This window comes from Durio zibethinus, chromosome 23 (assembly GCF_047325235.1).
Source record: "Durio zibethinus cultivar Kanyao isolate XHJ-2024 chromosome 23, ASM4732523v1, whole genome shotgun sequence".
Taxonomy (NCBI): Eukaryota; Viridiplantae; Streptophyta; class Magnoliopsida; order Malvales; family Malvaceae; genus Durio; species Durio zibethinus.
In genome coordinates, this window is record NC_143184.1 from 17,557,597 (window position 1) to 17,629,685 (window position 72,089).

Genomic DNA, 72,089 nt, shown 5'->3' on the forward strand with positions numbered 1-72,089 from the left:
TAGTTAAATTTTATTTTATTTTAGTAAATCAAAGAAATAAATGTTTTGTGCTTTTTATTAATGTAATGGGATGAGTTTTGGCTTTTATTTATAAGAGAATTTTGCATTTTTTGCTTATTAAAACGTGGCGTGCATGATTAACTTGAATGGAACAATTGAGGTATCAAGCTAAGGTCGTTTTCTTTAGCCAGACTGCCAGAGAGTATGGGTCTCAACAAACTTTGGATTTTATATTGACGAGCATTGTTTTGGTTGGAATTCTAAAGTTGAAATGAGTAGCACACTTTAATATGAGTTGTCAATTTTAATAATAATATCACATTAAAAGAAACTCGTGGAGTTCATTACTGCAAATTGTTTTAGTACTAAATTCAATCCGCACAGGCAAAGTAGTCTCTTTGCCTTTGCTTTCATTCCACGTAAAAATAGTTGGTATGGAACCCGGCAACGTCGTTGCCTTTCGCCCATGTAAAATATTGAATTCAATTAATATATATAATTATTTTTTATAAATATTTTAATAATTTTAAAATTTAATTTTAAAACATATAATTTTTTTTTTATTTTTAAGTTCAATTGCTTTAGTATAAAAAAACAAGTTAGACATTAATTGTTGTATAGTTTACATCGTACTTCTTAATTTTTTAAATTTAGTATTAAAAAAATTATAAAAATATATATATAAATATAATATATAAAATAAATGGAATGAATCAACTTACACTAATATAAAATAAAAAAGTTTTACATTTTTTTTTATCATTGATTTCAATATATCCATGGTAAAAGAGAATCAAGTGAAAAAATAAATTAATTAATCACATTCTTTGAATCTATTAAAATCAATAATTAAAAAAATATAAAATTTTTACATAAGTTGTTCCCTTACTTGTATAAATATATATTAAGATTTATACATTCTATTAAAATATTATGTTTGTTAGATTATCAATTTGTTAAAAATTGTATCTCACTTCTTTAAAATTTTATTAATTTAATTTCAGTCATTATTTTTAGAATTTAGAAATGTTGAGTATAATTAATTAAATTTTTTATTATATTCTAACACACTTTGTAATTAAAATAATAAGTAAAGTATATTGTTAGCTAGATATAATTTAATTTTGACAGTAGATCACTTCAAATTTTAAGATTGGTTCACTTGCTCATAATACTCTTGGTAACAAGAGTTACTTGCCAAGATTTGGATATTTATATATATATATATATATATATATATATATTCGTTTATTAAGTTTAATAAACGGATATTTCAAAATTATTAGGGTAGGTTTGGGAAGTAATGTTCAAAAAAGTTTTAAATATTTTTAGGATTCAAGTAATATAAAATATAATTAAATTCGGAAATAAATACCTCAAAAATAACAGATGCTCTACTTTGTTACCATCTTTATAGCCGAATGATACTTTTATAAAAGATTTACACAAATCAAACAATAAAAAATTTTAAGTGGGTTCTTAAGATCACCTAAAGAAGAAATTAGACTAAAATAAAGTCGGGAGATACTTTTATCATATAATATAAAAATTTCGTATGGCTGTTATTTTTATTATTAACTTATGCTTTTGAAAAAAAAAAAAAAAAAGGAAAAAAGGCATTTAAGTATAAAAAAAAAATTAAAACACCATGTGAGTGTTTTTCTAAACTTATAGAAGATTTTATTTACAATAAAAGCAGAAGTCATGTGTTTAGCATTTAAAATCTAAGAATTTTAGCATACTGAAGAAGTAAATTTGACTTTTTAAGCAAAGTTATAAATTAAAATTTCTTCAAGAAGTGCTAATTTTAATAACAAAACTAAAATGCATCCCTTACTTCGTCGTGGGATTTTTTTATATTTATTTTTTATTTTAATATATAAAAATTAAATAGTCAAAATATATTTTATAAATAAAGATATTTGTAATAATTTATTCATTTTTATTTCTTAAAATATTTTTTATTCATTTTTTAATTACAACTAAATATTTAACAATTACAAACTTAATTTATCATATCATTTTGTTTTTTTAATAAAAATTAAAATCTGTATAAATTGGAATATTTACAATGTTGTATTGACCAATTGACTAAAATTTTTTTTTTTAAATTATAGAAAAAGTTATAAATATTGCAACATTTGATATTTATATTACGTATATATTGGGTATATAAATGTTTAGATTTGCCAAAACTCTTATGTCACTGTGTATTCAAATGTTTTTATATATTTAATTAATTTTCATGTATATTGAGGAATTTTAAGACTCTTTGAGATAACTATCTTTATCTCAAGAATTTACTTTAAAAAATTATTTTTAGTCTCATTTTTTAATTTTCAAATAATTAATTTATTATATATTTTTAATCTATTTTTATTAAAAAAATTTATATAACAAATTATCAATCCCCGTCTCTCATTGGATTGGGCCTTTTTCTTATCACACCAATTTTCTTTTTTATTTTAATTTCTCTATCTCCCACTCCCCCTTAAAAAAGAAAGGAAAAGAAATTTAAATATGAAAAATCTCATTTGATAGAGTTTGATATATAAGTTTTTCTAAAATGAATCAAACAAAATCTCAATTCATTTACCTCTCTTTAAACCCAACAAAAATAATAAAGTCCAGTATTGGAACAGCCCATAAATAATCCAACAAAAATAATACAATCAATTATTAATTTCACCTGTATAACTAAAAAGTGTCAATCATTACTGCTTAATATGATGCTTTTAATATATAAAATATAAATATATAGAGTTATAATTGACTAAGAGTTGAAATGGTTTTATTTTATATAATAAGATAGGTGTCCAATGGAGAATCTTTGGGGATTCTTTTAATTGTATGTTATAGATTTTATTTTATTTTTTACATTTTTATTTCATCTTCAATAATTCATAAAATTATAAAGAGAATTTTATATTGTTTCACATTTTTTATTTTGATCAATTTTATTCTAAATTCATTTGTTTTTATTATAATTAACAAAAATATTTTTTGTTTTATTTATTTTCACTTAAAAATTTTTGATTTAATTTAATAAAATTTTTTATTTATTTTTTATTTATTAAAAATATACAAAAATACAATTAAATAGTTTTTCAATATTCTACAGTACTTCTATATTAAATTTAGCAATCACTATTTTAATTCTCTGTACAACACTTTTAAAACACCTCTGCTCCAACAATTTTTTTTTAATAAAAATTTCAACTGAGTAAAATTAACAGGCCTTATATATATATATATATATATATATATATATATAAAACACAAAATATGTATGTTTAAAAATAATAAAATAAATTAATATCATGAATAACTCCTAAACTATAGTGAAATATTTAATGTGGTGCCTAAAATATGTAATGTAATGCTTGAATTTTAAAATTTTATAATATAGTAACTAAACTATGAATTTATTAACTAATGTGATATTTGAAAGGTTATTTGTTAGTCATATATCATTATTTGAAGCTACCCACATTACTGGTAAGTACTATACTAGTTAATAGATTTATAATTTAAATATCACATTAGAGATATTTAAAGTTTGGTATCACATTGAATATTTTACTATAATTTAAGGGTCATTCATGAAATTAACCCTAACATTATGTTTTATTTATTTATTTGAAATATAAGTTTACTTTTGTATAAGCTAATCATCTTATAATTGGTGTTACATTTTAATTATTTATCTATTTGAAATCAATTATGACATTATGTTTTATATTTCATTTTTAATTTTCTTTACAGCAAATTTTCAAAAAAATAAAAAGCGAATAACAAAAATAGAAGTGGCAAAAATATCAATCATTAAAAAGTTTACTACTCTCGTGGAATTGCTAAAATCGAAAACAAAGTTTGTGCTTATGTTATGTTATATTATAATTTATTTTGGAACAAAGTTTTTTAAGGGAAAAGGGTAACAAAAGAAATAAAATTTAAAAAGTTGAATAATGCATTAGGCAAGGCACTACTAACACGAGTGCAAAATCATATGAATATCGTATCCATACCACTTGCAATCATTTTGAGGATATTATCGGGTGCAGGTTGGAAGCTCCAATGTCCTTTTGTGAGACCTTGAATTATGTTATTTCATTTTTTTTTGTTATTTATGTAAACTTCAACTTTAGCCTGCAATTCAATAAGTCTACTGATTATTTGTATAATAAGAAGGATCTTCGCATGACACTTGACGATGCTTCCAAATTTCTGCTAAGAACAACTTTTAGCCTATTCCAATCCTTGAGCATTGCACTAGTTCCATACCAGTTATTCTCACTGTTAGAAATATTTTCAAAATATGAAAATAATTTGATTAAGTTTAATCAAAGAGAAAAAGAAATTATATTAAGTTACTAAATAACTTAAGATATGATTCCAAGATCAAAGATATGATTCTAGATCTAAAGAGAATTAAATAGAGAAGATTGATCATATAGGTAGTCATCTACCTTGCACATAAAAGTCGACTATCTTGACAAAAAGAAGCTAAACATAGATGCGGTATAAATTAGCTGTTGACTACCAATTTAGAATAATTCACTGCTATTGATTAATAGTCTTCTAGAAAATGATCTAAGAATATAGTAGTTGACCGCAAATAAGAGAGAAGTTGATTGTCTTATAGGAGATTGGAGTTGGAACCATGAAATAGTCGACTAGTCACATATCAAATGTAATCTATAAGTTGAAAGAAGCCAACCGCTCTAAGGAGGAGTCAACTACCTTGCTCTAGATAACATTTTGAAAATTGAAAATACAAAAGGGTAATTGATTGCTTTCTTAGCGGAGTCAATTGCTCTGTGTGAAAATTTACAATTTCCTGAAATATGAAAAATGATATTTTTTTAGAATGAAAAGTTTAATCAATTTAATGAATCAATTTGTCCTTAATTATTTAGAGGGACATCTTTCTAATAAAAGGAAATGATTTTTTTATTGAAATAATATAATCAAAGAGTCACAACTTTAAAATTAAATCTCTAAAAATAGAGATTGTTGTGAGTTCATTTGAGACATAATTTAGAAGTTCTTTTCTTTTTATCTTTTCTCTCATTTCTCTCAAGATAAAGGTTTATTTCTTTGGTATTGTTTGCTACAAAAAACTTTGTTAAAGACTAGGTATTTTCATCTTTCATTAAAGGATGTTTAATGGTTTGGTTTTTCTAGTGCATAGTAAACCAAACATAGGCTTTATTATATATAGAAGATTATTCAATACAACGGCTTTTGCATACCTTTATTAATAGAGGCAAAATAAGCTTTAAAGATAGTGGCATTAGCAGCACATTTTGTAGCCATTTCCATTTGTGATTGAAGGTTCCATTCATTCTACTTAATTTGCAAAAAAAAAAAAAAAAGGCTATAAAAAGATTACAAGTTCTAAAAAAAAGTGCACATTATTTTTGTATTCTTAAGCCTTGTACTCATAGATAAAATCCTTATGTATGCCAAAGTAAATAAACCAAATGTTTTTATCTTTGATAATTAAGAAGATGGCTAGTATCAATTCTTATGGGAGTTCCTAAAAGTTGGAGTGTTTCTAAATGTTGGACACTCGTTATTACAGGCTTCAATAATTTTTCAAGTTAGGTGTTATTGCTTCAAATAAACACTTGTTTTTGTGTATCCACCAAATATAAATGACTATAGAAAAAATGGCAAGTATTGTTTAACTTTTTGAATATATGTCTGGAATTCAATAAGGATAAGGAATAAGCTATTGTGATCCAACAATATCCCAGATTTTTGGTAGAATAGCTCAAGATTTCCATATAATTTAAAGGACTAAGTTGTTCTAGGTGATATGTTTCCTTTAGCACATGAGAATGTCACCTACAAGTACTACAATGTAATTAATAAATTATGATATAGTATTGTGTAGGGTCCATAAAAAAATTATAGATGGACCTTTACATCATTGTTATGATTGGCTAATTGTAGGATTATGGTAAAAATAATTGTAAGTAAAATGCTTTCGTAGCAAGCAACCAGTCCCACCATGTATAATACTTGACCTTTCCTTTTCTCATTGAAATTACTGTTTGACCATATTTACACTTGTCTTGCTTCAATGTGTTTGGAAATATTTGAATTTGTAACCATGTTTTATTTTAAGAAAAAAAAAATCAAGTCAATGAGGTCTTAACTCAGTCGCAAAGATGATGTTTTAGAATTATAAGGTTTTAAGTTTAAGTCTTATTTTATACGGATTTGGTTTAATTTTATGTTGAATTTGTCATATTATATTCTATTTTATTGGCTTTTTTTGTTTATGTAATTGTTCAATGATGTGATACTTGATTATGATTGTAATTTGTACTTGTAATTTCAAGTTCAAACTTAATTACATAAAAAAACAGAACAAGACTTTAATGTAGTTAATTAGATGTATGAGAAAAAAATGTAAGTTTGAATTACCCTCGAACAACCTTAAGAAAAATATTTAAAAAATACTTCCAAAATTATATCTTCATGAAAAACAATTTTAGTTCTCTTAAACGAATGCTAAAAAAATGATAAATAAAATGACATTTAAATAAAAAATTTAAGTTAGAAGTGCAATTCCTTATGTTATATAAAAAAAATAATACTAATAACAATAACAATAAAAAAAACAAGGCCATTTTGGATATACATACTTATCATAGTCTAAGTAATAATAAAGGAAATTACAAAATTAAACTTAAGATTAATAGCACATTTAACCTTTTTCCACTTATCAGTCCCCAAACTCAAAAGATTTTATTATTGTCATTCTAATATAACCTTTGAATCTTATTATGATTATTATTATTATTATTATGATAATAATAATCCCAAATTTATGGAGTAGTATTATTGAATATCTATGATGAACAAAGCAAAAACCTTGCATTGTGAAATAATAAAATCTTAATATCCCCATGTCTTTGCTTTAACCGACTGTTGTAGAATCTTTATTCAAAGATCTTACAATGAAGAAAGATTGCCAACAACTGAACCACAGGCAGTGGATATTTTAAAACAAGTATAAAAAATGGGAGACATAGATCATCCACAATATTTATTATTTTAGTACCAAAAAAGATGAAACATCTGGAACATAACCATGACCAGTTCTCCATAATCATTCAATCTAGATAGTGAAAAAATAATAAATCTTGATAATATCTAAGAGGGATAGGATAGCCTGAAAAATCAGCATCAATAAGATGGATAAAGAAAACAACAAGTTAACAATTACTACTAAAAAGGTAGAAATATTCATTACAGTATATTCATTACAGTATAAATTGTTGTTATCTTTTGTAAAAGTCAAAGTTACTTTCATAGGTATTGATAATTAGTTACCTATCTTTTAAATATTAATAAGTTACCTAACCTAATTAATGGGAGGAACTTTTCTATTATAAAGGATGATGGGATAAAAAGGAAAGTAAGAGACTCATTTCCTTACTTTGCTTATTCTTCTACTCTTTCCACATCTTCCTCTTACCTTTCTCACCCTTTTCAATTATAAATTATCTTTCACCTGTAATTGATGTCATAGCTTTGTAACGAACCTTGTATATCATACATTGCACAAATCAATTTGAGATCTCCAGATCTCAGCTATTATTGTAAGTATTTTTTTTACTTTCATAACTTTTTATTTTAAGCTTTATGTTCTAAAACTCACATACCTGTTTACTATCTCTGTACTAGCATTGCGACTTTGTTGTAGCCTTCAAATCTAGTGTTAGAGATTTTTGAAAGGTATACAAACGGTTTTAGGTACCAAGAATATAGAGCAAGATATTGAAAACTATGTTTGTTTAGAAAAAACTTATAGTCATAGTTTCAATGTGGATTCTTAATTAAAAAATCATATACTGGCAATCAACCATAATATTAATGTTTTAGTTGATTTATCTTCTACTTTTTTAAGAAAAATTGTTTAATAAAGTTGACATACTAGAATAAAAAATAGATACTTTAAGATAAGTGACTAGTTTAGATCTAAACCAAGATTCTAAATAGTTATTAGTAAATATTAATAAAAAATTAAAATTATTAGAAGTTGATAAAAGTCAAACAAATGACTTTGGACCTTTATATTATGATAATACTATTCTTACTCTTAATGATGATAAACCATTATCTTCTCAACCACCTGATTTTCTAAAGCAAAAAAAAAATAGATTTTAAATCTTATAAGAGTTTTATAGAACACTTTAAGTATAAAAAGAAAAAAACCATTGATCCTAAAAAAAAGATTGATTATTTGTATATGATAGAAGACTATATGAAACACATATAGAATATTTTAAAAAGTTTAATTATCATTATATGCTTAATTATAATACTACTGATGAAAGTAGTTCAGATGAAGAAGATAAAAGAAAAGATAAAAGTTTAACTATTAATCCAATTGTAAAAGATAAACTAGTAGTACAAAATCCTCATCCTTTGAAAAAGTAGATAAAAAAATAGATGCTAAGCCTACACCTATGGATCTTGATCAATAAAGAGTTGATAAAGGAAAAAGAAAAGTAAGAGAAATTTCTAATAAAGAAATTGATGACAAAAATAGGTTTGATGATATAATCAAAGATAATATTTATGAAAATGAAATCAAACAAACACGAATATCTTTTAGAACTGTTACGGAACCTATATTACAATATAATTTTATAAAATCTTTAAAAAAAAAAAATTGTAGCTCAAAGAGGAGCATATTTAGGTCTTTCAAAATATCTATAAATGACTATAGAAAAATCATAGAAGATTGGGCACAATATATAACTATTGTAGTAAACAACTACAAAGATACTTAGTCTGAAGGAAAATTCTTAAATTATTTTTACGAAACATTTCAAAGAGATGTTTTATAATTCTTGCGTAAATAGGAAAAGTTTGAAATAGGAAAAGCTCAAAAAGAGACTTTATTAAATTAAATAACTACTATACCATATTTGTTAAAAAAACCTTACAAATCTACTAAAGAATGAATTTTGTGGAAGAATGGAACCAGTTGATCAAAATAGTGAAGCTAGTTATATATTGACTAAAATAAAATTATGTGACATAAGACATTTAGATGAATTTTCTAAAAAATATATTCATGAATACCAAAAATTGGATGAAACTCATTACAAATTATGGAAAGAATAATATTTGTGTCTTTTCAAAATTCAAATCATGGATAAAAAGGCATAAAAAAATTTAGTGGCAATATTATAGCTATCGATTCTAATCAAGGATCTATAGATACTCCTTTATTTATCAAAGAAAAAAATTAGGAGAATTAAATAAAATATCATAAAGTTAGATATATACATTTAGGAATAATTATGATAACTATAAAAATTTTATTCAAAGTTGGTAATGATATACCAATAATAGCATTATTAGTAGATAAAAGACTTAAAAGTCCTATTAAAGCTCTAATAGGAGGAATACAATGAAATCTTGTTTCAGGAGCTATTTAGTTTAAAATAAAACTAAATTATTTTATTTTTATTAATGACCCATGGATAAAAGACTACCTTAAATTAAGAATATTAACAAAACAGTCAGAAATTAGAAATATAGCTTATGATCTATCTATAAACTGGATAACTATCAATGAATTTATTAATCGTACTTTTACATCTATTAAAAAAATAGATTCTAATATTATAGAAATATTGAAACCCAGACCTTTTGATTCAAAAATCAAACCAAGATTAATGAATCTTAGAGATCTATCAATACCAACATGATGGTTATTAGAAGGCATTATAGAACATGTTCCTTCTAAAAGAAAAATAAAACCTATGGAATTTGTTGCATTAAGAAATAACTTGTATTTTAAAAATTATGGAAAAAGTAGTTTTAGTAACAATCTAGTTCTATCACTACCCTCTTATATACCTTCATTCTCAAATAGAGATAAAGAAGACAAAAAAAGTATTGCCAGTAAACAATCATTTGTTTTACATAGGCAATCCTCTCATTCTCAACCTCAATCAATGGGTATAAAAAAATATAAATATTTTTATTTTTCTAGGGGATACTAGTAATCAAAACCAAAAAAAAAAATTCAGTTTATAACTCAATAAACTCGATTTTAAACTCAATTTTTTCCAAAAATACTAAAAGAAATGATATTCGAAGTTTGGTTATAATCAACCAATATAAAATTGGTAACGATGAAGTAATTACATTTTCAAAAAATCAAACAAAAAGGTATTATAATTATGTTGAAGCATAATTTAGATTTAAAAGGTATAAACCATACTCTTTGAATGTTTTGATAGACATTGGAGCTACTATATGTAATTGTAGAAGTAATGCTTTACCATTAGAAAAATGGGAGCCAATGAAACACCCTATTGCAATAATAAGAATCAATGAAAAAGAAACTATAATATGATATAAAGCAAAAAATGTTTCTATTTATTTTATGAATAAAAAATTCATAATTTCGAACATTTTATGCTTTTTTTTTTATGTATGGTGATATGTTATTAGAAAATAATTCATGTACGATTATCTATCTTTATGTTAGAATAACAATAATATTGTTTTTACTATAGATGAAGAATATATATAAATACCTTTAGTAAAAAATCATAAACATATATGTGATTCTGATTTCCAACCTAAAACCAAGAAAATGAAAATTAAATCAATCAGTGAAACACATTAGTTATATAAAATTTTAAAAGAAAATTTTAGTGAAGAACCATTAAAATTATGGTATATAAGTCCTTGTTTTTGTAGTTTAAAAATTATTGATTTAAAGAAAATAATTACAGTAAAACCAATTATCTATATTAAATAAGATATAAATGAATTTGATATACAAATCAATGAACTTTTACAAAAATGACTTATAGAACCCACTACTAGTCCACATTTAAGTCTAGCATTTATAGTAAGAAATCATACTGAACGAAAAAGAGGAAAAGCTAGAATGGTAATAAATTATAAACAGCTTAACCAGAATCTAATATTCGATGGTTACTTTATTCTTAGAAAAGATGTGTTAATAAACTTAGCAAAAAATGCTAAATATTTTAGTAAATTTGGTTGTAAATCAGGATTTTAGCAAATAATGTTAACCAAGAGTCAAAACCATTGATAGCTTTAATGCACAAAAAGGCCATTATCAGTGGAAAGTCATGCCCTTTGGACTTTATAATGCTCCACAATTTTTTCAAAGATGGATGGATACCATTTTTGGGAAATATAAAGAATTTTGTATGGTATATATTGATGATATACTTATATCTTCTAAAACATTAAATGAGCATGGGAAATATCTAAATCTTATAACTCAAGAATTTATAAAACTTGGTATAATATTAAGCCCTAAAAAATTAGAACTTGAAAAAACTAATATAGAATTCTTAGGATTAAATTTATCTTTAGATGGTCTTACTTTACAAAATCATATTATAATAAAAATTAAAGAATTTTCAAAACAATAGGAATATAAAAAACAACTTCAAGTTTTTTAGGTCTTCTTACTTATAGAAGACAATTTATTAAAAATCTCTCTAAAAAAGAGAAAGTTTTACAAGAAAAACTAAAAAGTGATATACCTTTTTCTTGGAAAAAGACAATTATGATATTATTAAACAAATAAAATTAGATTTTAAATTTATACATAAAGTATATCTTTCTCAATTAGGAGAATTACTCATTTTGGAAGCAGATGCTTTAGACCAACATTAGGGATATGTACTTAGATCAAATGTGCATAATCAAGAATTAATTTGTGGTTGTAATTCAAAAAAATTTAAACCTAATGAGAAAATATATTATTTTTACAAAAGAGTTACTAGCAATAAAAAAAGCAGTAACAATATTTTATATTTATTTAGCACCTGAAAATTTTATTATTAGAACCAATAACCAAGCAATTAAAGACTTTTTTTTAAAAAAAGAAATTAGAAACTAATCTTAAAAGGATTAGATGGTATAATTTTTTATGCCAATATAATTTTTCTATTGAATTTATTAAAGGATCTATTAATGTTCTTGTCATTTTTTTTAGCAGATCGATGGATAGAGGCAAAAAACTTTTTGAGCAACAAGGACAATGGATCACCATTCAAAAGAAATAATCTAAACAAAAGATTTCTTCTCAAAATCCTAATCCAAGATTATCGTATCCTACTCCTTTTGGACCACTAATCCCTTATCCTAATTCAAGATATCTTTATTCTCCTTAAACATATTTTTTCTTTCTCACAACCTTCATTACAATCAGTAATGAAACCTGTTCAAGTTCCCAACATTTCTCAATTTTCGTAGGATCTAAGCCAATGGATACCTATTTCATATTCTAAAGTTCTCGAGAGAACTGAGGAATTGCGTAAGTCAAGGTAGCCCTTTCTAGAAATAAAAGATTTTTATAATCCAGGTTTATCCCTTGAATTATATAATCTACTTAATAATGTATAGACAACCCATATATATGAAAGCAAAGCTAATTTTAGAATAAACATGACAAAATTAGCATAAGTTTTAGCTAATCAAGCTGAACAACAAGCTCGATTTCAAGAGCTTGTATTTAAAACAATGCATACAAGTAACTTGTTAAAAGAGTAAGATCCAAACTTTTTTACTATTGATGAAAATCAATACTCCTTTGAAGAGATAAACAATCTCATAGATATTTGTGAATTCTTTGAAAAACAAAATTTTTCTTCTAAAATATTAAAATTAAAAGAAATTTTAATGTTTGAAAAAGCTGTAATTCTTTTACCTAATGAGATATTTCAAAAAATAAATAGTATTATTCTTCTTGAAATAAAAAAATTATTACAAGAAAAATTTATAGATTATAATTTTCAAGAAGATAGTTTTATGATATATCTTGGAAATACTAGATAGGAAAACCCTTTCCAAAAATAAAATTTAGACTTGATCATGAACTATTCGATATAACAAATACCGAAATTGGATTAGTAAGCCAAATAGTTGTACAAAATTTTCTTTCCACTTAATAAAACAATTCCCTGTTTTTATTAAATCAAAATTTATTGATTTCATAAAAAATTATCAATATTTTTGTTATATTCATTTTAGTATTGCTAGCTTACTAGGGATTTACAAAGAGAAAAGTTTATCCAACCCTATCAAATATGGGAAATTCAAAAATTAATGAGTGGACCTATTCTTGAAAAAATCAACGAGAATTCTGAATAGCTTAATCAAGCTTTAAGGAAGTTTTCATCCCCTAATCAATACCAATTCCAAATAGAAATATCTATGATGAACAAAGCAAAAATCTTATATTGTGAAATAATAAAATCTCAATATTTTCAAGTCTCTGCTTCAACCAATAACTGTAAAATCTTTATTTAAAGATCTTACAATGAAAAAAGACCATCACCAACTGAACCACATGCAGTGGATCTTTTGAAACAATTATAAAAAATGGAAGACATAGACCATTCACAATATTTATTATTTCAATACTAAGAAAGATGGAACATTTGGAATAAAATTAGGACTAGTTCTCCATAATCATTCAACCTAGATGATAAAGAATTAATAAATCTTAATAATCTCCTAGAGGGATATGAGCATAAAAAAGATAGCTAAAGAAAATAATAAGTCAACAATTGCTGCTAAAACTATATATATATTCATTACAGTATGAATTATTGTCATCTTTTATAAAAGTCAAAAGTTACTTTCATAGGTATTAACAATTAGTTACTTATCCTATAGGTATTAATGAGTTACCTACCCTAATTAATGGGGAAGAACTTTTGTATTATAAAGGATGATGGGATAAGTAGGAAAGGTAGAGACTCCATTCCTTACTTTACTTTTTCTTATACTTTTTCTACATCTTTCTTTCATTTTTCTTACCCTTCTCACTTGTAAATTATCTTTCACTCTAATTGATTCCCTTCCCCACTTTGCTTCTTCTTCTACTCTTTCTACATCTTCTTTTTTTCTTTCTTACCTTTCTCACTTGTAAATTGTCTTTCACTTGTAATTGGTATTAGAACCTTATAACGAACCTTATATATCATACACTGTACAAAATCATTATTTAGATATATTTATTTTTTATTTGCGATCTCTAGATCCCAACCATCACTGTAAGTATTTCTTTACTTTCGCAGCTTTTAACTTTAAGCTTTATGTTTTAAAACTCATATATCTATTTATTATTTCTATGCTAGTGTTATGACTTTATTGTGACCTTTAAATCTAGCATTAAAAATCTTTGAAAGGTATATAGACGGTTTTAGGTACTAGAAACATAGAGCAAAATATTAAAAACTGTGTTTGTTCAAGAAAAACTTATAATCATAGTTTGCATATGGATCCTTAATTAGAAAATCATATATTGGCAATCAATTATAATATTAATGGTTTAGTTGATTTATCTACTACTTTCTTTAAAAAATTGTTTAATAAAATTGACATACTAGAATAAAAAATAGATAATTTAAGACAAGTGACTAGTTTAGATATAAACTAAGATTCTAAGTAGTTATTAGTAAATATTAATCAAAAAATAAAATTATTAAAAGTTGATAAAAATCAAACAACTGACTTTGGATATTGATATTATGGTAATGCTATTATTACTCTTAATGATGATAAATCATCATTTTTTCAACCGTATGATTTTTTTAAAGCAAAAAAATTAGATTTTAAATCTTATAAGAGTCTTTTAAAACACTTTAAGTGTAAAACAGAAAAAAATAATCTTAAAAAAATGATTGATTATTTGAATATAATAAAAGAATTATATGAAACACATGTAAAACTTTTTAAAAAGTTTAATTAGCATTATATACTTAATTATGATATTATTGATGAAAATAATTCAAATAAAGAAGATAAAAGAAAAAATAAAATTTTAAATTCTAATATAATAATAAAAGATAAAATTAATAATACAAAATTTTCGTTATTTGAAAAAATAGATAAAGAAATAAATACTAAGTTTACATCTATAGATCTTGTAAAAAAAAATTAATAAAAAAAAAAATAAGAGAAATTTTTAATAAAAAAATTGAAGATAAAAGTAAGTTTGGTAATAGAACAGAAGAAGCACAAAAAGACCGTGCGTGCCCCTTTCTCTCTCTCTAACGCACTGAAAAAACAATCTCAAATTTTAGTTTTAGAAAAACTCTAATGGTTGTTTTCCAAGCTTCCAAGATCAATCTCCCAACACCCTCTTCCTCTCTTTCTTCTTCTTCTTCTAAAACACCAACGTCTCTTCTCTTCGAACCCAATTCTTTTTCCCTTGCCCTTTTCCACTCTGACTCTTCTCTTTCCCTTTTTCCTTCCATTTCCTTCCCTTTTTCTTCCCATCAAAAGTCCCTTACTATTCCTCCTCCTTCATCTTCCTTCACTTTCCTTCTTCTCCAAAAAACCCAACAAAATCCTAATCCCAGAGTCCTTTTCATTGTTTCAAGCCCTTATAAAGGTGGTTCCAAGGTTCTCCTTAGATTTTTTCTTTATAGGAATGATGGCAGTAAGGTTTTTGAGAAGGCTAAAGTTGTTTCCAAGCAAAAGGGTATTGAGTTTGATGATAAAGTTGGGGTTTTGATTGATGTTAGTCATGGTTTGAAAGTTATGATTGTTGGGTCTGTTAATTTTTTCGCTTTGTATTCGGTTTCAAGCTCGACAGTTTTCATCTTTGGGGTTAAATTGGTGGGTAATGATGAGGGTGATGATGGGGTGGCCGTTAAGCTCATGAAATGTGCTATGATTGATTGTTTGAAGCCTGTTTTTTCAATGTGTATGTCATTTGAGTGGTTGGTTTTAGGGGAGGAAAACGGGGTTAAAGTTTGGCATTTAAGAGAATTGGTGAAAGGGAGAAAGGTCAGGAGAGTGAAGAATTCTGGTCTGTCAAATGGGGTAATTGGAGATAATGAAGGTATTTTCAGTGGTGGATCAAGTAGCTCGGAGATTGTTTGTAACGGTGATTTTGATGGGAAGATTGAAAAGCATTCTGTTTCTGGTAAGTGTTATGGGGTTTTATGTATTGCTTTGAACTTTATAATGGTAGTGGCCGTGTTATTTTTGTTCATTTCATAAACTTATAGTAGGTTCTGTAATTTATTCTATAATTGTTGTCAATTTTATCAGCAAAAGTGCTCAAGTGAATTAGAATAGATGGCTTCCTTTGCAGCCTATCCAGTTGGTGTTTAAGCATAGCTTTTTTTCTTGGTACTTCATGTTTAAGCTAACTGATGACAGAGCTGATTCGCTTAATATTGAATTTAGGCTGTGGTATTGTTCCAGTTCGTCATGACTTGAACCGGTTACTGAATTAGTTTAATATACTGCAAAAGTCTATCAACCTCTTTAAGTAACTCCTAGAAAATTTTTGTTCCATCAATCATGACTAAATGCGCAGAGCTAACTTATTATTTCTTGTAGTGGTTTTCTTTTTGAATGAACTTGTAAGAGACTTGACAAATTATAACATACCTGTGTTTTAGTGAATTGTATTAGACTTTAGCTTAAGGATCATTGAGATTCAAGGCCTTTAGAAGAAGGAATTTTGCTTACCTTTTAGGTCAATGCTTCTTGTATTATAGCATTGGAGATAATTTACAGGAGATGGAGCAGGGACTGGGAATACTTGATTTAAAGGCATTTCCAAGTGAAGATCTTTATCTATGAAGAGGTTTAAGTACCTAATAATGTAGGAGGAAGTGAGTTGTCTTTTGGTTGAAATTTATTTTTCAAATATTGAATGAAGTAATTAAATACCAATACCTGTCATCTATTGTCGTTTTCCTGTTTCAGTGAGTTAGATTAGGTCAAGGAGCATAGCCATCTTTAGCATTCTAGCTTGAGCTTTATTAGACTAGAAATGGTATTGATAATTAATTGGCGGTCTAACTTTTTTTTTCTTTAAATATGAGTGATAAATTAAATTAATTTAATTTGAAATATGAACATGTATAATTGCCTTGACTTTGTCCATGTAATGGCTTTGTGGATCAGTATCTCCATAATTTGTCATAAATTTTTGGGTGATTTGGCTCATTAATGGCAGTATAACTTCAGTTAATTGGCTTTACTCAGACATTCTATTACATAGTCTCACACTGCATCTACTGAAATATATTTAATTTATTATTTTTTCTAACAAATTGTTTTTATTATCTATTTAACCAAGCAATTGGGTCACTCATATTTAGCAAGATGCTGATATTTGGTTTAAATTATAAGTATGTCTCTATATGGTAAATTAGTTATATAAGAAAGTATAAAGGTTGTTTGATTAAGAACTCTCTTATATGTTTCCCTTTTGTTTGAGTGAAGTCTCTAGTTGGTGGATTGGGATCATAAAGTCTCACTGTATTTTTAGTAGTTTACAAGGTTGCTACTTTTTTTTTCTCTGATTGGGCATTGTATTTTGCAGTGAAGCAGATGCCTGGAAAATTCAGACAAAAATCTGCGGGTGCATGCTTTGTGGCATTTGAGAAAGGGGAGGTTAAGGGCTTGACATCTGCAAATGGGCCATTTATGTCCATAAAGGCAATTTCCATCCAACCACTGTCCTCAAAGAAGTTTTTAATTTTGAATTCTGCAGGAAATTTGTCTGTCTTGCATGTATTGAACAATGCTGTTGGATTAAATATCACCTTTCACATGAGGTCATTGCCACATGTTCTGAAAGTGCAGAAGCTGGCTGTTCTTCCTGATATTTCCTCAAGTAAGCTTCTCTAACTTCTTTCTTTAGTTCTTCCAAAGTTCTCATTTGATTTTAGAGATGGTTACATGGCCAAATAGGGTTCAAAATCATGATTAATGGATGGCAAAGTGACATGACTTGAAGTTTATTTCCAATGGGAAGATTCTTGATACCCAGGAAACAAGTCGTGGAGTTCATGTGTTCTTTGCTAAGGGTTATCTTGTGAGCGAAGAATAGGGAAAAAAATCTTGGTGTTGGGATGGGGTGGGGAGGGTTTGAAACTTTGAATTCAATTGCACACAGACAAACACCTGCTGTTTGAATAAAAAAGAGTGAAAATTTTGGGTTACTGAAAACATTCTTTGGAATTTTATTAACATTAAATTTTGACCTTTGACCTCTGCTTTTTAAGGGAAAGCATTTGATGGTTGATCTTTATAATACTTGTATGCAATTAAAGGATACTTTCCATCATTTTGTAGGAAGACAAACTGTTTGGATATCAGATGGGTATCATTCTGTGCACATGGTGGACATTAGCTCTGCATTTAACGAAAATGTTAAAAGGGAGAGTGAGGAAAAGCTAATGCAAATCTCAGGTTTTTTTAATCCTCTGATTTTATTTGTTTAATATGTTGAATTATGTCATATATTGACTTTACTTTTATCAATCTTTGGAGAATACTTGCATATTCTCTTCCATAATTTTGATTCCTTTAAGGTGGGGTCCTTGCATTTTTTATTCTTGCTCGTGAAGGTTCTATGATCTAGAGCACTTGTTTCATCAATCACTTTATTACTGATTTTTTTTTGTGATTGATATGTTCACATGCCCTTTTTAGAGTGTTATAAAATTTAACTTTTTGGCAAGGTGATTTACATTTTTCCTGTTTTATTTGCTAGTTTGTCATGCAATTTTTTCTAGTGAAAAGATCCAAGATATGATACCTACGGCTGAAAACAGTATTTTGATCCTTGGACAAGGTAATCTTTTGGTTTCTTCTTTCATAGGTATTCTATCCGTGAGAAATGGTCCTTGAAATTAAAAATTAACAGGAAGTGATAGGCTATATGTTTTCTATGTGCATATTTTCCCTGTGGCAAACTAGAAAGTTAATTGTCTGAGTAATATCTCTGTCACGATATGATAAACTTTTATTGGTGTTAAACATATGTGTGCTCACATGTGCATAAAACAGATACAGTTATGCTTAAGTGTATATATCCCACCCTCCTCACCCCTTGCTTTTCATCTTTTTCTTTTACTCAAGTTGCGCATGATCATATATTTTCCTGTCTGCAACTTTCTGTTTTATTGTTTCCAAATTTCTTGACTTCACCTATCTATACTGAGCAGGAAGCCTGTATGCATATACAATTTCCTGAAGTGGTATGGCAACCATATCTTTGTTTGTGGTGAGCATTTTGTCATGTCACTCTTCCTTAAGAGATAATTCTGGATCCCCTGCTCCTGCTGATTTAAGTGAATCTTTTTTGCAGGTCATTTATGTTCCTGGTTGTATTAAATGATTATATATTTCAATTTATTCCTGGACCAGTGTTTTTAGTAAGTATGTGTGAACTCTTCTGCAAACCTGTAATACATCAATCCTCAGAATGGTATACTAATTACTGCATAAACTTGTCATTCCCTAAATTTCAGTTGGCCATCTTGCATCCGGAGTACAATGGTGTCTGAAGTCAGGATATGCAGTTGTCTCATGTGTCTAATGATGCATAAGACCTCGAGGACATTGGCCTCTTGAAGGTGTGTATAACATGAAGTTTAGTTTATCAAAATAAATGTTGGGTAATCTAGCAGATTAAATAATTTAGGCAGATTTTGTTTATTGTGCTCCTACTTGCAACTTATGGTGAGTTTGGGTTGGGAAATAAGAAATTTTAGGGTTTATGGCTATTGTTGGAACTATGGTTGGGGTTTAGGAATCAATTATGATTTGAATTGGTTAGGATTTATCCCAAAAGGGGGCTGAAACTGAAGGAAAAGATTTCTAGAAACTGTGTACCGAGATGCTTGTGGTACACTTGGTGAATTGAGAGATTTGGCTGATTAGTATTGATGTGAAACTATGGCTTATGGTTGAAATTACAAAAAAGCAATTTGATTTTGGATGCAAAGAGAAGTGACTGCTTTGAAGATTTAGGTCCTGTGTTGTGAGCAGCCACCCAAGAATATTGTAGCAAGAGAGGAAAATGAGTGGAAATAATAACTCAAACTAAAAAATTTCCAGGTTAAGTTTTAGTAAAATTCAACTCTACCAAGGCTATTGATACAAAGGGACATAAGTGGGCAAAAAGTATCTTACTATGTTGCTTCGACTCAGGTACGGATTTCAAGTGCTGGTATGTGTCTATATGTTTGATTCATCAATTATCTTAAACTTAATACACGAAGATACAAACATAAAAGGGTCAAGAGAAGGATGCAGGTGTGGGGACTCATTTCACATGTACTTAAAGTATAATATATATGTGTGTGTAAGGATCCATTTACACCAATGAAAAAAAAGTTTTACACTTTTTTAACTGTTAGATCTCATAAAGCAATTTTTTTACTCGTGAACTTGTCTTCCCCTCTCTCTCTTTTTGGTTTCTTCATCAAATCAACTTGCTCTTTCCTTTCAATAGCTGACCTTCTTCTCCATTGCTTATCAAATCTTAAGCTTATCTCCCCATCGTTATGGAATTAAAATGCCCCATCCTCTCATAACACCATATATTTTTTCTTTCATTTTTCACCTTTTATTTTCTAAAAATCTGTGATCTTTTAGTTATTTTACTGATAAATTCTGTTTTTAATAGAATTTCAATACCAAGGAATCAAGCAAATCTAATATTACAAAACTTTTTCTCTTAAAATTGAACAGTAGACATGTAAAGAAGGGTTGTAATTTGTTTAGTGGAAAATTGGTCTTATAGTGGGAAAACCAGATTTTGTTAATTTGAAGTTGTGATAATTTAAATTTGATTTTGTTCGTCATTTGGGTCATGGGATTTGAGACATGAAGGACTGACTTTTACATCCTAATAAAGCTTGATAATCAGTTCTGGAAGAATGGGAATGAGATGATACAGCTCAAAATGATCAATCTCCAAAAACCCTTCAAAGAAGAAAGATGAAGAGAGAAGACAGAAAATATAGAGAATAATAGAAAAGATAATTGGCAGAAGAATGTTTGTGATATTTCTTGAATGGTTACACACTACTTTCTTACTCCCTTTTAATGCTAGTATAACCACCTCCAGTTAATTCCAAGAATCTCGGACTTAGTCGTAGTTTCTCTTTCCTTCCTACTAATAGTAATATTAGCTGGAAAATAAAAAACGAAAATATAAAAAATAGAAATCAAGCAAATAAGGGCCTCGTTCACACAAGCTTTAGAATAGCTAGCCTAAATACTAAAAACAAGTTCACCTAAGTTAAGCCCATAACAACACCCCTCCCATGGAAAAGATCCTTGTCCTCAATGATCAAATGCAGGATATTGTTGCTTTAATTCATATAGAACCTCCCAATTGGCATCTTTTGGAAATTAATTTGTCCACTTAAGTAAGACTTTTGTAACAGTCACGTTCCCTATTTTTACCATCCTCATGTTTAGAACTTTTATTGGTTTTTTCACCATTTGTCCATTATCACCAACAATAGGTAATGGGGACTGAGTAGCAGAGTTGCCAACATGTTGCTTCAGTTTTGATACATGGAACATGGGATGGATTTTAGAACCACTAGGTAATTGTATCTTATAAGCAACCTTCCCAATCTTTTCCAGAACTTTGTAAGGCCCAAGGAATTTAGTAACTAGTTTAGCACAGCTCTTGTTCTTCATTGACTGTTGCCTATAAGGTTGCAACTTAACATAAACTAAGTCTCCCACCATAAACTCTCTCATTTCACCTCTTGTCTTCCATAGTATTCATTCTAGCTTGAGCCATAGTAAGATAGAATTTCAGCACTTGAATTGCATCTTTTCTAGCTTGTAATCTTCTGTCTATTGCCTCTATAGTTGAATCTCTTGCTAAGGTAAATGGATAGGAGGTGGCTATTCATACATCACTTCAAAAGATGCTGTGTTGATAGTTGAATGGTGATTGGTGTTGTACCACCATTTGGCCAAAGATAGCTATCTGCTTCATACTTTTGGTGTCTCACTCACCATGTACCTTAAATGGGTTTCTAAACATCTGTTAACAACTTCTGGCTTGACCATCAATCTATGGATGGTATGCAGTGGACATATTGAGTGACGTTCCATGCCGTTTGAAGAGCTCTTGCCAAAACTTACTCATAAAGACCTTGTCCTTGTTAAACACAATGGAATTAGGCATCCGTGGAGTTTGAATATGTTGTCCACTAACAATTGTGCCACTATTAAAGCTGTGAAAGGATAAGTAATTGCCACAAAATGAGTGTACTTGCTTAACCTGTCCACTACCACATATATATTATCTTTTCCATAAGATTTAGGCAACCTTTGTATAAAATCCATGGAAATGTCTTACCATATTCTATTGGGTATAGGAAAAGGCTCAATTTCCCATCTCTTCAATTGTCCTTCATACCATGTGTACTTAGAATTGGTAGTGATTTTAGACTGCAATTCAACAATCAACTTCTGTAGTTTAGGATCAGTATTTCAGGAATCTTGGATTTTTCTCATTAGATTCGTACTCATTATAGATAGTGCCATAAGTTTAGGTGGCTCCAGCTTTGGTTTTCGAGACAAGGCATTAGCAATTGCATTATAGTCACCCTTCCTTTATGAACCTCATAGTCCTAACCCATCATCTTGGTAATCTGTAATTGTTGAACAGGAATGGTAGATTGATTAGTGAGAAGAAATTTCAAACTTTGGTGGTTAGTCTTGATGGTGAAGTGCCTACCAAACAAGTAGGCATTCCATTTCTTAAATCTCATAAGAATAGCTAGCATTTTCTTTTCATTTACTGACAGTGCTTGCCGATACAGCTTTGTTGAAATAAGCTGTAAGCCTCCCATTTTGAGTCAACACTACTTTTATGCCAGTTTCTATCGCATCTCTTTCCATCATAAAGGTCTTGTTGTAGTCGGGAAGAGCTAATATTGGTATAATGGTCATAGCTATTTTCAACCTTTTAAAGATTCTATAGCCTTATCATTCCATAAGAAAGCATCTCATCAAGAGTATCTTGTAACAATATAGTTGGTCACGAATGTCATTTTCTTCTCGTTTTCTTTTAAAATTTTCATTTGATTATAGTCGAAGTAAATGTTCATGAAGCGGAAGAGATCATGTTCGGCACTGTTGTCCACTAGCTGATCTATGCTCAGTAAGGGAAAGCTGTCTTTAGAGCAAGCCTCATTTAGGTCTGTAAAGTAGATAAACATCCTCTATTTGTTGTCATGTTTTTTTAACATAACAGCAGTAGCTATCCATTCAGGGTGGTAAACCTTTTGATAAATCCAGTTTTTAGTAGCTTATTGACCTTTTCTTCTATTATTTTTTGTTTTTTAGGGGCAAAACACCTCTTTTTTTGTTGAACTAGTTTCATATTTAAATCAATGTTCAACTTATCCACCATTATTGAAGGGTCTATGCTTGACATGTCTTAAGACATTGTTTCCAACCAATTGAATCAATCCATTTTTTTGACCGAGCTTAGAGTATGTATGTATACATTTTTCTTGATTATCCTAAAAAAAAGGAACAAGTATAGATCTTCGGCTAGTTTAAGTCGGGTGACATCGATTTTTTTGTTTTTGGTCGTTCAGGGCAAGATTGAATCCGTTAGATTGATTTTCTTCTTGTAGTACTTTGATCTCGAGATTTTCCTGCGTTATATCTCTTTGGTGACAGTTGAGATTAGGATTAGGGTTATAGGTTCCAAGACTTTTTCCTTTTTGTGGTGGTCACATACCATTGCCTGTTCATGGATTGGTCTCCCCTGAGCTTTCCTATCCTATTGGGAGTAGGAAACTTGATTTTGAGGTGAGGAGTTGATCTTACAACTCTTATGTTAGATGGCTCAGCCAATTTAATATCATGTTATAGGCTAAGGGTACATTTATCGCCATAAATTCAATAATCAAGGGGACTGGTCTAGGCTTGGTTCCTAAAGTGATTGGAAACTTAATGGTTTTTTTTACAAAACTTGCTCATTTTCAAAATCAATTAGTGTGGTGGTGAGCGGCCTCAGTATGTAATAAGTAATCTCCATCTTTACCATGATTGACTAGTAAATGACATCGATCGGGCTTTCATTATCAAAAAGAATTTGTTTTCTCCATATGATTGTTTACTATAATTTTTATGACTATGGCGTCATTATGGGGAAACTGAATCATTTTTAGATATTTTGAGTTGAATGAAATTGGCTTGTCATAACATTTTTGTTTCTTAGCCATGGAACAAAAGGTCATTATTGTTTTCAAATCAAATTTTTTTTTGTTGATACTGAGGTCCTACCAGTAATTGCATTAATGGTTCCTGTTATGGGTTGGTTGTCTACCTTATCTCTTTTTTTGTCTTTCTTGTTGGGTTTATGATTATATTACCTTGGTCATCGTTTCTCTCCTATTCTCTTAGTTCATTCTCGATTGCTCTTTTTTTTTTTCTTTTGAAATTCGTCACGTGTTGCCCTGGTCTTTTATTTTCCATAAACCTGTTAAGTCGACCTTTTTTGATCAGATTCACAATTTCGTTCATTAGGTTAACACAAACCTTAGTATTGTGATCGTGATCCTTGTGGAAAGCACATTTATTGGTTGGCTCTTTTTTGCTATTATGTCTTAGTGGCTTTGGTTATATGAGCTAAAGGTTCTTTTCTATTTGCGTTAGAATCCTGTCTTGAGAGGTATTTAGTGCATTGTAGTTGTATAATTTGCTTGGGTTCTTCATCTTAGGGTACTTTCCATTGATTTTCTTTCCTCTTGGAGAATTCTCATTTTCTACCCTTTTTCTTGCTAAGATGGGAGGAAGTCCTTCTTCACCTTGCCGTTCACCATTATAGCTTTGGCAATGATTTTTTTTTCTACTTTTGGAGCAGGTCAACTAGGGCCTTTGGGGGGTTTTAGAAAGAGAAAAAAAGTTTGAAATGGTATTCTTTTTTATTGAATTCTGTGAAAATTGAATATATATTGAAAAACTGCTTATCTCCAATTATACAAGAATCTTAGGTTTATATACAACTAACTAGGGGTTAAACTAGAAAATTAAATCTTTCTTAATTCTAGGGATACAAATACTTAATTCTAGAGATACAAATATAAATATACAGATTACAAGATTATTACAAGATTACAACCAGCTGTAAATAAGTGTTTTCCCACACTCCCCTCAAGCTGGTGAATAGGTGTTTTCCATTCTCAGCTTGGAAATAATTTTTTGAAATGTTGCACTGCTGAGCTCTTTAGTTAACACATCTGCAAGTTGATCCTTGGTTGATACATAAGGTGTACAAATCAACCCACTGTCTAGTTTCTCCTTTATGAAATATCGGTCTACTTCAATGTGTTTTGTTCTGTCATGTTGCACAGGATTGTGTGCAATGCTTATTGCAGACTTGTTATCACAGTAGAGTCTCATTGGTCCATCCCACTTGATCTTCAAGTCTTCTAGGATAATCTTTAACCATAGTAGTTCACAAATTTCTTGAGCCATTGCTCTGAACTCTGCTTCAGCACTTGATCTGGTCACCACATTCTATTTTTTATTCCTCCAAGTCACAAGATTATCACCTAAGAAAGTGCAGTAACCTGAGGTAGATCTTCTATCAGTTATTGAACTTGCATAATCAGCATCTGTATATGCTTCTAGAACTAACCCCGAATCTCTTTTGAATAAGATACCTCTCCCAGGATTGGCCTTCAAATAGTGCAATATACGGTAGACAGCCTGTAGGTGCACTTTTTTAGGACTATGCATAAATTAACTTACCACACTCACAGCATATGCTATATCAGGGCTAGTATGTGAGAGATAAATGAGTCTTCCAACTAATTTTTGGTACATCTCTCTATTTACAGCAACATCTTCATTAGCTTTTCCAATTTTATGATTAGGATCTATAGGGATATTTACAGATTTACATGCAAGCTTCCCAGTTTCCTTCAGAAGATCCATCACATATTTCTGTTGTGAGATAAAAATATCATGCCATGAGTGAGCTACTTCAATTCCTAGGAAGTACTTCAATCTTCCAAGCTCTTTTATCTCAAATTCTCTAGCCAAACATTGTTTTAGAGATTCTCTCTCTTTTTCATCATCTCCAGTTACAATTATATCATCAACATACACTAATAGAACTGTGACTCTCCCTGAATCAGAGTGCTTGATAAACAATGTGTGATCTCTTTGACTCTGTTTATATCCCATTGCTAGCATCACTTTGGCAAATCTCCCGAACCAAGCTCTAGGAGACTGTTTAAGGTCATATAAAGCCTTTTTTAGCCTGCATACTTTGTTTGCTTCTAGATGACCTCCAAATCCCGGTGGAACCTTCATATATATTTCTTCTTCCAAATCACCATGTAAGAAAGCATTCTTTACATCAAATTGTTAAAGCTGTCAATTGTAATTTGCAGCCAATGATAACAAAATCCTAACTGTATTCATCTTGGCCACTGGAGCAAAGGTTTCCTGGTAATCCACTTCATAAGTCTGAGTGTAGCCCTTAGCCACTAACCTAGTTTTATACCTTTCAACAGTACCATCTGCCTTGTATTTTACAGTGAAAATCCATTTACACCCCACTGGATTTTTTCCTTTAGGCAACTCTACCAATTCCCATGTCTGATTTTTCTCTAAGGCCTCCATTTCTATTTTCATGGCTTGCCTCCATTTCTCACTGGATAATGCCTCGGATAATGTAGTTGGAACAGAAATAGTGTTTAGGCTCACAAGAAAATTTTTGTGGGATGGTGAGAATTTTTCAAATGACACAAAATTAGATATTGGGTATAGTGGATGCTTGGTACATTCTCTGGTTCCTTTTCTAATGGCAATAGGTAAATCATAATCACTAGTTATAGTTTTAGGAGATTCATGCTCATTTTGAGAAATAGAGTCAAAAACTGTAGTTACCTCATTTTCAGAGTTAGGATCAGGTTCTTGGACTGGAACTGGTTCAGGATCTGGAATTTTCCTTCTTGAGTACACCTGTAATTCCTTCATAGAATCAAGAACAATATTATCTTTTGTCACATCTTCCGTATTTGGAATGGGTTCAGACTCAAATTCAATGTTTGACTTGGGCTTAGCAGAAACAGGTTTCGACTCATAAGAATTAATGGGTGTAAATGTTGAAGAAGGGGGCAAATCAAGCAAAAAGAAGTCTTTATCCTTATATTCCATGAATGAAGTCTCCCCCTGAAGATAAGGTTGAGTAAAAAATGATTTATTTTCTTCAAAAGTGACATCTGCAGACATAAAATTTTTTGGTAGGAGGATGATAGCACTTATATCCTTTTTGAGTTGAAAAATACCCCACAAAAATACATTTAATCGCTTTTGGATCCAACTTTCTCCTGTTATGACTGTGAACATGAACAAATGATGTACAACCAAATATCTTAAGTGTGAGATTGTTTGTGGTATTGAGGTTGGGATAAAATTGTGAGAGTAGTTCCATAGGAGTTTTAAATCTCAAAACTCTTGAAGGTAACTTATTTATAATGTGTGTGACAATGAGAACAGCTTCCCCCCAATAAGATTTAGGTATATTTGTTTGAAAAAGAAAGGCTCGGGTTATTTTTTCTCTCTGTCATTCCATTCTGCTGTGGAGTATTAACACAAGATGACTCATGAATAATCTTCTATTTTTGGAAATAGGTGGATAAACTCTGGTTGAAGTAGTCTTTTGCGTTATCAGACCTAAATCTCTTGATTTTTGCTCCAAATTGATTTTGGATCATGTTTTGGAAGCTTAAAAACATACTATTCACATCTGATTTGGATTTAAGTAAAAAAACCCAAGAGACCCTAGTACAATCATCTATGAATGAAACAAAACATCTCGTACCAGAAATATTAGAAATTGTAGAGGGACCCCAAATGTCATTATGAATCAAGTAAAAAGGAGTAGAACTTCTTTTGTTACTGATTGGAAAAGACACACGTCTATGTTTTGCAAATTCGCAAATATCACAATGAAAATTTTCAACATTTAATTCTTTGAACAAAGAAGGAAACATGTTTCTCAAGGTTCCAAAAGAAGGATGTCCAAGACGAAAATGAAAAAGTCAGATTTTGTCTTTATTGGAAGATTTTTCAGAAAGAAATGACAAAAGTAAACTATTTTTGATACTACTTGTGTTATTTGATGTCTCAATATAGTATAGTCCATCCTTCTCCTTAGCAAGTCCAATCATCTTCCCCGAACTCTGGTCCTGAAATTCACAATAAGAGGGATAAAAAGTTACTTTGCAATTCATATCTCTGGTAAGTTTTTGTATAGATATCAGATTAGTAGACAATCCAGGAACATGAAGAACATTTTTGAGAACAAACGAAGGATTAACTTGAACATCTCCTAATCCTGCCACTGTGGTAAGTGAACCATCAGCAACAACAATTTTCTTATTACTAGGATACAGGTTATATGTACTAAACTTTTGTGGGGAATGTGTCATGTGGTCTGTGGCTCCTGAGTCAATGACCCAAGAACTCGTAATAGGCTTAGCCGAGACATTTAATCCATGAGAACCGGAAGCTTTACCTGAACTAGAAACTTTACCCAAAGAACATACCATAGTAGGCTTTTCAAGGATTTTCAATAAGTTTCTCAGCTTTTCAATCTCTTCCCTGTTGAACTCTCCTTGTTTCTGAGACATCTGTAGTACTCCAGTGATTTTTTCAGTTAACATTTCCTCAAATTGGGTGATAGTGATATCTTTCTTTGAAAAGGTTCGGCAATGAAGGCCTAAACAGGATTCGGCAATGAAGGCCTAAAAAAGTCAGTAATGAAGGCTGAAAATTTTTCTTCCCAAGAAGAGCCTAAAGCTCTGATACCATGTGGAAACTGAATATATATTGAAAAACTGCTTATCTCCAATTATACAAGAATCTTAGGTTTATATACAACTAACTAGGGGTTAAACTAGGAAACTAAATCTTTCTTAATTCTAGGGATACAAATACTTAATTCTAGAGATACAAATATAAATATACAGATTACAAGATTATTACAAGATTACAACCAGCTGTAAATAAGTGTTTTCCCACAAATTCATTGGTGAGGACGACCACGGCTACAGCTTGCTCTAACTCATTAACTTGAAGAGTTTTGACCTTAATACACTTCACATATGCGTTTAAAGATTCTTTATCTTCTTGTTTTATTGGCATCGAGCTTTAGGTCATCTTTCTTGTTCAATTACTTATAAAATGTGTCAAGAATGAGTGGTTAAACTATTTAAAGAAAGATATTAACTTGTGCTTGAGGTTGGAATACCATGACTGAGCTGTCTTTTTTAGTGTTGTCGCAAAGCATTTGCACATCAACAGTTTGTTGGCAACCTGTGTCAGTATGCTTGTTCTGAAAATTTCAAGGTGATCAAAAGGATCAGTAGTGCTATCATAAGTGTCAATAGTAGGCATTTTGAATTTTTTTATGGGAGGGAGAGCTCGATATATGTCCTCAATAAATGGTGAGGTTTCTAGGAATCTGAGCTTATCATTAAGTATAAAAGTCTTGTTCCTAAGCTCTTTTTCCATTGCTTCTATTCAAGTTTCTAATTTCATTAGCTAGATGCTCCGAGGTGGCTTCTTTGGCCCTTTGGGTGGCTTGAGTTTTAAAGTTGGTTGCATAGTAACTTCTTGGAGTTTCATCTTTATCATGGATCAAGAAATGACTTCATTATCCTTATAGGTCATTAGTTTTTAAGTTTATGGGTTTCTTTGGGTTATGGGTAATGCTTTCTTTGAAGTTTGTAGTGGTGTTATGTTCTGGATGAGTTTTGTGAGGGATTGTAGCTATTGGGTCAACGTTTCAAATTGTTTTAATTTAGGTGTAGCTTGCATAAGTCATTTGGGTTCGGTTGGCTGATCTAAGTATCAACTACAATCGCAACGAGATGATCTCCCTCTTTAGCTGTTTTTCCTTGAAGACATTATGAACTAAGTTAGGTGATGTTGCCTTTAACTAGCTCGTTAAAATGTTGGTGTCAAACTCGACCTGGAGGATAAAGCCTGGAATCGCAAGAGATCAAAGATTGGTCAAGGACAAAGGTTGGAGGTGTATCCAACGTTTATGCTTTGATGTTTAAGTTAGTGCTTGGAATATAGAGGAAAAGGGAAATCTAGAAAGAGTTTTTGTAATTCCTCTCTTATACTTGGGATGAGATTAGGAATTTATACATGAGGGGGGAGATGTTCGGACTTTAATGATTTGAACTCTTGGAGTTAGGTTTAGGGTTGATGGGGCCAACCTAATAATGACAACTTAATATATTGATATATTGTCAAGTGGGATATAGGTTTGATCGAGCTAATGTAGCCTTCGAAAATTATGGTTGATCTGACATGTCAACTCAGGCTTAATGATCAAAATGCTTTTGAGTGGATGGTGAGTTATTAAAAAATATTATTATGCACTTTTGATTATAAAATACCTTTGGCAACGAATGACATGACATGGACATGACCGCACGACAATTTGAGTGCAATGTGATAGGACAATAAAAAATCTTTTTATATAGTTTTCATGTAAAATTTTTTAATATAAATATTGATATCTTTCATTAATATATAATCAATTTTTTTCACAATATTTAAAATCTAAAACTATAATTATTATAATTATAATAAAAAATCCTTTTTTATGAATTTTTTTAGAAGTGGTTAATGTCATCTTATGTTATTTTAATGATTTTTTTTTTATTTTGCATATAAAATCTTTTTCTTTTAAATTTTTGTAAGAAATTAAAATAATTTTTGCTAGTGTTATTTCAACTGCTGATAAGTATAAAAGAAAACTTTGTTTTTAATTTTTTTATAACAATTACATCATTAAATTTTGAAGTGAATATCGTTTTAGTCTCTAAATTTAAAAAATGACATTGATTTCTATATTTGATAATGGTAACCAAATAGTTTTTTCGTAATGATAATAGTTGGTTGAGCTTTATAAAAATGAAAATTATAAAGTGGATAATGGATTGATAATATTATAAGTTTAAGATTAAAAAAAAAATAATGATTATGAAGGAAATAAAAATTTGATAAATTTTATTTTTTAATTTATTTTCTAGGGATGTTAATTTTTATGTATTTTAATTATGTTTGCAATGCAAATTTTAAATCAATTAATATTTATTATTTTTTAAGAAAAAATTTGTTAATTTGCAATTAAACTTTCTCAAATTGTGTTGCTAATCAAATCCATAGATCCACTAGTAAGGATCGACTTGAATCAAGTTTTAGACATGATTTTTAAGGTCTAAGCGTAACCAATCAAATTATTATTTTATTAATAAAATATTTTTATTTAAGTTGTATTTTAAAATATATTTAAAAATTAAAATATTAATATAAAAATATTTTTTAATATTTTAATTTTTAATAGTAAAATAGATTTGTTCAAGTTTATAATGAATGAGTGAAGTTGGCTCTTGAGTGAGACTTTGAAAGCATTATTTAATTTTAGTTCGGTTCATGAAAATCTCTAATTGCAATCTAAATAAATAAATTTGTTATTTCTATTAATATGTGATAGTGTGAAATTTATAATGTTTCTTTGAAAATTTTATACTAATATTTTATAACTAAAAAATCTTGGCTTTTGAAGAAATATTTTATGATATTGAAATATTGTAAAATAAATGACAAATACACTATGGAATATTTTAGGATGATTTATAGTCTAATTATATGTTTTAAACAAATAAATTTGAAGAAAAGTAGGTAATTTTCATTTTCAAGATAGACTTTTTTTTATCCTAAAATTGAATAAAAAAACTTACTAACAAAATTTAAGGTAAAAAAGTAATTTTATTTTTCATATAATTATCAAAATTATTATTATTTTAAAGTAATATTTATTATTATAATTTTAACAAGTAAAAAAGTTTTATCATTATCTTTTTATGTAATTTTTTTTTTGGAATTACTTTTAATAGTTGCATAAATTGTTTTTTTTTTGCCTAAGGATCATTTTATTATGAGCATAAAAATATAGGGATGGATATATATATATTTTTTTAAAGATTGGAGACCTAAATGATACACTTCAAATTTTGGAAATTATGAAAGTAATTTAGCTCTGATCAAGACTCAACCTTTTTTATATAATTTGGATTCCCAAATTAGAATTAAAAAAGAAAAATTCCCTATAGTTTTCTCGTCTCTCCGAGATCTCCTAAATCTCTTCCCTTAGTCTATCAAATATGATGCAACTAGCTGCAAGAGGCAGTCAATTAGTCCCAAACCCAGCAGCAGCAGCAACAACGCAGTCGCAGCCGTGGCCGATGATGTCTCTACAACAACATTCCCCAAATAAAATAGGTGTAATTCAGATAAAATTTTTTTTCAATTTTTTAAATTATTAAACAGACGTATCTTCTCTATTTTCTTCCAAACTTCCTTACGTTTTATCCAAATAAAAAAGATTATTCAAACAAAATAAATATGTTATATATGAAGTGCATGCAAATTTCTTTACATTTACGAATTGGTTTTTAGTTATATTGAGTTGTAATTACATTTCTATGACATACAGAATCATGGGAAAAGTGAGATGGCCGTCAACAGAGCTATGGATCCTGAAATATTAAATCTTTTGAACAATTCACCTGCAACTGCTGCTTATATTACATTAGTGTTGGTTGTTGCCTTACTGAGTTTCATACTTGAATCATGCAATTAATTATATCTACATTGGAGGACAAGCCCAGCAGTGAAATTCCTTCTTTCTTGTAAAATTAGACTTGTGTTTCAATTACCATTACTGTCGATAGTGAATTAATGCTTTTAGCCTGTGTTTGTTCTCAATAACAATTCAGACTGTTGAGTTATTGCCTGTTTTTTCTTAATTATATTTAATGGATAGAGATTGTAAAGTTCTCTTTTTTTAGGTGAAGAGCTATAGTATAAAATACCAAATTTATCACCATATTATGGTAGCATGGCTTACCTGTGAATTTTGCCACTGCCTTTCAATTGGGATGAGTTTTGTTTTGGTTGATTTTTGGACAAAAAAAAAAGGTTATCTTATCTTGGATATCTTTTATGAGTTGGAAGTAGAAGAATTGGAAAAAGAAAAAGATTGACTTGGTAATCACAATAACAACCAAAAAAAAAATGATGTGTCAAATATTTGTGGCATGTATATTTTTGTTCAATGTGAAATTTGACATTATAATTTTTAGTTCTTTAAAATTAATTGAAAATGCATGAATATAATATTTCTTGAAATTGTACTACTATTTATTTTTGGTAAGACATCAATGAAAATAAAAATATAATAACAAAATTCAATATTAAATTACAATATAGTGGTATATTTTGTGTGTAACCCAAGAAGAATCAAGTGTTGATGTGCAAAATAAAAATTGATACAGGTTAGGGCTAAGAATGTGAATGTTGTCTTATATTTTTTTGGATAAATCATGAAAAGTTACTTAAAAGCTCATTAGTCATCGGCAAATTGCAACTGAAAGCGAGTTTATTCAATGGGACTTCATCCTAATTTGCATTGCCTTCTTCCTTAATATTTGGAGTGGGAAAAGAAAAAACACAGCAGGTTCTGCCCAGAAATGAAGAATGAGAGAGAAAAAGGTTAGAGGGATTCCCTCGGTGGCTATTAATATAAAAGGGACTATGGTTTGGTTTGGATGCATGGTAGGAACATGTCGATTTATGATTGAACCTTAAATTACCGATAATGCATCCACAACCATAGAATTGAAGAATCTGAACATGAAATCAGTTGCAGCTGAATAAATCAACCTTTGCTTTTGTTTTTGATGTTGCATCAGTCAAATTTAGGATGCTTTTAAGCAAAATCGGAAAGTTATACAATGACTCAAACTTTTGTAATGAGTAATGCTGACAGAAGATACAAGCTGACAGGTTGATGAAAATTGATGTCGAAGATGAACAAACAGAAGGGAGATGTAATAACATTATGCCTATAGCGTAGGCTGGAATGCAAGAATTTTTTTTTTTACAATTCCACTCAATCCTTACTAATTGAATTAAATCCAAATGATTTAATTTTAAATTCAAATTATTTCAATTATGCTGATTTGTATTTTTTATATAAGTTGTCAGAGTCTAAAAATAATACAAAATTTTATAAATATTAAGATTTAAAATTTAAATTTATTATATATTAATTTTTAAAAATATTTATATAAATTAATTGGATTAAATTTTAAACTAACTTGTATTTTTGGATAAATTTTGTTTTGAAAAGTTTTCTCAAGCTTAAAACAATGTGAGATAAAAGATAGGACTAAGTCACATGAAAGTAGGGGAAATTAAAAAGATATATCTGTTTGAGAAACTTTAAAGATTAAATGAAGCAAATGGACCAAAAACTGCTGGCAACACTCAAAACAGGGAGAGAACCTCTCCCTTTCAGTGAAACCTACATCGCATACAAATCAGACAAAACTGACGGTCATGAATCATGATGAGGCAAAAAGGGGACCCACCAGCTTCCATAGCATAATAAGGGCCTCTAGCCATTCATTTTGTTGATGATGATGACGATGACAACTACATGTCATTGCACATGCATAACCCAACACACATATTTTCTCACTTCCCTCCATTTCCTGCTATCCGCTCTTTTTCCCTCTTTCCAAACAGCGCTACAGAGGGTATCTAGCAGATCAAGTTGTAATCGTCATATCCCCAAAGGGTGGCGGCGATCAAGTGAGGCTGTCTATACTGATTTTTTCCTGGTGTCAAAATCCAATTGGTGGTAGCGAATCAATGGAGGGAAAAGTATGTTTTGGCAATTTTAAACATTTGAAGTTTCAATGATTCTTCTGTGAGCTACTCTCCATCCAACCAATACTAAAGCATAAATTTTACAATTGTTGAATTTGAGGGACCCCATTGGCCCATTTCCTGTCCATAGTTCTGATTGTTTTTTTTTGAAACACTTGTTGGGTTGATTCAGCATCTTGGTTCTGTTAAAATATGGACCACAACTATGATTACATGCCATTTGCTTTTCAACTACAAGAGGAGTGTTATGGTTGACAAACTTGTTTTATTGGTAACAGATGTCATTAAATGTCCATAGTTTTACTTAATTACTTACGCTCCTTGTTCACCGTCAGAGATGCTTTTTGTTCGCTAAATTTTTTGCCTTTTGAACATAACTCAAGCTATGTTCGACTTTTTTTTCAAACGGCAAGCCGATTTTAGGTTTTATCCAAGTAAATTTTTTTTTTTGGGTTAGTCTAAACAAGTTTATTTATGTGAGCTTTAACGAATTCATAAAAAATTAATTTGTCGTAACCTTTCAATAAATTTAAACCACATAACAAAAATGAAGTACACCCTTCTTGTCACTTAAAGCAACTATCCATTAGGGAAGCTATGTTCAACTTTAATATCCTATGTGGGAAGATCTTTAGCTGCACTTATTGAAGGTGAAATACACATTGCACCTTGAATCTGCCAATGCAAGTGCTCTAAATATGTTGGCAAATAGTTTCTTGCAATGAAAGAAGGGAAAAAGAAAAATCTGAACATCGAATTAATTGTTAATTTGCTACGAGTCCAAGTCTTAGCTTCCAAGAGAAAATGAAAATGTTCAGGCATTCAATTGAGAGATTGCCATGTTGAAGAAGATATAGTGAAACATCATTTAATTTGGTTCCAAAAAGTCATTTGGGTTAAACCCACTGTGTTTCAGAAAAGTGCTGCTGAACTGAAGTTGGAGCTAAATCAACAGAAAAATTCATATTATAGCATGCATGGTGCACCACGGTAAGTCATTTGCCTACCTATTTTGAGCAATACAATAAAAGAAACAATGACCGGCTCCACTTTGTAACTTGTTGTTCCAGTTGTAAATTAGTGGGGGAAAAATGCTTGAGGTCCAGTGCTTTTTGTACTTGGTACAAAGAATAATTCAATCAAAATCTGAAATATGTACAACAGAGAAATGTGAATTCTGACAAAAATTCCCTATGTGGATGATCCTTATCGAACCATAGATTATAAGCCATAAATTTATAGTTATCAGGATTAAGATTTGTTTAGGTCCTATATTGAGCATGGTTTGAATTCCCTCAATCTGCTTGAAAGTTTAGCTCATCTTATTAAATGCCACCTGCAGATTCCAGTCTGCAATATAGCTTTAAACTCCATTACTAGAAAAGTTATTTCCATCAGCTAGCTTTGCCTAGGTTGAATTTTGGGTTTGCCTCCTACAACAGAAGAGGTGGGGTTATACCACTCACGGTCCACATCAATCTGCAAGGTATAGTTTCAGTCCATTAGGTCTCATGGTTTTATTTCATTAAAAACTTCTTACAAGTTGAAGGTAGTGTGAATATTTATATCTTAAGTTGAACTCTAATACAAAGCTTAAATGAGATTCATAATTTCTGTCTAGAACCATGACACTTGGCATGATGAGATTATCAAATTTTTTTCCCTCTTTTGGGGTGTGGTATGTATTTTCTATAATGGTACCTTTCTTAATTCTTTCTGTTCTATCACTTGTTCAAGGATAAAAAAACCATTGTCAAGTTAAATTGTTTTTCTTACGAATATGAAAACAACCAAATTAAATATTCATGGACCATGGTTAAAAGAAGTAGACACTTTAGAGAGTCTTTAAGTTCCAATTAGAGCACAACAAAAAGGTTGCTTTTACATTTGAAAGTCTGGTAAATATACCAAGCAGCATCTGCCGGTGTGGCAGCCACTGCCACAAATTTTGAAATTTACACACTTATAAAACCTGCACCCAAAATTTAGAAGCAAAAAAGCAAAAGACTTTTAAAAGGCATTATTCAAATTATAGCTCATTCATGGCCTCTGCCATGGAACGATCTTCTTTTAGCTCACGACGATATGATGAACCAGAGTTTAATTTGAGAGAGTGGGGTCTCAAGGCTCGAATTAGCCGCGAAAACACTACTTCGAGAAGATATTCAGCATCATATATCAGAAGTTTTAGAGAAGATGCAAGGTCTTTTAGATCAAACATAACCATTTCTAGCACTGCATCCTCTCCAGGCTATTCCTTTAAAGGTACCTTTCTAGTTCCTGTTTCATGAAAAGATTTGGTTTTGCATTCAGTGTTCCTCTAAATCTTTCCCATCATTTTTACAGATGAGATTGACCCTTCAACATACTCATTCACTACAGCTCTTAAAGGTATCTGCTGAACCATAGTTCTGTTCTTTTTGAACAGTTCAAAAATTTTGTAGACTAAATGGTATTTTCCTTTTCCGCAGCATTGCAGGCAAAGACAGTGTATGGTAGCTTGTCACCGGACGGGTTTGCTTTAAACTCCAAGTGGAATGAAGCAGAGAAGTACATTTGCAACCCTCTTTCAGGAGAGTATCCGATGGAATGTTTGTCTGCAAAAACACTAAGTGGAAGGTCATTTCGCGACTTAACAAACAGAATCACCATGTCTGCTCCACTTGTTTACTCCCATTCATGCCATATCCAAACAAAGCCTCCCAGGACAATTCCAGAATACATAACTCAGTTTCCAATTCCAGGTTTGAAATCTCATATTTCCTTGTTGCTTTGTTTTCATGCACCTGAAGAACTTATTTCAAGTTGGCTTTTATTGCATCTGTTTGCAGAAAAGAAAGCAGAGAGCATGACTAGAGATGTGGGAACTCAAAGTACACCACCTGATCTTAGTTCTGGTAGTCTTAGCCCTTCTTCAACCCCTTCAATCATAGAGAGAGCATTGAAGCGATGCGGAACAGAAAACGAAGATTCTCCTAACTTTAAAACAAACTCAAAGGCTGAGGAACAGGTATGCTTTTTCCTATAGAGGAATTTCATTCACGTCTGCTGCTGTTAAACTTGGTTCTGACAAAGGGACTCAAGTAAAAAATAGTACTTAAGAAAAATGACTTAACCTATCACTTTCGGATGTTCTGCTCATATCACGGACATTGTTTGAGAAATTTGAACCATAATTAAGGTTTGCTACAACATCTTGCAGCATCATCTATCCATGCTGTTTTTCTGAATGATCACTTTCATTGTCAAATTTGCCCTTTTGTGGTAAGTTTTAAAATTGGAGGACAAGTTCATTCTAGTCCTGGCACCCCTAGTCTTGAAAAAATTTATCCAACATTAAATCAGGACAAGGATTCACTCCTCAACCTACTGATCGCTGCTTGCTTGCTTGCCTACCGTGGAATACAGGCTTGAATATTTTCTGAGTACTTACGTAAGACTAGAAAGCAGATAATATCCATGGAATGCATGCCATTCTGCTTCTAGAAGCCAAATTGTGTTCATAAAGCTGCTTGTTTAGTCCTTACATGTTGCTTACCTTATTGTGGCGTATTTTGAAGATTGATTCTACACAGCTAGGATTACCTCGATAGTGATATAGTTACACTGTGTCCTTCCATGGTGGGGGGCTGCAAGATTTTTCGGTCCCTCAGGATTTCGTGGGCGTATAAGCCTAAGATGTTTTGCCCAAGTCCCCAACTATCCTGTTTTCCTGCAGAAATAATTGAACCGTGTCCTTCCGTGGTGGAGGACTAATATCTTAATCGGTCCCTTTATGATTGATAAGTACATGCGCTCCAGCTGCGTATACAATACAAAAAAAAGTCTTAGATGTCTTCTCTCAACCAGCCTACTTTCCAGCACACACTGTTGGATTTGTCCCTGATTTTGCGCAGCAGTCTTTTCATCGGCAGAAACAAGGAACTGCAAAACGTTTTTGGGATTTCAAAATGGAAAGGCAAAACCAATTTCAAAACCAAGTTATGAAAACAATTCTCCTTCTTTTTTCCTTGAATCATGCTGGTGTTTCTTTTTTATTTTTCTCTTTGTTTTTATGTGGATCAACCAAAGATGCATCAGTGCCAAACCTTCAAAAGGATTCTCCACTCTTATATTCTTGCATTCTTTTGAATCTTTGGGGCTCTCAATGACAATGGCATGTCATTGCCTTTTCTTGGTCTTTTCTGTCTTTCAGGAAAATCAGCCATGTGTTTCAGGGCTAGTCATCAGAATACCAGATAAACAATTTATCATTGAACCTGCAACCATTGATCCATTCTACTACTTGATACATCTAGAATCTAAAACACTAACTACAATTAACCTGTCTCTGTCCCACATCATATATTATTAGAGCTAATCTCTGCAATCAAGTTTTTATCATTTAATCATGCCATAGTTAGATATTTTGGATACAGTTTAGCCCTTAACCCTCTACCAGATTGAAGAAAACGATTGTTAGGCCATGTCTCAGTTGCTGGTGCACAAATGGGGTAGTGCAAATAGCTCAACTTGGGGTTCTAGTGTCCAAATTGGTTGCATGTGCAACAATGAGCATAAATTTTTCTTTCTATTTACCCCCGTACCAGCTTAAAGTAGCCATGGATGTTAAATGAACTGATTTTATAGCTTAATTATTAGAATCTTTATAACAGACTGATGATTAAGTAAGGTTGTAAGGAACCATCAAACCACGATTTCATAGGTGACATCGTACTCATCATGTTAATGGAAATAAAAAAGAATCTGGTTCTTTTTTTGTTTTTAATTTTCTGAACCGGAAACTTGAAAATAAATTATGGATGAACACATAAATCCAAGTGTGATATTAATGTGAGAATTCAATGTTGGGTGCAGGTCGAAGTAAAAGAAACAACAGAGAAAGAAGAAACAAAAATAGATAAAGCAGAGAGGAGAAAAAAAGATGAAATGTGCAGGTGCAGCAGGCAACCTGGATGCTTATCATGGATGAGAAAAAGGCAGAGAAAGAAACACAAATCAAAAAGGAAAAGTATATTTTTTCCTCATTTCAAAGAGTGCTAATGATGGTTAGAAAAAAAACATATTGGTGGTATTGTTGAGATTCTCCATCTCTCAATCAAAAGGGTACTTTTTTTTTTTTGGAAGGACAGATTGAATGTGAAGGTGAAAATGAAAGCAAAAATCTATTGATAAGACAGAGGTGAAAGACTATCTTTATAGTAGTTTGTTTTCCTTTGGGATTTTGTTGTAGTTAGTGATGTTATTTTTGTTTCTTGTTTTTATAATGGTGATAATAGCTGACATGACAGCTCTGTGTTCACGTGCATGCCTCTGTTTGTGGCCTTGGAATGAAAATGTTCTTCCCCAAGACCTCAGATGCAGACAATCATGCACAAACTTACCTTTGCCATTTTGATATTCCACCTTTTCTCAATGAAACCACAATAACAATGTGTGGAATACATCAGTGAACAGTATTTACTCATCAATTCATCTATGAAATAGAAAATATATTCAATTCTTCAACAAAAAACCTTTAACTGCAAAAACATTAATTTGCTGGTTTTGGCCTTGCATAACTGGTGCCATGAATAAAAACATTGAAATTTGAAAAAAAAGAGAAAAGCAAAAGGAGATTCTTGAGTTCATGATTGAAGCACAATAAAGATTGGGAAGCCATCTTCGTCTTGCTAGTTACAATAATTTCATCAAAGTTTTTATATATAACTTTTAATATAATATCCTTAATGATAATTTTTTTTTTACTATAATTCACCTCACTGCTACTTTTATTAGTGCAGTTAATATATATCTTATTATTAATTTTAATTTTACCAATAAAATAATCAATCTCACTGTTACAATAATTAATCTTATTTTTACCAATATTTTTAATCTCATTGGAACCAGTTTCACTACTTGTTCAAATGACTCTTGAAAGAAAATTTGACATGTCTATTCAAGATTGCATTTGTTTGATCAGATCTTTTACAAGCAAGATGACAGACAGTAAACAACAAAAAGGAAGGTCACCTTCAGTATTCCTGGAAGAATACATTCAGATAAAAACACTATCATATATAATTTGCCAATATTTATAAACTTATTATTACACTCACCTCCAAAATATTACCATAAGTAGGCTTTGTGGTAGCTCAGATCTTTATATTGCCAGAGGAATCTGGCTTGCTATTTACAATGTCAAGTGCCTTATCCTACATCAAGAGTTTCATTAAAATTGCATGATTACTTTAGAGTAAAAACAATTGTAGTTTCAAAGAAACTAAAAAATAAACCATATCAGACAAAAAAAAAAAAAAACCAATAAGAAATTTGCCCAAGTCAAGATAGTTTGTGATCCAAGCTCAAGATAAAGTTCACATGGCTAATGTTGGCAACTTCTGCAGATAAAACAGCTCACATGTTCTCCCTGTTCAAATTACTTGTTAGCCACCATATCAAAGATCAGACTTAGTAATCAGTTCTAGCTGATCAAAGATTTTTCCAAATATTTTGCATTTTTTTTATCTATCTTATGGAAATTCTAATCTTAATATAAAACGTATTGGCACTGAATATATACATTTACCACAAAATATCAAGAGTAACCAAAAAAAAAGACAAACCAGCAAGCAGAATTAGATGAAATCATCATATACTTCACGACGCTGATGCATTGGAGGTGGAATTTGAAATTAGTTGAACTTCATATAGGTTATTCTCTCCCTTCCCTGAGCCATATAGTTTATAAGCTTGGATCGAAATGCTTTAATATGTAATCAATTTATAGAGTAGAAAAGTTAATACTCACCTACTTCAGCAGTGATCCTTGGTCCAAAGAAAGAAGCAAATTTTGCCTGGAAGCCATCATTTTATCTGGAAGATCAGCATGTTGTTTCCACTTTCTCAAAATTGGGGAATTACAGAATAATAATGTGCTAAATATTAAAAACATAGAGAAATTCATAGATGCCTCCATGACAACTTAAGGACATATAGACTAGAACTGTCAATAAATAGATTGAATAAATACTTGCCAAAGCCGTGTTACGTTACCAGCCTCTATTCAAAATCTGACAACTGCAAAGCTTTAGCCTCAAACACCAGGACGAGACAGTATTTGCCATCTTCTGTGACCTAAGACATGGTGGCAAAACGAGGTGGCTAACCCTAATCAAATTAAGACAAGCAATTAAGCATTCTGTTCCAATGATCTCAAATGTTATGTCGCATCAAAATAAAATCAAAGGATCAAACATCACATTGAAAATGGAAGGTGCCAAAATATCCTTGATAAGTCACAAATATTATTGTGCATGCCATAGGGGAAAAAAAGAAATGCCGTATTTAACACATGCTCTAGTTCTGAAACTAGAATTTAATGTACTTTACTAGTGTTCATGGAAGTTGTTAATGACAGACATCAATACAATTTTTGTACGGTAGGTGGCAAAAAAATTTCATGTTTGAGATTAGACCTGAGGTAGAGAAGCATACGTCTTCCCGGATCATTTGTTGAATAGGTCCACTTCTCCGAGGAATTCCTCCACCCTGAAATTTGATACAGAAAAAACACTAACATAAAAAACTTTAAATTTAAATATAATAAAATGTACAAGTACAAGACCTAGCAAATTTTCCCATGAATTACATCCTTTTTCCCCTTATTCATACGGGTTGATTATTGTTGGATTTTTTTTCCTTTTTCTCCTTGTCCTTGTGGGTGGAGGGTAGAGAATCAGGCGAGGACGGTCTACAAGCAAGAATATCTGGACCAGAGCAATTAAACCGGTCCCATCCTCAAATGGCTCATACCATGGCTAGGCTTAGACGTGCTAATTCAAATGCATATACAATTTAAAGTTTCACAAATGAGGACCTCTTTGATCTTATGATTTTGTCTCACAAAAAGTCTAATTTCTGGCTTCACTTTAGGATTGTAACACAAGGACTACAAGTGTTGACAGATTATAGAAATTTGGATCAAAGGCTCACCGGAAACTAGAAATGTTCTTTGCAAATAAAAATATTAAACCTACAATAATTATTTTAACTTAGGAGCTGTCTTCTTCTACAAGTGCTCAAACTGGCTGCATTCACATTTTGATTTGAATCAGTGTGGTACCAATCAAAATTGTTGATAAATCTTTCTTCCCTTCTTTTATGAGTATCAATTCACATCGAATAAGTTTGCATATAATGCAGAGGGAGAAGACAAAGTATAAAAATTGAAGAGGACAGGGACCTGAAATATTGAGGGTTAGTTCTCCAGAGCAGCCAAATCACACAAAAATGCTAAAGGTTATAAATGTTTATTTAGATGCCCCTTAGTTTCATATTCCAATGACACCAACGATAAATACCGGTTGAGCCTTTTTTTTTTTTTTTTTTTTTTTTCTTTCTTCAGGGAGTTAATAATTGCAATATTCAACTTACAATTATTTCAGACTCATTCATTCGTACACCTTAAGGTTGCCGCTACTATCACAACCCATAATTTGCAGATATTACATATGAAAGCCATTGACTAATTCTTAACGAAGAAACTTTGTATGTAATATGAGTCTTTTATTCTCAATGAAAATTTTCATAAACTTTGAATAATTTGCTTATTTGGAATAACCATCATAGTATTTGCAAAGCAACAGCCCATCCACTTTTCAACCATCATGTTAGATTGCCTAGTTAATATCTGAAACGAAACATTTTTAAATTTTATTCTTGTTTAAAACGATTGTTTTCTGTAATATATATAGGCTCATCTTCTTAAGATGTCACCAATGAATTATCTTTCTCTTGGTGTAAATAGCAGGATTTATTGCGCCGGAAAAGTAATGCTCTATTATTTAGTCGAAAGTAAATAAAAAGCTGAAGCACCAAGAAAGATGGCATCCTATAGAGTTCATCAATTCAGTCAATACTCAATACTTTAAGTGTCAATAAACAAAATTTTTGGATTTTTTAAAAAAAAATTTTTGCCTTCTGAATCTGGTGCCCAAAAAAGAAATACAAAAATCACATCATTTAGGTGATAGGGTAACACATTAGAAGACATACCAGACCATACTGGAAATCCGCTTCAATGCCTCACCCAAATGCTGTTCATCCCCATAACGATATCTTGTAACATCATTCCTTACCGAATTAAAGCTATAAAAGTCATTCCAATATATGATCCATAAAATGAAAAAGAATACAACAAGCACCTCATACTGGATGGAGTAATTAAACATTTTAGTCTACCTGGTGATGGTGCTCAGGACAAGGAAATTATATCTAACAGATTGACATATCCAAGTCTGGATTTTTTAACAATGTATATTTTAACCTAATTTATCCACTGAACAGCTAAGTACTTTTTCAAATCAATTAAATCCACAATAACCTTCAGAGTCAAGGAGCTATTGTAATTGAAATCTGATCAATAACATGAATGCTTCTTTAGAATACATGTGTGGGTTTTAAAAGGGAAGGGGACTGAAATATGGAAGAATCTCATGTCAATTATCTTCATAAGCTTGTAAATGAGTGTGCAATGCCAGAGCGTTGAAAGTACCTACTTAAGGATAGGAGTGGCAGCAGTTTCCCTTAACATTTGAGCATCTGAATAGGTCGAGCACGGCACTGGTTTGAGTTCTGCATACTGCAATGCAAGCAAAAGTCTATTCTTTGTTAAAAGAAAAGGTAAAAAGGGTGGGGGGCTGAAGACAAAGAAATAACTACGTTGCTCCACTGCAGCTATTACTAAACTGAACTGCTTAATAAATATCAGAGCTTTCCAATCTACTAGTTATAATCTTTGCAACATCTTAGAAAGTACATCTTCTCTAACCAGTATAACATGCAGAAGAAATAAAATAGAGTAGGATTATGACAAGAAAAGAATTTCTCATTAGTTATAATAAAACTATTTGGATTACTACAGCTGTTCATCTGAATTTTATGCTGCTACGAAGATCTAAATGAGATTATGATTGAAAATGTGAAAAACCTTTATTTTCAGCTTTAACCAACTTAAGCCAAGATGAAATTTAAAATTGCGCTTGCACGTTAGATCTTCATGTATCAAGCAACAATGTTGTGGAAGTCCTAACTCCAGATAGTCAAGACCACTGTCTAATTAGGAAATATGAGATGAATTGTTTACAAATATCCATCTCAATTCTAAGGAAGAAAACTATTACCTTGAGGACCATTCCAATTATTGCAAGAGGGAAACCATATGTCAGCATTATTGCTGACCATTCAGAGCCATGGAGAATGTTAAAATATGCCCCAAATGTTAGGAAAATGGGGTCCAGTCCCATGTAAGTGGTTTTAGACCAAGTAAAGGCCATGAGCCTTGATCTTTTTTTTTTACACAGAGCCCTAGCTACTTAATAAAAAAGAGGTGGGGTTGTTTTAGGTGTGTGTTAACAACCAAGCAGAGAAAGAAGAAAAGTCAGGAAAAGCAGAGAGAGAAAAAAGAGAAGGGAGAGTTGGTTAAACGAAAGTCGATCCGTGGTCCGATTGAGTTGGAACCTTGTCAGGAGGTTTATGATTCAGAGTTATACATTCTGAACGGTGAAGATCGGGTTTGAAGCTCTCTAGGAACAAATTCAGGGTGTATTTGTTGAGCACTTATTTGGTGAGATTTCTCCAATTGTTTCTCTAGTTGTTGATTAGCTCTAGTTTTAGCTAGAGAAGAACTTTGTATAACTATTATTTGATAGTGAAGATTTTTCTGGTGGCCCGTGGTTTTTTCCTCTACACTGGAGGGTTTTCCACGTAAATCTTGGTGTGCTTTATTTTTCCTGCGCATTTGATTATTGATTGTTGTCTATTGCTTCTGTATTGTTGTGATTATTGCTTCAGGCGCAACAAGTGGTATCAGAGCGAGGGTTATTTTGAGACATCGATACAGAAGCAACCTAGGATAGAAGTAAATTCTGTTTGAGATCATGGAGGGTGATACAGGTTCTATGATAAAATTGACAGCATCGAATTATTCAATTTGGAAGCCTATGATGGAGGATCATCTATACTGCAAAGATTTGTATGAGCCAGTATTGGGTGATTCGGCTAAACCAACAGATATGAAAGATAAAAGCTGGAAGAAGCTAGGTAGAAAAACGCTGGCTACAATCAGAAAATGGATTGATATCAGCGTGTTCCATCATGTAGCGCAGGAATCAGATGCTCACATTGTTTGGGAAAAATTGGCAGCATTGTATGAGAGAAAAACAGGTATGAATAAAGTTATGCTTGTTAAAAAGATTGCAACTTTACAGTACATGGATGGATGATCTGTTACAGAGCACTTGAGTGATTTTCAAGATATATTTAATTGGATGACTACTATGGAACTTAAGATGGATGATGAAATGAAGGCATTATTTCTTTTGGGTTCATTGTCAGACAGTTGGAATACTCTAGTTGTGACTGTTCTTAATTCAGCTCCTGATTATAAGGTGACATTGGAGATGGTAAAGGACAGTATGCTTAATGAAGAAGCGAGGCGAAAAGATGTAGACCTTGGGAATCAAGCTCTGGTCACAGAGAACAGAGGTAAAAACATCGACAGAGGTCAGGACTCAAAAGGTCGTGGTAAGTCTAAACATAGATCCAAGTCTAGAGGTAAAGTGAAGTGTTTCCATTGTGGTAAGGCGGGTCATATAAAACGAAACTGTAGAATCTTGAAGCAAGAGTGAAAAGATGAGAAAGGTAAGAGTTCAGATGATGGCAATGTTGCAGCAGTGAATTCAGATAGTGATTCAGTTACTTTGATTTGTACACATGGTGATTGTAATCATGTTAGTGATCCCGGCATTGAGTGGATAGTTGACACAGGAGCAGCATATCATTGTGTTCCTAAGAGAGAGTTGTTTACAACTTACAAAGCAGGAGACTTTGGTCGTACCAAGATGGGAAACAAGAGTGTGTCACAGATTGTTGGGATTGGTGATATTGTTGTACAAACTAGTACAGGCTGCATGTTGACTTTGAGGGATGTCAGACACATTCCAGATATGAGAATGAACTTGCTTGCTATTAATGTCCTTGATAAGGAGAGATATGAAAGCCGACAAAAGAATGGACAGTGGAAGCTTCTCAAAAGATCTATGATAGTTGCAAGGGAAAAACTATGCTGCACAATGTATAAGACATGGATGCAATTGAATGGTAATCAGGTAAATACCGTTGAAAATGATGCTTCAGCAAACTTGTGGCACAGGAGGCTGGCACACATGAGTGAAAAAGGGTTACAGGTTTTGGCAAGGCAGTCTCTCATTCCCTTGACCAAAGGTATGTCTCTCGATTCATGTGATTATTGTTTGTTTGGTAAGCATCATAGAGTTTCTTTTCGTAAAAGTTCTCAGAGAAAAGAAAATAGATTGGAATTAATTTATTCTGACGTATGTGGTCCCATTGAGGTTGAGTCATTAGGTGGTAGCAGATATTTTGTTACTTTTATTGATGATGCTTCACGTAAGACTTGGGTGTATATGTTGAAATATAAAAGTCAGGTACTACAGTATTTTCAAAAATTTCATGCCATGGTTGAAAGGATGACAGGGTTACCCTTGAAGTGTATTCGAACTGATAATGGTGGGAAATACACATCTAAAGGCTTTGAAGAGTATTGCTTAAAGCATGGGATCAGGCATAAGAGGACAGAACCTGGAACACCGTAGCATAATGGTATAGTTAAAAGAATGAATCGCACCATTGTGAAAAAAGTCAGATGTATGTTGAGGATGGTAAAATTACCAAAGCCATTCTGGGGTGAAGCAGTCAACACAGCTTGTTATTTACTTAACAGGTCACCATCAGTTCCTTTGGGCTTTGACATTCCAGAAAGAGTGTGGACAGGGAAAGATGCTTCATACTCTCACTTAAAAGTTTTTGGGTGTAAAGCATTCATACATGTACCAAAAGAGTAGAGGTCAAAGCTTGATAGTAAAGCTACACAGTGTGTATTTGTAAGATATGGTGATGAGGAATTTGACTACAGGGTATGGGATCCAGTAAAGAGAAAGACAGTCAGAAGCAGAGATGTGGTCTTTCATGAAAAAGAAACCATAGCAGACCTTGAGAAAAATGAGAAGACTACACGAGTTACTGTTAAGTGTGATGTTTCAACACCGACAGAGATTTCACAAGAAAGAGCCACAGATGGTGAAAATGAGTCAGAAACAGAACTTGGGGATATGAATGAGCCAGTCACAGTTGGTGATGAGCCAGATGCTATTAGTTTTGAGCAGGGGGAACAATCCTCTCTACCTGAGAGTGTTGAGCAGGGGGAGCTACCTTCAGCATCAAGTGATGTAGAGTCTCAGCCCAGAAGATCTACTAGAGAGCGCAGGCCATCTACCAGGTATCCAAGTTCAGATTTTATTTTAGTTACCAGTGAAGGGGAGCCAAAAAGCTTTCAAGATGTGCAGGCTACTCCGGATAGAGAGCACTGGTTAAAAGTAATGAAAGAAGAGATTGAGTCATTACGAAAGAATGGTACTTATGATCTTGTTAAGCTTCATAGGAAAAAGCTTGAGCTTTGCAGTAACTTGGCCGGAATGAGTTCCCTGGCCAAGGTAAGTTCCAAATGAAACTGCTATGGTGATGAATCTCCTCCTAATGGGGCTGGAGGGGGAGATTGTTAGGAAAATGAGGTCCAGTCCCATGTAAGTGGTTTTGGACCAAGTAAAGGCCATGGGCCTTGATCTTTTATTTTACACAGAGCCCTAGCTACTTAATAAAAAAGAGGTAGGGTTGTTTTAGGTGTGTGTCGACAACCAAGCAGAGAAAGAAGAAAAGCCAGGAAAAACAGAGAGAGAAAAAAGAGAAGGGAGAGTTGGTTAAACGAAAGTCGATCCGTGGTCTGATTGAGTTGGAACCTTGTCAGGAGGTTTATGATTCAGAGTTATACATTCTGAACGGTGAAGATCGGGTTTGAAGCTCTTTAGGAATAAATCCAGGGTGTATTTGTTGAGCACTTATTTGGTGAGATTTCTTCAATTATTTCTCTAGTTGTTGATTAGCTCTAATTTTAGCTAGAGAAGAACTTTGTATAACTATTATTTGATAGTGAAGATTTTTCTGTTGGCCCGTAGTTTTTTCCTCTACACTGAAGAGTTTTTCACGTAAATCTTGATGTGCTTTATTTTTCCTGCGCATTTGATTATTGATTGTTGTCTATTGCTTCTGTATTGTTGTGATTATTGCTTCAGGCACAACACCAAAACCATGCCTGTATGTTGCACATTTTAACCAGGGCTATACCAAAATACACTAAGAGAAAGAGGAAACGCCAAAAGCTAAGCACTTACGAGAGGAGTGAAATTCCAATACCCAGGCCAATAACACCGAATGAAAGCTGCAAATAAATAATTATTGATATTAATATTCATCAGTATGTAAGACAACATATGATATATATTCAGTAAGCAAAGCATTGTCAAACGAGAGCCTGATCTGATCACATCATCTGCAGGACAGTCATGCCCCAATAAGTGATTCAACTGAAGAGAAACTACAAAGCAAGTCACAGTATTGATGGTAAATTACAAGCTTTTCACAAGATAATTCTGCCACTTACATACGAAGGCTTCCATTGTATGAATACCATCTATTGCTCTAACTAGTTTAAATCATAACCAAGGTTATGGCTTTCTCAAAGAAAGTAACTAGGCCTTTAACATATAGATTCTAATAAAATTGCTTATTTTGTAACATCAAGATACCTTCAAGATAAAATGCATGAAGCTAAAGTTTAAGAGTGTGGAATGGTGACTCGTATGAGCTTATCAAGTTCTACATTTACATGAATGTTGAACTCAATTAAATTATCACATTTTACTCAGTCACAATCCAAAAAAAAAAAAAAAAAGAAACTCTTTTAACTGATTTAACCCCAAGAAGATATAACTTTACTCAGTCACAATCTATTGAAATTTTCACCCTGAAAAGAAAATATCTTTACCAACTTTAACTGAACAATTAGGCAGTTCAAAATGCTTGTAAGGTCATGTTTGTCTATTTCGTGTATAACGACCGTACCAAAACAATATATATATATATATATTACTTTTATCGTAATTATATATGATTTTTATTAAAATTTTAAATTATTATTATTATTTTTTTTCATATTATTTTTATATTTTATCACTTTATCATATTTAAAATTTTTAAGTCTAACGAAAATAAAAATTGTGAATTCTCACTTGCCCCAAGTAATGTAAATACTTGAATTTCTCAAACAAATAATTGCGTTTAGGTAATGATTCAAATATTCAGTATCTCCAATCCAACGCTTAAAACCAACCCAACCTACTTCAACTAAATAATCCAACTTGTTCAGAGACATAAAAACCAAACACCAATTTTTATTTTATTTTTTTATAAAATCCGATTAATTAATTACCTTAGAAAATGAGAAGCAATCATAAGTGAAAATGGCTTTGGCAGCAGCAGAAGAAGAAGAAAGCTGAAGGTTGAATCTGCCGTTTTTGTTATGAACGTTAACTTCTCACCATGGGGCTTGGGAATTGATCCTATGAGGTGCAGGTGCTGGGGGAGTCGAGGTTGTAAAGATAAAAATCAATGATTATAATAAATAATTGATTTAATCGATTATATTTATATTTTTTTTAAAAAAATTTTAAATTTAAATTTTATTATGATTATTTATTAAAATTATTTAAAATATATAATTTATAATTATTTATTTTAAATTATTAAGTACACATTTTATTTTAATCTAAAATTAAATAATTTATCTATCTTTAAATTTTTCTTAAAAAATAAAAAACTAACGATGAGGATTAAAGCTGTGATGATGGGAATGAATGATTAAAGCCGTTGATGTTGGTGATATTGCTTTCATAGATTTCTAATTTTTTCTGTTTTTCTTTGAATTACTTCAATTCGGTTTCTTCTTTTTGTTGCTTTGGCTTATGAGTGTGTATCTTTCGGCTTTGGTTGGATTGGAACAATGAGAGGATGTCAGTGCTTCATGTTTCAACCGCCAAACAACCTTTGACTATTGGACTACGTGTGGCTTTGTTTTCTCTTCTTTTTTTTAATTTGATTTTTATGATTTATTCTTTACATATTTTATATGTTTTTTACTTTTAAAATAATTTATTTTTATTGATAAATAATTTCTTTTAAGAGCTTAATTTAAAAAACTTCAAAGTTTTATATTTTTTTCACTAAAAAGGAGAAGGTTTTAAATTTTATTTTTACTATATTTTATTGAAGTTCAGTTCAAACTTGACCTCATTCATCCATTTAATTACACTATTAAAAAATATTAAAAAATCTCTTGAAGCCGCCTGTGAAAGTGACTAGTCTTATGAGTTTACAAGCGAGTACTGCCTAGGATTCTTTGGCGTTTCCTTTGAGGTAGAGATAGTTTAAGCATAGGCTATAGGGAGTAAAGAGTGAAGAGGGGGTTGTAATGGAAGACGATATTGAGGGACTATGGAAAAATTTCAAATTAACAAAAGAGGAATGGGACGGAATCATAGGTGAAAGTGAAGGAGTAAAGAAAGTAAGGAAAGCTTGGCTCATTAGAGCACTGCTTACAAAAAGGTCCTATAATAAAGAAGCAATGAAAGGGGTACTGAAAGTACTATGGAAGGTCACAAAGGATTTCCATGTAGCAGATCTAGAGGAAAACATCTATCTATTCATGCTCACATCAGTGGCCGACAAGAGGAAGATTTTTGAAGGGGCACAGTGGTCGTTTTATATACAACTAATCCTATTCCATGAATACGATGGAGATGTACCGTCGGAAGATTATATTTTTGAAAAAGTCACCTTTTGGGTACGAGGAATGAAGAGAATGCTCAGAGAATAGGAAGAAAGATGGGTGTTCTTAAAGAGATTGATGAAAAACTAGATAAGGGAGGTTGGTCGCGTTTCCTGAAAATTAGAATGGATGTGGATATAAGCAAACCATTAAGAAAAACCATTTTACTTACAAATGGAGAGAATGGGAACCAGATATGGGGAAGGCTGAGTTATGAGAAGTGCCTAGTTTCTGTTATAATTGTGGTAGATTAGGACACATAGAAGATGACTGTGAAGAGAAGCAGCAACATGCTAGTGATTCGGAGAAGAAACAATATGGAGGATGGTTGCGGGCTTCACTGATTAAACATTAACATGCGGAATGGGAACAAGGTAGCGAAAGATTGAGAACAAGAGGTTCTGCTAAAAATCAGTCTATGGGATATGGGAAATCGTCGAAGGCGGCATACGACGGTGGCTTAGCCAGAAGTGTGGAGTTGGGAAACAGACGTGGAGGAGAGAATTACGGATCGCGGATGCAACAAGATAACCTTCACTACAATCCCGTAGGAGGGATGAGGATGGAATTAGAAAAAACTCTTAAAGAGGGAATTGAGGAAAATAATAAACTAGGATATTATGAAAGAGTCTACAATCGGAATTAGTGGGGTGGAAATAATCGGTGGGGACCAGGAGATTTTGGAGATAGCTGGTATGAAGGACGATGGAAATGAGGTTAATGGGGGTAAAAAGGAGAGTCACAATTATTCGCATGGTAAGGACATACTTGTAAGCTACATGCATGGGAAAACTAAGAAAAATCTGAAGGCTATGGGAAATAAGGAATAAGGTATGGGAAGGAGGGAAGTCATGGAACAAAGACGGTGGATGCAGTGTACAAGGAGAAAACTACAATAGAAAAAGGACAAAAAACGATGGGAAAGACAAAATATGTAGATAAAGCTATGGGACCGAACAGTGAGGGGACAATAAACCAACATAAGTCGAGATGGAAAAAATGGCTAAACAACTAAGGGCCGAACAAATAAGGGAACTTGTTGGTTTGGGAAAAAGGAAATTTGGGTTTGAGGAGGAAACTGCAATGGACATTAATATTATGGTAAAAAGAAACAAAATAATGGAGGAGAGATACCACGACAACGACATTACAAACGGCGGAGACTGGACACCAGTCCCTTCGAGAGCAATGAAGTACTCAATTAAAATTGCCGTGGGCTTGGGAACCATGAGTAGTTCAGGCCTTTCAGGACATTCTGAAGAGAGAAAAGCCTGGGGTGGTTTTCCTCTGTAAGACCATTTCAAATAATGTAAGATTGGAAAAACTAAGGAAAGATTGGAAAAACTAAGGACTAGATGCAAAATTTATGGGGCTTTCTGTGCGGAAGCAAATGGAAGAAGTAGGGGATTGGGAATGTTATAGAGGGAAGAGATAAACATGGAGTTACTGAGTTTCTCAAAGTACGACATCGATATGAAATGCAAGGATAAGGAAGATACTGAAGGGATATTTACGGATTTCTATGGAGACCCGAATGCCAGAAAGAATTCAATCATGGAATATGCTAAGGATGCTTGCACAACAAAACTCTCTTCCCTAGCTATGCTCTGGTGACTTCAATGATTCTAGCCGAGAATGGACTGTTTGATCTAGGATTTGAAAGATTGAAATATAAGTGGCAAAAGGGGATCATGATCGAGTTGTTTAATAAGCGAGAGTTTTGACTAGGGAGTGGCAAATAGCGATTGGGGGGGTTTGTTTCCACATTCTACAGTTAGGCACCTAGTAGCTCGGTGTCGGATCATTATCCTATATTAATTGATACCGCAGGGAGCAATAAAGAAGGATGAATCATCGTAGACATAAATAATGGCTCTGCCGTGAGGCTTTATGGATAAATGACCACGGCTTAAAGTCAAGGAGCAATTAAAGAAACATGGTGAAAAAAGAGGGACCCACGGCTTAATGTGAAATTAGCTAAGGTAAAACAAAGGTTGGTAGTACGGTGGAGGAAGAAATTCCATGGGATGCGTGTAGAGATAGACAATTTAAATCATCAATTGAGGGAAGCCAGCTTGCAAAGCCCAGATAACGATAAATCGGTGCATGAGCTGGATCTTAAAAGAAAGCTAAATGAGAAGCTTAAATAGGAAGAACTATTACGGAGTCAACGTGTAAGTGTTAACGAAATTAAGGAAAAATTTTAAATTTTACATCAAATATAATTAAAAAGTTATTGAAATATAAAAAAATTTAAATATTTTTTATGAGATATTTTTTATAAGATAAAATTATGATGTCAGAGAGATTAGAGTGAATAATATCTCATAATAGTGTGAATCGTGACGATTAGATTGATCTGAGAGGTCGAATGAGTGGATATTCAAATTTCGAAGTTGCACGGATTTGGAGTTTAAGTTTCGACTCGTGACAAGTGGTATCAAAGTTAGCTCTAAACTGTTCGATCCACGTCAAACACCTTAAGAGAGATAGATAAGATGATCAATCTTCGTGACGAAGACGTCACAAAATTGAGTACGAGAGAATGTCACGAATATAAGGAAGAGTTTTGAATCTCACATCGAATATAATAAGAGGGTCACTGAAATATAAAAAAATTTATAACATCTTTTTTTTGTGAATTATTTTTTGTAAGATAAAATTATGAAGTAAAAAAAATCAAAATAATATTCATAATAATATGAATCATGATTATTAAATTAATCTGAAATATCAAATTAGTGAATATTTAAATCTCAAAATTATACAAATTTTAAAACTTAAATATCGACTTGTAACACAAAAATGAATTGACTCAAATATGGAGACAAAAATACTAAATTCTTCCATTCACGAGCATTCAAAGAAGAAGGTCTACCAAGATAAAAAAGGCACGAGGATGATGAAAGTACATGGCATGAAGGAAGACGTGAAATTGAAAAAGTACGTGTGGGGCATTTCACAGATCTATTTAAATCCCAAGGGCCCACGAATCTACAGGAGATTATGGGGGCCATTCCCTCACATGTAACAGAGGAAATGAAGGCTAAACTTTCTGAACCATTTTCTCCAGGAGAAATTAAAGGTATTGTAAATCAGATTCATCAAGGCCTCCGGACACCAGCTCTGTCCTACCACAAATATTGGCATTTGGTAGGTCAAGATGTCACAAATTTCTAAATAAGTGGTGTAATCGGAGGAAATTGATGACACTCGTATTGTTTTTGGTTCCCAAGCAACCCAGTCCCACAAAGATGTCACAGTTCAGACCAATCATCCTTTGTAACGTCCTGTACAAAATTATTGCAAAAACTCTTTCTAACAGATTGAATCAAATTCTACCCCAATGTATCAATAAGATCAAAGCGCCTTTGTCCCAAGCAGGCTTTTGGCATATGAACTATTACATGTGTTGAAACACAACGGGAAGGGTAAGACAAGCTGGGCAGCTTTAAAACTCGAGCTGAGTAAGGCTTATGATAGAGTAGAATGGGATTTTATTGAAGCTGCCATGAGGAAACTAGGGTTTGGAGAGGTGGATATCAACCGTAATGCTTTGTGTAAAATCTGTCTCATATAGAGTGGCGATCAATGGCAGAGACTATTATCCCGGAAAATGGACTGAGACAGGGAAACCCTTTATCTCCCTATTTGTTCCTAATTTGTTCAGAAGGTCTCTCGACACTTCTATCGAAATATCAGGAAAGCAATCTGCTATAGGGGGTTCAAACCAGTATAAGAGGACCAAGAATAACACACCTCTTTTTTGCCGGCAATGGTTTGCTATTCATCAAGGTTGACAAAATCGAAGGTGAACGTGTGAAAATGTTACTCAAGGTATATGAGTAGGGGTCGAGACAAAAGATAAATTATAATAAGTTGGGTTGATATTCTGCTAAAACATGGGCATAGAGAGGTGGAAGCTAATTAAAAGACTATTTGGGATGCAATCTACCAACACCTTAAAGAAATATCTAGGTTGCCGATGCTCATAAGAAGGGGGAAGAAGAAAGCTCATAGAGGGGTGCTCAACAGGAAGCAACAGAGAATTCAGAACTAGAGTCACAGATGGATTTTTGTAGGTAAGGAGGTTTTTGTGAAATCTATATTACAATCTTTGTCTTCCTATGCTATGTCATGCTTCCTTTTCCCCAAAAGGCTAAGTCGAGTTGAACATGCTTATGGGAACAAGCTGGTGGAGTCATAATAAAGGACATAAAGGAATACATTGGATGGCTTGGACAAAGCTGTGTAAACCTAAGAAGGAAGGTGGTTGAGGTTTCGAGAAATGAAAGCTTTCAATCTGGCTCTCTTGGCAAAGCAAGGTTGGAGATTGCTCTAGGACGAAACATCACTTGTGTATAAGGTTCTTAAGGCTAAATATTTCCCTCATTTTTCTTTTCTTGAATCAAGTGTGGGCCACTGTTCCTCATATACGTAGAAAGTTATTTGTAAAGGTAGGGAGGTTTTGAAGCTAGGTATCTGTCGGAGAGTGGGTAATGGTCAAAATATTAGGATATGGCATCACCCATGGATACTAGGGGCTACAACGTTCACACCCACACCAAAAAAAGGTGAGAATCGGGATGTTGGAAGGGTTGAAGACCTGATTGACGAGGAAAACAATAGATGGGATAGGGAGAAGTTACGACAAAGGTTTTCGACAGAAACGGTGAAGAGCATAATGGAAATACCATTAAGCGAAATTGTTTCCAAGATGTTCTAGTTTGGCACCATAATAAAGATGGGGTGTATTATATAAATAGTGGTTACCACATTCAGAGAGTTTAACAACACTAAGTGCAGGGGACTAGAAGAAAATATGGTTGAAGTAGAGGTAAGGAAAATGAGGATGTGGGAAAAAATATGGCATTTGGATCTCCCAAGTAAACTAAAGGTCTTTAGATGAAGGATGTGTAATGAAGTTCTACCTGTCTATAAAATGTTGCAATCAAGGAAAATAGTTGCACAAGCTGGATGTTGGAGATGCAATGGGGAGAGCAAACGGTGTTACATGCCATAACTGAATGCCCGAAAACAGTGGCAGTATGGCAGGAGGTGAATTTAAACAGGCAAGAGGAAGGATATCAGGAATAGAGGGTTGGACAATGGTTAAGAAAAATTACTAGGGATTTTGAGGAAGAGATGTTGGAGGTGTTATCGGCATCTTGGGCGATATGGACAAGTAGGAATGATTATGTAAAGAACCAAGTTGATCGAAGTTGCTTTGTTATGGCTTGTTTTGCTATTCAATATAGGGATGAGTATAAGCAAGCACAGAAGCGTCATGAAATTCAAACAAGAAATGCCATAGGCTAGTGGTAGGCATCAATTGATGACAAGGTTAAGATAAATTGTGATGGGGCCTTGGATGTGAATAAGGGTTTCAGGGCATAGTTGATACAGAAAATCTACAAATATACAGGTCAGACAAGTAGTAAAATTGACATTTAGGTCAGAATGTTGATCTCACGGGGATTAAGTAGAACTTCCTAAGCTAAGTACTAATTATCATCCTACTCTTACTAAAGTTGGTTCAATCAAAGAATATATATGAGAAAATGAAAAATTAACTAGGTCAAAATTAACAAATAAAAAAAGCTAATATACCAAATAAAAAAAATCAATTGAAACTCCACTAAAAACATACAAGTAATCAACTAAAACCAAGTAAAAAAAAATCAAGACATCGAAAACAATGAATAAAATGCAAATGAAAAATTATAACTAGTCATAAAATGCATAGACACATAATAACCAGACTAAAATGCAAAATGTGCAAATCACATATAAACTACAATTGCAAGATTTACGTGAGCATGAAACTACATTATAGAAATGAAAGCTAAATATGAAAACTTCCTAACCTTAAACTATTTTGAAACAACCCCTGAATAGCATGTATGAACCTTTGATTTAAAGTGGAAAAAAATGAATGGAATGAGGAAGAAAGCTTCACCAAGCAACAATGTCAAACTAGAAATGCAATGAATAACCATAGCTAGAAACTAATTTTTGATTTGTTTGTTTTGGACTTCTACTTTGCACAAATGAATTTACCCCTAATATGGAATTCATATGCAAGAGTAGAGGACTAAATGAATAATTAAATGGTAGAAGAAAATATGCAAAAAAACAAAGAACACAAACAGTACAAAAGAACCAAAACAGCAGTTGGTATGTACCAGAAACACAAGAATTTCAAGAGAAAAATTCCATCTACAATTATATTTAGCAAATGAACTTCATTTAAGCCAGAACAACCTAGATCTATGAGCTAACTACCTAAATCAACAAGAAAATAGAATGATTCAACAAAGAACTCAACTTAGAAAACTCAAAACAGGTGCAAAATCTAGAAAATCATAACATCGTCTAAGAAAATGATCCAAATAGAAAAGAAATGTAAAGAAATAAACTGAATCAAGTAATTATCAACAAGTAAACAAGTAAAACTAAGGATTTAGGGTGAAAAGAAAGCAAACAACTTCCCAAGTAGATAACTATTCCATGCTAAACTTGATTGATCACATATGACTTGCACTTCTTACCTACATCTAAGCGAACATTCCAAGCTTGATTTGGAGTGCTGTGTTGCAAGTTTGAAGTTGAATTTTTAATATGTTGTAGCTGATTTAATTAGGAAACTATGAAAAAAAATTGAACAAAAACAAGTAAGATTTGAAAGAGATATCATAAAAAAATCGCAAGTAGGTCAAAATTGGTAGATTTAAAAACAAATTTGAGTATTAACCAAAAATTAATAGATTTGAGCTAGAAATCAATAAAATTTGCAAGTTTTGTTATCAAAATCATAAAAAACACTGAAAAGTACTTGAGGAAATGTAAAAGTTGAATCAAAATCAATAGAAAAACATGAAGATCAAGGGTTGTTTGTTGCTAAGAAAATAAAATATAGTAAAAGAAAATGCAAAAATTAAAGAACAAGCAAAATAAAATCCTAAGCTAAAGTCATTCTAAAATGGCTGGCTTCATCTTTATTTATAGATATGTGAATGGTGAATGGAGCCTCAAAAATTTTTTCCAAAATATCTACAATGATGTAAGCTTTTAGAGAATTCTTTCCTCTTTGCTTTTGTATTTTATGCATTGCTGTTTGTAGTTTTCTTTGTTCTTCCTAAATTGAAAGCCTTCTTCATGCATTTTGCCACTTCAAAAAGTCTAAGTTATGACCAATGAAAGCTCTCCAATATGCCATGTCATTACCTCTTGAAGTCTTCCTTTGGATGCCAAAATGTATGCCCAATTCTCATGCAAATAAAGGTTGCATTCCAGGCCACTAGTTCATCATCTTTTCCTTGTTAAGCCTATTGCATGCATGTATGTTTTCATTTTTTGCTACAAAAAATTCAAGTATTCCATAAGCAACTTTAACAATAAAATCATTAGAAAAATGCTGGAAATATGCCAAAAAAATTCATGAATGATAGGTTCAAGAAAACTCCTTCAAAAGCAATCTAACTTAATTGCACTAGTTTTAGGCCATTTTCACAATTTACACAAAAAATCCTCCAAAATGTATCTAAATTGACCAAAATTTCTCATTTTCTCCATTTGTACTATATATGAGCAAAGTGTGCATGTAGGAGCAAATTTGCCAAAAATCCTTAGGAACAAGCCAAAATATGAATTAAATTGCACTAAAAATGAACATGAAAAGGTTGAAATTTTAGTGCAATCAAACCTCCAAACTTAAGTTTTTGCTTATCCTCATGCAAAATAAGATTGAGCAAGAATCATAACATACCCTCAATGCTTCATTCAACATAAATATCTCTTGGACTGAACAATGGATATAACTAAAGTAAAATTATGAACAAGTGTTAATATACAAGAATCTACCGAGGCTATGATCATTCCTAACTATGCTTCCACAAGCAAACAACACCTTTCACTTATCTTTGCATGAAATCTAGTAATGTTATGCAAAACATGAAACATTAATAATAATAATGAATAAAATATGCTCATATTCCATAAGTTTGCTTATTATATCTCTTTTCACTAATGTAAATAAACACATGACCAAGGATCATTTAGGACTTTAATAAGCATGTAATGTAAAGTTAAGGTTAAGGTATAATAAAAGTCATTTAGGCACAATTACCCTAACAATGCATTACATGTCACAGATCATTTATCTTTGAGCTTTCATGGAAAGAAAGGTAAGCTTGACTAAAGAATCAATTTTCCAAACTTTGAATTTTGCCCTTTTTTTCTTTCTTGTCTTCTCTTATTTGCTTTTTCACCACTTTATTGCTTTTGTTTTTGTTTTTATCTTTTTTTTTTCACAACTTTTTTCTTCTTTTTTAGTTTTTTTATTTTCTTAATTTTTTTTCAAGCTTCTCTTTTCTTCCTTAATAATGCATAGCTCATAAATGGTGTATGAATGTCCTAATGCATAAATAGGGTAAGAAAACAAAAAGGTAAGAAATATCGAAATAAGGCTATGGGCTTGTAATGTAGTTTCAAAGCAAAGAAAAGGCACCATAAGGCTCAAATGGGGTGAGTATGGAAATATTGTATCAAGGTTGGCTTAAAAGGCTCAAACGATCCAAAGATGGAATATATCATTTTTCTAATCATATGTCCTCTAGGATTTCACTTTGAGAGACAATCAGAACAAATTTTAGAATCATGAAACACAACAGTAAAAATCAATTGAAAAACAATCTCATGCTCACATAATAAACACTAGATAAAAAATGTAGTTTAATGTTCAAGACATCATTCACAAATGAATACCTTATTCAATAATTCACTAAGCCCAAATATAATTTCATATTTCACACAAATTCGATCTTTTCCTAAAGCTATATTCATTATCAACCACTAGCTATCATTGGCTTTATGCAGAACTCATCAAAGAAAGTATAATAATGATTCAAGCTATCACATGTTAAGTTTAATTTCAAGGTAAAAATCAAAGAAAACTCAAATTTTTTTTTCAAATTTTGATCAATTTCCCTATACCCGTAAAATTAAACAACATATTGTTCTCAATGTGTAAGCATAAAGTAATAAAACACAAAAAAGAGACACAAAAAAACTCTGCTATCATCATGGAAGAATGGTGACCGAATCTCTTATCAAGCTTTGGCCAAACTAGTACTTCCTTTTAAAGCTATTATTCATCCTACAAAACAAAGAGACAATTATAAAAACAAAAATTACATCAATATTTACAAGAAAAGATAAGCAAAACATGAAATCACAAAATAAACAAATGAACAAAATATGAAACGTAAAACTTGGATTGCCTCCCAAAAAGCACTTTATTTAAAGTCAAAAGCTAAACTGTCAAAACAAGCTCACAATATATGTTCATAGTGTCACTCAATACTTAATTCCCAAATCCAATCATTTCAAGACCTCTTTCTGTATCATCTCATCATAACTATGGTCTAATGGTGGATCATGTAGGAAAGCAGGTAGTAGTAAACTTTTAAAGAAAACCCCCAACCTCACACTTAAAAGGACTAAGGCAAGTAGGTTTTGGTTTTGGCATCTAGTTAATCGGTCTATCATCAATATAAACTATATCATATCCTTTTTGCAACATATCCACACCATTCCTCCTAAAAGGACTATGATAGGTATGACTAAATTAAAACCGCTGAAAAACTAATAAATTAACTAAGAATGAGATCCCATCATAATAATTAGATCATCACCCTTAGGACTTTGATATATATTATTAAAATAAAATGTCTCATAATCCAGTGAATATAGATATGAAAGTCTAATCACTCTAGATAAAGTGTTAGAATCAACTAAATGCTCACCACTGGAAAGTGGTCTAAATAAAAAAATAAAGAATATCAATATATCATGATCATCATCATTAAAATCCATGTCATCTACCTTTTTAACTATAGGGAACTCCTCAAAATGTGAGATAAGATGCTCTCGATGAAAACTATCATGAATCACATCATTAACTATCTTTACCCTCAAGCACTCATTAGAATCATCAAGAAATTGTAGAGCTTTAAACATATAAAAAGTGACCTTTTGGTCCTGAACTCGCATGGTCAATTCCCCTTTTTGCACATCTATTATATCCTAGTAGCGGCTAAAAAAAGTCTTATTAAAATAATCAAAATCTTAAGATTCACATTCATATCTAAAACCATAAAGTCAGTAAGTAAATAAATTTCTCTACCATAACCAAGATATCCTCCACAATCTCTTTAGGATATTCATGACTTGTTGGCCAATTGCAGAGTAACTGAGGTGGGTTTAGTTTTTTCTAGGCTTAATCTCTAAAAAATAGAGGCATCAGTTTAATACTAGCATTTAGGTCACACAAGGCTCTATCAAAGGACATATTACCTGTAGTACATGGAATGGTAAATTTACGAGGATCTTTAAGATTTATAGTTAGTCTTCTTTGAATCACTAATGTGCACTAATTGGTAAGTGCAACTATCTTATAATCCTTTAATCTCCTATTTTAAAAGATAATATCTTTCATAAACTTAGCATAGGTAGGCATTTATTCAAGTGCATCTATAAATAGGATATTAATATGCAGCTTCTTAAACATCTCAAGAAATTTAGAAAATTATTTTTTTTCTTTTATTTCTTAAACTTTTGAAGGAAATGAATTAAGGTTTAGGTGGCTCAATTTTAGAAAAAGTAAGTCGAAATGACCTGGGTATAGCACTAAAGGATGTTATTTGTGGTAACTAAGTAGGAACAGGTACTACACCTTTATTTTTTTCTTGCCCTTCCCTTTATCATGAACTAGGTCTTTATTTAGCTCATCATTATCAGACTCTTTATCTGCCATATCTTAAAAACCTATAAGGCACTAGCCATTAGTTAACTACCTTTCACTCTTAAGTGTGATTGCTTTGCAATGCTTATTCCTCTCCCATATAGGGTTAACTTTTATGTTATTGGATAAGGTGCCCTATGGTCAGGTATTAAGAAGGTCACTAATTGATCAATCTAGGTCTCTAAGGTCTTTGTGGATATGGATTGGTTTTGAAACATAATGTTTTGATTCTGAAACATGGTGTTTTAGGTCTATATGAATGAGATTTAAGTTCTAATCATGATATCTAAGGGTTTTTTTTCAGAGGTTGGCATAGATGGATATGTAGGTATGTAATGCTGTGAAGGCTACTGCTAAAAAAGTGACTACTGAAAACCTAGTAGTTAAAGTGGTCTAGCTTATTAAGGCTACTGTGGTACTTAAATGGATTGGATGGATTTAACTAGGTTATTCCTCTAACTTGGGCCATACGTGGGAACATGAGGGTTGTTGGGTTACCTAGAGGTCTATCCTAAATAATGGATACTCTCTAGGTGGGTGCTTAGACATGACTCTTTTGGGTGTCTTACCCCGCATACATCATACCAAGCTAAGGAACTATGGTATAAGTAAACCTAGAATGACTAGGGCTTGGCTTTAAAGGTGTAACCTTACTATATCAAGACCCTTTAAATTTAGCTAGGGAATCTACCTTAGCACTAATTGTTGTAAGCTCACTAACCTCATACATGCCCAAAGCTTTCACTGGATGCTGTTTTTCATTAGACCACTAACAATTATTAAGTGCCATATCTTCAATAAGCTTATAAGCTATGTCAAAAGCCTTACTCATTAAAGCACCTATTGATGCAACATCTAAAAGTATCCTAATGTTAAATACTAAGCCATTATAAAAAATCTAAATCTTTAACCATTTTGGTAGTCCATGGTGTGGACACCACCTCAGAAGCTTTTTGTATCTTTCATTTGCCTCATACAAGGTCTTTGAGTCATGCAGGGCAAATGTAGTATTCTTATTCCGAAGCTTAGTTGTTTTGATTGGAAGGAAAAATTTAGCTATAAACTTTTGCACTAAATCATCCCAAGTGGTAATGAAATCTAGTGGCATCGAGGCTAATCAACTTTTGTCTCTATCTCTAAGGGAAAATGGAAGTAACCTAATCTTAATGGCATCTTTAGTATCACCATTATGTTTAAATATATCATAAATCTCCAAGAAATCTTAAAAGTAAGAATTTTGATCCTCATTCAAATGACCATTAAATTGCACTGACTATTGTCTCATTTGGATAAGTGTAGATTTAATCTTACAATTATTGGCTTGAATCACTAGCCTCCTAATGCTAGGTTGAAACCATAAAGATCAGGCGCAACATAATCCTTAAGAGCTCTAGTGCCTTGCTCGACCATAATGATAGTAGCATTGATTTCTCTCTCCCTCTTAATCCTCTTATGAGTAGCCTTAAGCTCAAGATCTAAAGGGATCAACTCACAATTCTTAACTAAGTGCATACATGGGCCATAAGAACATTCTATCTAATGAACCACTCTAAAAATAGAAACCTAAGTATACACAGCTAAGGAAAAAAATAATCACAAAGGGAACCTAGGATAAATACACCTAAAATCGAAGCAAGCCTAAGCTCTAGCCTAAGGTATGTACATTAAAGGGAACCAATTTATAGAAGAGTATGGTGAAGATTGATATTAACCTAGGACTTTTAAATCCTAATCCCAGGTAATGGTGCCAAAAACTTGATATGAAAAATCTGCAAATATATAGGCTTGGCAAGTAGTAAAAATAACATTTCGATCAGAATGTCGATCCTATAAGGATTAGTTAGAACTTTCTAAACTAAGTACTGGTTATCATCTTACTCTTACTAAAGTTGGTTTAATCAAAGAATATACATGAGAAAATGAAAAATTAACTAAGGCAAAATTAACAAATAAAAAAAGCTAATATGCCAAATAACAAAAATCAATTGAAATTCTACTAAAAAAATACAAGTAATCAACTAAAACCAAGTAAAAAAAATCAAGACATGGAAAACAATAAATAAAATGCAAATGAAAAATTATATTTAGTCCTAAAATGAAAAGACACATAATAACTAGACTAAAATGCAAATTATGCAAATCACATGTAAACTACAATTTCAAAATTTACGTGAGCATGAAAGTGCATTATGGAAGTGAAAGGTATATATGAAAACTTCCTAAGCCTAAACTGGTTTTGAAACAACCCCTAAATAGCATGTATGAACACTTGATCTAAAGTGGAAAAAAATGAACGAAATGTAGAAGAAAGCTTAACCAAGCAACATGTCAAACTAGAAATGCAAAGAATAACCATAACTAGAAACTAAAATTTGATTTCACTATTTTAGACTTCTACTTTGGACAAAGAAATCTACACCTAATTTGGAATTCATATGGAAAAGTAGAGGACTAAATGAATAATTAAATGGAGGAAGAAAATATGAAAAAAAAAACACAAATAGTATAAAAAAACTAAAACAACAGTTGATATGTATTAGAAATGCAAAAATTTCAAGAAAAAAAAATTCATCTACAATTATATATTGCAAATGAACTTTATCAAAGCTAGACCAACCTAGATCTATAAGTTAACTATCTAAATCAACAAGAAAATAGCATGATGAACGAAAGAAATTAGCTTAACAAACTCAACTTCAAAATAGGTGCAAAATTTGAAAAATTAGAACATCATCTAAGAAAATGATCCAAACAGCAATGAATGTAAAGAAATAAAATTGAATCAAGTAAGAATCAACAAGTAAACAAGCAAAGCTAAGGATTTAAAGCGAAAAGAAAGCAAACAACTCACCAAGGAGAGAGCAATTCCTTGCCAAACTTGATTGATCACGTCTGACTTGCACCTGTCACTTGCATCTAAACAAATATTTCAAGCTTGATCTGGAATGTTGTGGTGTGAGTTTGAAGTTGAATTTTTAATATGTTGTAGCTAGTTTAATTAAGAAACTATGAAAAAAATTGAACAAAAACAAGTGAGATTTGAAAAAAATATCATTAAAAAATCACAGGTCGATCAGAACTAGTAGATTTAAAAATAAATTTGAGTATCAACAAAAAATCAATAGATTTGAGCTAGAAACCAATAAAATTTACAAGTTTCATTGCCAAAATCATAAAGAACACTAAAAAATACTTGAGGAAATGTAAAAGTTCAATCAAAATCAATAGCAAAACATAAAGATTAAGGGTTATTTGCATTAAAAAAAAAATGCAAAAATTAAAGAACAAGCAAAATAAAATCCTAAGCTATAGGCAGGTGAGTGGTGAATGAAGCCTAAAAAAATCTCTCCAAAATATCTACAATGAGGTGAGCTTCTAAAGAATTCTTTCCTTCTTACTTTTACACTTGGTGCATGGTTATTTGTAGGATTCTTTGTTTTTCCTCAATTAAAAGCCTTCCTCATGTGTTTTGTCACTTTCAAAGAGTTCAAGTTATGACCAATGAAAGCTTTCCAATATGCCATGTCATCACCTTTGAAGTCTTCCTTTGAATGCCAAAATGTGATGCCCAATTCTCATGCAAATGAAGGTTGTATTCTAAGTCACTAGTGCACCATTTTTTCCTTGTTAAGTCTTTTGCATGCATATATGTACTCATTTTTTTTCAACAAAAAATTTAAGTATTCGATGAGCAAATTTAACAGTAAAATCATTAAAAAAATGTTGGAAATAATGCTAAAAAAATTCATGGATGAAAGGTTCAAGAAAACTCCTTAAAAAACAATATAACTTAATGACACTAATTTTAAGCCATTTTCATAATTTGCATAAAAAATCCTTCAAAATATATCCAAATTGATCAAAATTCCTCATTTTCTTCATTTTTACCTACACATGAGAAAAATGTGTATTTAGGAGCAATTTTGCCAAAAAACCTAAGGAACAAACCAAAATATGAATTAAATTGGACTAAAAATGAGCATGAAAAGGCTAAAAATTTTAGTGCAATCAATAGACATGGTGGTGTGTGACTTAGTAGGGGGTTTTAAGGGTGAGATGCAAATAAATCCAAGGTACAAGAGATCTTATCATCTTTTTAAGCATTGACAATGGTAGAAACAACAAAGATTGTGGTAGAAATGGGTTTTCACAAGATTGTGCTAGAGGGTATAGTACACCAATCAAGGGGGTCGAGCAAGAACCTATCTCATATTGGCAATCTTATGGAAAATGTTATAATGTATCGGTTTGAAGACTCGATTGCTAGACATAATAATTTAAAAGTCATGAAAAAATGAGAAGTCGCCACTAATCTTTTTTAGGGTGTGATTGGCCACCCAAAAATTTCATCATTTTAATAAAACAATAAAATAGGTTTAAAGCTTTTTTAAAAGACGATTTTGGTATACAAAAATAAATTGGGTTTGAAAGTCGGTTACGTGTGAAGAAGGATTAGCACCCCCACAATATCCATAAAATTGGTACCAATTAATTATGCGTTATTTGTAATTTTGGACAAAATATTTTTAAATATGAAATTTAATTATAATTGCCTTTTGTTTGTGAGAAATAGAATTAGTTTTAAAAAAATATTTTATTGAGAAATATTACGAAAATCTTCAAATTAAAGAAATACTCTCAAAGTCCTTGACATAAAGGCAAAATTTGAAAATAATTTTTTCATTTAAGATTTATCATAACATTCCTTCCAAAAAATAATAAAATAACATTATTTGTAAATGATAATTATTGATGACTCTTCAACGTTTAGGCAGAGTACCAATCAATTATATTTTATAGAATGCTATTTTAATTTTATTTGTTTAAAACCAAAAATTTTAAGAAAAAAAAAGCTTTTATGTGCTAAAACAAAAATATAATAATATGATTAATATTAAACCAGCATAACTAAAATAATTATGTATGTATTCATTATAAGTGAAAACATTTGCAAAATGATGATCAAGCGTGAATTTAAGAACAAGGATTTCAAACCTAGACTCCCCAACATCTAGGTGGGGCTTGGGTGCGAATTTGTATATTTGAAAATCTCATCCCATTATAATTATTAAAAATTGTATTTTTATAACCAAAATTTTAACAAAACAAATTTATTTTTTTAAGCCATGAAAATTTATGAAAATCTATAATGATATAAATTTTCCTGAACACCTCAATATCTAGGCAGTATTTGGGGAACAAATTACTTTATAAAAGATTTTCATATAAATCCTTATAAATTTTAAATAAGTTTTATGCTTTGGGTAAGTTTGGGTTTGAATTTAAAGATTTTACGAACTTCTCTAAAAGTCTCTAACATTTAAGTAGACTTTTGAAGCAAGCTTATTTTTATAATTCTTTTAAAAAGGATTTTCATATGCTTATATATTATATATATATATATATTTATTGCTTACTTGAAAATATATCAAATATGAATTTAGATATGAAAGATTAAATTAAAACAAGCAAGGAGATCCAGACAATAAAGAAATCAATAACACATAAAATTAAGCTTGCAATTGAATTTAAGCTATCATGAACAAATTACATGAGTATAATTAAAATCAAACACACCTAATACTAAACTTTATTAAAAACAAACTTTAAATTTTATATTTTAAAAATTTATTTGTTACAATATTCTAAATGAAAAAAGTTACTACTTTATTATTTTTATTATTATATTCATATCAAGGTTTAAAGAAATATATGAGATCCATTACCATGGTCCCATGTCATCCCCTTTTGCTACCTAAATGGTGTTAGCATTCCATTTTAAACCAATCCATTAAAAATGCAAAGAAGAAATAAAGAAAGCCACAATGGTCCCCACGCCATGGCCTTTGTTTTCATATGTGGCTTTCTTTGGTTGACACTATTTCTTTATAATGAAAAAACACAAGCAGCCTACATATAGCTAGCAACGCCTCATACAATGACTACAAACCAAGAAAAGAAAACAATGACCCCATCAAGCTCTCCCAAGTATGCCCATTACCGCCCTACCTTCCTTGAGACACTACCTACATATGACGTCTTTTCTATTTCATTTTTTAAAACCAATCAACATGAAACAGTGAAGAGACACCCAGCTTTGGTAACAAGGACAACAAAAACCGAAACTAGATGGCACAAACTAGTAAAACAAATCAAAATGGCCTAAGCTTTCCTAAAAGTAGATAAATGGAAAATAAACCATAAGCAAGGGACATGTTGAAACTTTAGGTCTGTTTAAGCACACAAGGCAGCAAACATATGAATGATGGCACTTCAAGACATGCAGCTTGGAGCTTCATGACTTATACCAGACCCATATGTGAAACTAAGAGCTGGAAAAGAAAAAAAACTCAAACTTTTAAACATTTCTTCCTCCTCTAACAACTTACCTCCTTACTTTAGAAACCACTTTCTGTTAAAGCCTTTTTTCCATGTCAAAATGGGAGGGGCTGTATACATAAAAACATCCAAACCGTGACTGCTTATGGAAGCTAAGCAGCACAGTTTGGCTGTAGCTTTCTAGTTCTCTTCTTTTTTTTTTTCAACTCACACTAACTAAAGGATAGCCATGAAAGATGGAAGAGAAAAGGACTTGTCAAGACTTTATGGGATGAAGCCGATTGCTGCAGCTACCATTGGAGGAGGTGGGGAGCATTCGGCTGAACTAGAAAAGAAGCAACAGAACTTCAACTATTTGGTAAAATAACAAAGAACATGTAAAGCTTAGAAATTTATCAACATTCATACCAAACATAAAGCATGTAAGAGGCAAAAAGAACACTTTACAGAAAAGACCATGAATGGTGCAAGAATAGTGTAAAAAAAAAAACAGAGATGTAAATGGTAGCATATGCCCTTTGTATGGGCTGCCTCACCTTAAAAATTTTTTCTGTTTTTGGTTCTCTTCTTTTTCTTTTTTTTTTTGTTTGTGTTCTCTTTCCTTTTTTGCCTTTCAGATGCCTCTCCTTCCTCCCCTTTTTTTCTTTTTTTTTTTTACCGAGCCTTCTGCTCCAACAGCTTCTTCCCTTTCTTATTCGGTAGCTCCCATTCAAAGAAAAACAAGATTTCAATCTTGCTTAACGAGGGCCTTTGGACGAAATCTCATTCAAGGGCCATAGTTCATCTTTTTGTTAATTCCAAGGAGCCACCTTTGGCCCTTAGATTAAAAGTTAGCGAAGGATCTGATAGCTTAGATTAAACACTACAAAGGTGGAATTTTTATATCCCTCAAATTCATGAAAAAGATCATCATTTTACCTTTAGTGCAAAGTTTAGGTATTTATGACATTTTCTTTGAAATCAATATTCCTATGGTCATTTTTGGGATTTGAAAGCACCAAAAATTATGAAATATTATAGAATTGTGATTTGAAAAGTTTCATGAAATTTCAAACTTGAAAAAGCCAAATTACGAAAATACCCCTATAAGGGTATTTTGATAATTTCACACTTTTCGGGGTACTATTATGATTTTAGATGCACAAAAAATCATTGTCATAACGTCTAGATCCGGGGATCTATCGCTAGACATTGACTTAAGGGAGTCGCCACCAATCTTTTTTTATTTAGGTGTGATTGGTCACCTAAGGAATCTGTCCTTTCAGGGAACACCTAAGTTTAAGGGTTCCTAAAAGAATAAGTTCAGGTCTACTAATCAGAACAGGGCTCGAGAGTTCGGTTACGTGTGAGGAAGGTCACAACGCCTATCAAAAGATGGTACTAGCTTAAATTTGTGTTATCCAATGAGCCTTAAAATTTTACCAAGTAATTAACTATTGAAAATTATTCTCAATTGACTCTAATACTTTTAGCAAAAAATTGAGAAAATCCCATCACCTCAGGAGTATGCAAGAAAACTACTGTTTCATTTATAGAGGCTCCATCGTCGGATTATTTAACATTAAAAAAATAAAAAGAAAAAAAATGATTGTTTTTGTGGAGGAAAAATTGATACTTTCAACTTTTTCCCAAAAATATTCTTTTGAAACTTTAATTTCAAGGAAAATTGATACTTTCAACTTTTTCTCAAAAATTTATTTTTTTGAAAATTTATTTTTAAGAAAAATTGATACTTTCAACTTTTTCCCAAAAATATTTTTTGGAAACTTTTAATTTTAAGGAAAATTGATACTTTCAACTTTTCCTCAAGAATCTTTTTTCAAAATTTATTTTTAAGAAAAATTGATACTTTCAACTTTTTCCCAAAAATATTTTTTGGAAACTTTTAATTTCGAGGAAAATTGATACTTTCAACTTTTCCTAAAAAAGCTTTTTTGAAAATTTATTTTTAAGGAAAATTGATACTTTCAACTTTTCTCTAAAAATATTTTTTTGAAAACTTTAATTTCGATGGAAATTTATACTTTCAACTTTCCTTCAAAAGCTTTTTTTTTGAAAATTTATTTTTAAGAAAAATTGATACTTTCAACTTTTCCTCACTTTTTTTAAAAATTTATTTTTAAGAAAAATTGATACTTTCAACTTTTCCCCAAAAATATTTTTTTTATTTTATTTAAAGAAAATAAAATAATAAAACAAAATAAAAGTGAAAATAAAAGAAAATAAAAAATAAAGAAAGTAAAACAAAAATAAAAATAAAATAAAGATAAAAGAATATTAAATAAACCTAATATAATAATAAAAAACAAATAAATAAATAAATTAAAAAAAAAACCTGAAGCTTCTCGGAGAACGACTTGACTTAAGGAAGAAAAACGGCTCGGAGAAGCGGCTCAGGACGTCGGCTTGGCTCGGCTAACGGCTCAGGGAGGCAGAACACGTGCAGGTCGAAAAACGGATCGACGCTCGGGTCGGGTCGGATCTTGACAAAACGCGCGGATCCTCTGGGTTATTTAACGCAAAAATGACGTCGTTTTGAGAGGGTATATAAGTCTGGTTCCTTCATTTTTTCAGTAGATCGAACCTTCTCCCTTTTTTTCTTCCTTTCTTTTCTCTCCCTTCTCTCTAAAACGCCCGAAGAACTCCGGTTGAATACTCTTCAGATTCTGAAATTTTTCATCGAAATCTGAGTTTTTCGTCGAAAGTTCACTAAAAAACTGATTGATTTTTGGAAATGTCACCGAAAACTGAAAAGTTGGCTGGAAACTTCAAACTTGGCCGAAATCTTTGTTAAAAAATTCAATGTCCGTCGAAAATTTCACCGAAATCTGAAAATTTTCCAAAAATTTTCAGAAAAAAATTTCATCGAAAAATCTCCAAAAAAGTTTTCCCGATTCCTGATGTTGTTCTAACGCTTCTAAACCCTTCTTAGCCTTCAAATCTCTTCTATATGCCTTTTTCTCTCAACCAGTAGCTATTTTTCTCATTGTTTTTTGTGTGTTCTTCCTTCTGTTCCTGAGGATCCCTTTTATAAGGATTGATCAGAAGAGTTTCTGATCAATCTCAATTCCTCTTTGGATCGGGATTCAATCATTGAATCCAACATGGACTCTTCTGATTGAATCCCAATCCAATTTCAGTCGAATAAATCAAAGAAATAAAAAAAATCAAATAAATCAGATAAATAAAAAAATTAACAGATAAATTAAAATTAAATAACAGATAATATATAATCTGATATACATATAAATATTAACAGAAAAAATAATAATAAAGATACATACATATTAATAAATAAGTAAATACCTAAGATAAAAAAAAAGAAAAAAAATAAAACAATAATAAAAATAAAAATAAAAATGTAAAATACAAAAAAAATAATAATAAAAATAAAAATAAAAGAAAAAAAAAGAAAATAGACTTACCTATTTGGACCAGGCCCAATTGATCCGAGCCTGGACCAAATTGGGTGTCTACAGCTACCCCTTTTTGCACATTTTTTGTGAAACAGAAATTGTGCGAAGACGTAGACACCCAGTCAAGACTCAACTC

The 72,089-nt window shown here is 31.4% G+C and overlaps 4 protein-coding genes and 1 pseudogene across 9 annotated transcripts in view; 3 read left to right on the forward strand and 2 right to left on the reverse strand.

Moving 5' to 3' along the window:
- Positions 1 to 123, forward strand: part of LOC111313644 (allene oxide cyclase, chloroplastic-like) — a 1,369-nt gene extending 1,246 nt beyond the window's left edge. The window contains exon 3 of the mRNA XM_022914315.2: positions 1 to 123. This exon is cut by the window's left edge and continues 395 nt beyond it. Within this exon, the coding sequence (XP_022770050.2) occupies positions 1 to 7 (7 nt within the window). The 3' untranslated portion in view covers positions 8 to 123.
- Positions 124 to 15,043: 14,920 nt separating this feature from the next.
- On the forward strand, positions 15,044 to 32,669 carry LOC111314714 (uncharacterized). 5 transcript variants are annotated; one of them, XM_022916355.2, is made up of 8 exons: positions 15,046 to 15,970; positions 17,387 to 17,680; positions 18,142 to 18,258; positions 18,563 to 18,643; positions 19,017 to 19,075; positions 19,160 to 19,230; positions 19,323 to 19,427; positions 32,375 to 32,669. In XM_022916355.2, the coding sequence occupies exons 1-5, from the start codon at positions 15,139 to 15,141 to the stop codon at positions 19,043 to 19,045; spliced, it is 1,353 nt and encodes a 450-aa protein (XP_022772090.2). In that variant the 5' UTR covers positions 15,046 to 15,138; the 3' UTR covers positions 19,046 to 19,075; positions 19,160 to 19,230; positions 19,323 to 19,427; positions 32,375 to 32,669. The 5 variants fall into 5 exon arrangements, with proteins under 5 accessions (XP_089608378.1, XP_089608377.1, XP_089608376.1 ...); XM_022916354.2 differs by having other exon boundaries at positions 19,160 to 19,226; XM_089752252.1 differs by lacking the exon at positions 18,142 to 18,258 and having other exon boundaries at positions 15,044 to 15,970; positions 19,160 to 19,226; positions 32,375 to 32,576.
- Positions 21,896 to 22,779, reverse strand: LOC149512366 (uncharacterized). Its single transcript, XM_089752229.1, has 3 exons — positions 22,633 to 22,779; positions 22,184 to 22,275; positions 21,896 to 22,058 (listed from the first exon to the last, which is right to left on the reverse strand). The coding sequence occupies exons 1-3, from the start codon at positions 22,777 to 22,779 to the stop codon at positions 21,896 to 21,898; spliced, it is 402 nt and encodes a 133-aa protein (XP_089608355.1).
- Positions 32,670 to 36,295: 3,626 nt separating the features above from the next.
- Positions 36,296 to 40,047, forward strand: LOC111313237 (uncharacterized). The gene is made up of 5 exons (XM_089752468.1): positions 36,296 to 36,879; positions 36,961 to 37,005; positions 37,086 to 37,358; positions 37,446 to 37,624; positions 39,472 to 40,047. The coding sequence occupies exons 1-5, from the start codon at positions 36,657 to 36,659 to the stop codon at positions 39,655 to 39,657; spliced, it is 906 nt and encodes a 301-aa protein (XP_089608594.1). The 5' UTR covers positions 36,296 to 36,656; the 3' UTR covers positions 39,658 to 40,047.
- Positions 40,048 to 40,554: 507 nt separating this feature from the next.
- LOC111313643 (uncharacterized) lies at positions 40,555 to 44,903 on the reverse strand (annotated as a pseudogene). Its single transcript, XR_016332389.1, has 7 exons — positions 44,781 to 44,903; positions 44,157 to 44,239; positions 43,654 to 43,746; positions 42,094 to 42,147; positions 41,653 to 41,733; positions 41,408 to 41,453; positions 40,555 to 41,327 (listed from the first exon to the last, which is right to left on the reverse strand). The product of XR_016332389.1 is annotated as an uncharacterized LOC111313643 (transcript).
- Positions 44,904 to 72,089: the final 27,186 nt, after the last annotated feature.

What these genes read in the sequence shown, in the direction of transcription:
- LOC149512366 (XM_089752229.1), bottom strand. Translation starts at nt 22,779, where the DNA reads ATGACCATTATACCAATATTAGCTCTTCCCGACTACAACAAGACCTTT. An exon ending in AAGCTGTATCGGCAAGCACT is followed by an intron (nt 22,276 to 22,632) that starts GTCAGTAAATGA and finishes GTTGAATTGCAG; the next exon opens with TCTAAAATCACTACCAATTC. An exon ending in CCTATACCCAATAGAATATG is followed by an intron (nt 22,059 to 22,183) that starts GTAAGACATTTC and finishes ATCCTTTCACAG; the next exon opens with CTTTAATAGTGGCACAATTG.
- LOC111314714 (XM_022916355.2), top strand. Translation starts at nt 15,139, where the DNA reads ATGGTTGTTTTCCAAGCTTCCAAGATCAATCTCCCAACACCCTCTTCC. An exon ending in TGAAAAGCATTCTGTTTCTG is followed by an intron (nt 15,971 to 17,386) that starts GTAAGTGTTATG and finishes TGTATTTTGCAG; the next exon opens with TGAAGCAGATGCCTGGAAAA. An exon ending in TATTTTGATCCTTGGACAAG is followed by an intron (nt 18,644 to 19,016) that starts GTAATCTTTTGG and finishes TATACTGAGCAG; the next exon opens with GAAGCCTGTATGCATATACA.
- LOC111313237 (XM_089752468.1), top strand. Translation starts at nt 36,657, where the DNA reads ATGGCCTCTGCCATGGAACGATCTTCTTTTAGCTCACGACGATATGAT. An exon ending in TCCAGGCTATTCCTTTAAAG is followed by an intron (nt 36,880 to 36,960) that starts GTACCTTTCTAG and finishes TCATTTTTACAG; the next exon opens with ATGAGATTGACCCTTCAACA. An exon ending in AACTCAGTTTCCAATTCCAG is followed by an intron (nt 37,359 to 37,445) that starts GTTTGAAATCTC and finishes ATCTGTTTGCAG; the next exon opens with AAAAGAAAGCAGAGAGCATG.